The 72,089-nt window shown below is 30.0% G+C and overlaps 1 protein-coding gene and 1 long non-coding RNA gene across 2 annotated transcripts in view; both read right to left on the bottom strand.

Annotated features, from left to right (window-relative positions):
* Positions 1 to 2,439, bottom strand: part of LOC146995377 (uncharacterized) — an 18,179-nt gene extending 15,740 nt beyond the window's left edge. Inside the window, exon 1 of the long non-coding RNA XR_015043006.1 lies at positions 2,392 to 2,439. This is a non-coding gene — a long non-coding RNA (uncharacterized LOC146995377). The remainder of the gene's footprint in view (positions 1 to 2,391) is intronic.
* A 9,626-nt stretch (positions 2,440 to 12,065) lies between these two features.
* On the bottom strand, positions 12,066 to 53,130 carry LOC118199652 (uncharacterized). The gene is made up of 16 exons (XM_085823564.1): positions 52,676 to 53,130; positions 51,553 to 51,716; positions 49,785 to 49,984; positions 46,334 to 46,463; positions 45,658 to 45,774; positions 43,903 to 43,962; positions 42,039 to 42,107; positions 41,782 to 41,886; positions 39,236 to 39,351; positions 36,721 to 37,376; positions 34,025 to 34,206; positions 31,110 to 31,156; positions 30,844 to 30,889; positions 28,245 to 28,287; positions 24,835 to 26,970; positions 12,066 to 23,936 (listed from the first exon to the last, which is right to left on the bottom strand). The coding sequence occupies exons 1-16, from the start codon at positions 52,731 to 52,733 to the stop codon at positions 23,923 to 23,925; spliced, it is 4,143 nt and encodes a 1,380-aa protein (XP_085679690.1). The 5' UTR covers positions 52,734 to 53,130; the 3' UTR covers positions 12,066 to 23,922.
* Positions 53,131 to 72,089: the final 18,959 nt, after the last annotated feature.

Raw genomic sequence — 72,089 nt, 5'->3', positions numbered from 1 at the left:
AATCTTTAACTAAATCTGAAAATTCAAAGAGGAAAAGAAATATTATTGAGGAAGAAATTGATTATATGAAGCAGAAAAAGAAATTTCTTCAAAGGGACATTAAAGATATTTATGAAGAAGTAGACGCTTTAGCAGATGAAGCTGAGACCAGCAGGAACATTGATTTATTTATCAAAACAAATGAACTTAGAAGAATAGTTAAAGAAAAGGAAATAGACATAAATAAATTAGATGTTAAAATAGCTGAAAAGATTTCAGATTTAAAAAAAGCACAAATGTTTTGTATCTTTTATTGTACAGTAGATTATTCTAGTATCTTTCAAAAAACCAAGGAAATAAATTGTATGTTTACAAATCAGTTATTTTAATCTGCAAAATATTCTTACATTGTGATTATAATAGTAGTTGACTGTGTTTAAATAAATATCAAATAAGTTAAATAATAATCATGTAAATCTCTAAAATAGTGACTGTTATTAGTGTAAAATACACTTATACGTGTTTTTCAAGAAATTATGTTCCTAATTTAATGTTATCTACTTCATAACTTGTAGGGAGTTAGTTTAATTTTCAAAATTGTTTTATGGTAAGTATTAAATTGAATTTAATAATAGTGCATAATACACACTTCTGTTAGTTTCTTAAAGTGAAATTACAAGCATGAAGTCGGTTGTATGGATAATTGCTTTATTCTATTCATTTTTTTGTTTGCTGATAGGTCCTTAATTTTTTCTTTGATGGTCCTTAAAAGTCCTTAATTTTCATGTAAGGAAATGTGTACGAACCCTGTGTGTATTTTTCTTGTGTTTTTACTATTTATCCTCTAAAAATTAAGAAGGGAAAATTATGCAAATAATTTAATTCCAAAAGAATACAATTACAGTAAGAACATAACAAATGAAAAGAGTCATGGATAAATTACAGGTAACTATTGCAATATTATTTCTTTAACAGAAAATTTCATTCCAATAAGAATGCATCAGTAATATTAACATTACAATATCTAATGCACATACACATTTGATCTTCTATTTCCCTGTAATTTGAACCTCTCCCATTCTTGTTGTCTCTACTACTCCTACTACTCCTTAGGCCCAAAATGTCCATAAATTATTAAGACAAATGTGCAGCTGACTCAGCGAAATTGTAGATGAATGTCAGTTAGTGTTTGCTTCACTGTGGTTGGTCGTTTCTTGTATTAAACTGGCATAAAGTTCAAGAGTTAAAAGGGAAAGGTTCAGCATGACCTTTGCAAGTAGTTTTTGAGGTTTTGTAAGTAAGAGAAAAATAATCCCTACATGGAAGGATCCATTTTAAAATTTAGGAGAGCTCCTTCGTTAAACACATTGAGAAAACGCAGAATTAAGCAAACACTTTTAAAATTTTTAGAATTTGGCTCTAAAAAGCTAGGAGAGAAAATACAGTACTAATGGTTCTCAACAGTTGCCATCTCTACTGTTGTCCAAGTCCTAAATCCGGACATCCATTATCCGGAATAATCTAAAATCCGGGCCTCAAAGCGACAAACTTTTTTTAATATGCTTTACGCATGCGCATTTGATTTTTCCTTCCATAATAAAATGTGCAGATTTCACTTAAAAATTCCAATTCTTAATTTTACTTAGGCAGTAAATAAAATACTTCGTTATGAAAAAACAATCATGTAAGCATAAATTGTGAGATTAATAATCTGGCTCCTTAGCTGAGTAACTGCTTGGCATACATCTCAAACCGAAACATTCACCAATTTTATATTCCTGACGCCGACCTGGCAGGTCGTCATTTATTATATTTTGTTTTCATCACCGCATGTTTATCAATAGATGACAGCTTCAGTAATAACTCATACAGTGATGTCTAAACTTTTTTTATATTAGTAATTGAATAACAAGAGTATGGCAACCTTTTATGCTAACATTACGCTTGACAATGATTATAGATTTTTAAATGCTGTAAGAAATGTTGACAAGGAAAAATTCAACAAAAATTTTTTTTCATATGCTAAAAACAGATTTTGCTAATCAAACTCATAAGCCAAAAGATTACATTTAGTGCTATTTTAATTAAGAATAACTGATATGTTATTCACCATAAACCCAGAAACGGCAGCAGAATATGTCGGTACCAGACTGCAGAATTTAGAGAAAACAAAATTTTTGGAATTTGGGGAAGCACGGAGCAGCAAAATTAAGGAATGAGAAGTTTTTCATAATGCAAACTTTTTGTAATCAGAAAACATGTACGACATCAAGTATTTAAAGGAGTAACAATTTTTCCCCGTTATATATCCTGCAAATGAAAGAGCATGGATGACACAAGTGTTAATGAAATATAGGTTTGAAAATCATATGATACCCGAGGATCGGCAACATTTGAATTCGGTTGATTTACCTGATAACTCAAAAATAGTCCTGATTGTAGACAACTGTTCAACTCATACTTCACTTAAAGTGTTAGTGAAAGTGGTTGTAACGGAAGTTATGTATCCATATTATTCTTCCCTCCTAATTGTACGTCTGTCATTCAGCCTATGGATATCGTAATAGCGTGCACGCTGAAATGCAAATATAAAGTAGCATTTTTACAATCCATGTTAAATTTTTGAACAATGGTAAGACTATTCAAGAATTTTTTAAATATTTTAGATAAAATCCTCTGTGTGGAGCATCGCAAGATCGTGGAATGATGTGTCTCCAGATACGTCAAAAAATACTTGGCATAATTCATGGTGAGGACAATGAAGATGATAGCCACGAATTTGAAGGTTTTCGGATTTCGCAAACTAAAGGTGAAATTTTCCAGTTAATTTGTTTTGTAAAGAAATGTGGAGAAGCGGTAATAAATGAAGATGGTTGTAACGGAAGTTTTTATTGCTATGACAATGCCCCAATCATCAATCAATTAACGGACGGTGAAGTCTATAGTATGGTTCCAGATCCAGAAAATATCGCTGCCGATAGTGAAGAAAGTGACAGAGAAGTTACTGAAAATGAAAAAATTTCGATTGACAAGTCAGTCGGTATTTTCGACACAGCAATTACAGGACTTGAACAGTGGAACTTTGTAACTGAACAAGAAATTATGTCTGTTTATAGAATTAAAGAGAAGGTATTAGCACAAAAAATGAAGCAACTTACATTGAAAGGAAGGTTTAATAAAGTAAACAAAGTGGCTAAAGTGCAGAATCACCCACTTATTTGTTTGGCACTTTCTACAAGAGTAAGAAGAATTGGAATTTTGTTAATTTTCTTTGACTTTTTAAGTGAAAATCGGTCGATGTGTACATGGATAAAGTCAAGGGATAAATACATGGATAAAGCACATCACAATGCCATTTTTGTGCAATTCTGAGACTTTTTTTAAGTGAAAATAGGTCTATGTATACATAGATACCGAGTAAGTGCAAAATGCAAGCAGTTGGCGATTCTGCACTTTCAAATTTTGATACACTTTATATCATAATTGCTCTTTATTTCATAAATTACGATTTCATATTTTTAATTGTATAATTTCTGCATGTCATTTTACCGGATTTAAATTGATGATCTATTAGCCGGAAAAATCCGGAATCGAAGTCCCGACGAGTCCGAATTTCGGACTTTGTACTGTAATATGTGCCAGAACATTTTACTGTTTCTTGTCATTCTGATTTCATGTATTATATTTTTAATCATTTGAAATATTTTCAGAAGTTTCTAGACTGTGATATTTCCTTTACAGATAGAGGAGTTTTATGGAGATATAATACCTATAACATTTTGACGTATTAACAGAAATATTTTCCAATAGTTTTTCAGATTATTTTCAAATAATAATCTCCATATGGACAATATCATCTTATCATGTGTATGAATTCACTCTCAATACTGTGATTGTGCATAAGTGTTATTCTAGGTCTGTCATTTTTATGTTAAGTACTCTAAACATTAGTCGGTAATGTAATCAATGTCATTCTCTATAACTTTTCCCAATCTAGAAATAAGATTATTGATATTTTTAACTCAGGTCATTTTTAGAGTCTAGTTGTAACATCACCCGTTGCATCACACATCAAATCACTTGTTGCACATCATCAAATATTTTGAAGGTTTTATCAGTCAAGAAATGTTACATTGATTGAAGCAAATAGTAATCAGAAAGAGATGTAATGCGGATAAAGTAGAAGTTCCCCACCAAATTCTGCAAATTTGTTTTTCAATAATATGTGTTTTGCACGATCTGAAAATGTTTTATTACAGCTATTGCTGAAAATCCAATCTCCTTAACATATGATGTTGCAAATGAATTGGAAGCTTTTTAGCTTTATTCCTTAGTATTTTTAATCTAAATATCTACTAATATTAAATATATTTACTACTAATATTCAAAACTCATGCTGCATGTTATCATATGCTAACAGACTTCGTTTTCTGTCTGTCAAACAGCTTATTGTAATTTTTGAAAACAGACAAATAAATTGAGCTCAATGCACTTCAGAGTTTAATTTCACCAAATTTAAGAAGCTTATAGAAGCACACATCTGCATTACTACTAAATAGACAATGAAATTCCTCCTCCCCTGAATATTAGATGTTGCTTCTTCCTTATAAACATTTGGCATATGATAAAATAAAAAGTGCTGCCACTTGAAGAAAATTATTTTTTTAAGCCTTGTGCACAAATAATCTTAAGGAATAAATGTACAGCTACATTTTGAATTAATTTAGTCTTTTCTTTTATTAAGTGCACAAGTGCCCATCTAGCAGTAATTTATGATAAAATAATAACATAAGTTTTTCTTCTATCGTTTCACATTGCTATTTCTAATGCCTTGTTTTAAATGTATGATTTTGTGTTTTAATATTGAATTTCTGGAGACTTCTTAAACTGGTAAGCTAACCATAATTGTTTATCTTAAAATTGTTTCAGGTGCTAACTGAGATCAGTATATTTAAAGTTATATAATTTTATAAATATATGTATTTTTAACATTATTAAACTTTATTGGTAAAATACTTGAAGTGATTCAAAATTTTCAAATCGAAATTTTAAAAAAATTGTACTGTTGCCTTTGTTATGCACTACTGTTTATGAATAAAATTATCATACAACATGCCCTTTCCATCATTAGTAATTATCTTATCCACAACAAAAGGTCATTTTCGGTGGTTAGAAAGAAATGAAAAATATATGTCACTGTTGCAGTGTGTCTCTTGGCAAGAGCACAAATATCCCACGTTTTCTCCTTGTTTGCCTCTCCATGCAAACAAAAGAAAACTACTGTATAAAGTCTGAGACTTGGACTTGTTGGGCCTTCAGCGATTCTGATTTGGGATTTTACTAGATATTAGATCATCAATTTAAATCTAGTAAGATAACAAGTAGAAATTATAAAATTAAAAATAGTGGTTTATGAGATAATAAAGCATTTATGATGTTAAGGGAATCAAAATTTACAAAAAAAAAAAAAGCATTTCTTTCGTTGTAAAGTTAAGTTCATTGGTTTTTTTTTTTTTTTTTTTTTTTTTTTTTTTTAAATTCTATAGACAGATATAATTTCTTATTAAATTACAAAATCCCATCAGTGGCATAGCGAGTATAACTGGCGCCCGGAGCAAAATACCTTTTTGGCGCCCCCCTAAAAAAAAACAGTAATATAATGCATAGAATATATTCGTAATAAAATAATACAAATAGTAATAAAATGCTGAATCTGCCATAAAAATACTCTGAAACAGGTTAAGAATAGTCACTAACTAACTACACTAGCACTGGATTCGAAAATGTATCTGTGTCGGCTGAAAACTCAAACATATTATGATCTGGAATTAGTTAAAAAGGTATTTATTTTACATATTTATATAATTGTTTTTTAAAAAGTATAATTTTAAACAATTAAAAAATTTAATATATTGTTACGAAATGTACAGGCGCGGTGAGATAGCTTTCCCGCAAAGCAGGTTTAGGGTTGCCATAAAATAGAAAGGGAAGGCAGTTGCCACATTTGGCGATATACCATGGACGGTTGGAGAACCTTCTATAATGAATTCTTACCAGTTTAGCCCAAAATGTTCTCGAACACAAGCCGAAAACTACATAAACCCTGCTGGTACATGGAGAGAGAGTGCCTCGAGTTCGTCTGTCTGTGCAGAGTCGATCGAGTTGACAGCCGGTCGTCGAGTGTATCGCGGTTAGTGCATCGTCGAGAGAGTGTGTTGAGCTCCGGGAACGACTGAACCGAAGAGTCGGGAACTGTACTCTGTGGCTTTGCAGTGAAGCTGTCTCCACCGTTATTGCCTGACAGTGCGAAGGCTGTGTCGCTGATTGTTCCAGCGTGTTTATTGTAGATCTTCGACGACTGTAAAAGTGTTTTGGAGCTGTCCTGATTAATATTGGTAAATAAAGTGTGTTTCGATACTTCATCAAGTGTTGTCGTTATTCACTCCAAATCCACACGAACCTCGTACGAACGTGAAGGAAGAAAATAGCGTAACAACTGGTGTCAGAAAAAAAAAAAGTAACACCATATTACAAATAAATAGAATATTTATTATTAATAATATAATATTATAATACATTAATACAATATAAAATGTATCAATTATTTCATTAAAGTTGATCATTTCAAATTTTTCTCTTTCCACATTTAAAAATGCTATATTACTTAGGGGATCTTGTTCCACCGTTGACTGTAAATAGTAAAAATTTATTTTAATTTGCTGAATGAACTTACATAGATTTGATACTCATTTGATAATGAAATAGTACGAAGTATTTGAAGTGCGACTCTTAGGTTTGGAAAAACTCCATAGATATGTACTGGAGTTTTAGGTTCAATTTCTTTTCTACTGCGGAGTAATATCTTGCAGTCATATTCACTGCTCAAAACAATTAGGGAATTTTGTGAGTTCGGTATGAAATAACCATATAATCGACAACTATTTTAACAAAAAGAAATAGAAGAGATTATAAAGGAAAATTATAACCTCTACAAAATATGCAAATTTAGCCTGTTACGTCGAAAACTGTGCGTATTAGATAAGGAGTGATCTGCAGCATTCCTTTGTAGTACAAGATTAAAAACAATTCACACGCGTTGAATGCTTTGTAGCAAAGAATATATGATGACTTAGTTGAATCGGTAGTTAGTAAGGCCATCAGTCATTTACGGAAGAGTCAAACAAAATCCATTGTAGCGGAAGTGTTAGGAGTTTCCAAAAATGACATTTCCAGACTATGGAATCGTTTTTGGAAATTGGATATGTTTGAGAAATTCGGGACAAGGACGTGTTATCGTTTTAAAATAAAAAGCGCGAGCTATATATGCATTTCGTTTTAAAAAAATAAAAGTATATCTCTATTTTAGAGAAATAAAGTGGTCAGAAAGAACGTTTTGTATGCGGAGATATTTGGTTGATGTACTGCAAACATTTTATTACACATTTTATCAGGCAAACCAAGAAAATAAATAATTAATTATATTACAATAATTATTAATTTTAAATATATTTTCCACAAATCGATCAAAATAAAAACTGAAATTTTCCGGAAAATCTTGTTTGGAGGAGCCCGGGACATCATATAACCCCCTCGTTACACTACTGAGTCCCATTGTTCAAGTCCTGTCAAGAATTCCTGCTAAACTGTCAGCCAAAATTTTTGCAAACTAAAACTTTTTAATCAGTAGTGACATATTCCGGATTTAGAACCATACTACAGATTTTGCTGTCCATTAGTTGACTAATGATTGGGGTATTGCCATCGCATTGGAAAACTTCTATTATGTCATCTTAATTTATTATCATTTCTTCATAAATTCCAGGAATTAGAAAATTTCATGCTATTTTTTTAATCTGATAATAATTGAAATTTTTTTTAATTCGTGGCTATCATCATGCAACTCAGCTAGTTCTGCTATACACTACTGGTGATTTATCATGAGATTGGTGATTAAAGACATGTTGTTCTTTTACATTTTGTCTTGCTTCTATCACACACTGAAAAAATTAAGCCAGAATTAAAGTAGTTTAGTTATTTATTATACTTACAACTATTTCCCACATATGCTTAAGATTTATTCAAGTCTTGAATAAATAAATTCTCAGGTATACTTAAGGATTATCCTGGGTAGGCGCTAGTCATTTTGTAGCCTGGTGAAATCTCCTGCAGTCCTAAATTCTGCTGTCAAGTGCCTCTGTAACTTCTAAACATTTTGCCACTCCTAAATTACAAAGATATTAGCATCCCCTAATTTTCTTGAATGATACTTCTAAACTGTAAAAATTTTGCCTTCTCTAAATTCTTCCATCCTGTACCGTTGTTTCTGGGCTTAACTGAATAATAAATTTGTTATTCTCAGTGCACACAGTATTAAATGTAATCTTTTGGCCTATCAGTATTATTTACAAAATCTATTTGCATATGGAAAGAAATTTCTGTTTAATTTTTCTTCATTTATACACGCAACACTTTGCAGTGCAGTTAGCTGAAATCTGTAAAGATCACCAACGTAAATGGTTACCGTGCTCTTTGGCATTCAATTCCTAGTATTTTCTTTTTTAAAAAAAATTCTTTAGACATTGAGTCCTCTCTCAAGCTGCTGTGTGTTGATAGTCATGCAGTAATGAAAGCAAAAAATAATGCTTTGCCAAGTTTGTGTCAGAGATATAAATTATTCACTTGGTATAAAATCAGCAATATTTCAATGCAGAATGTTTTGGTTTGAGATGAATGCCACACAGAAAGGCAGCTACAGAGCCAAATTAGTCATCAAGCAGACTTATGCTAATAAATGAGTGTTTCTTCAATATGAAGGCCTTTTATTTAGTGCCAAAATGAAATTAAGAATCTGGACTCTCCACATGTTTTATCATGAAAAAATATCAAATGGGAATATGTGAAGCATACGAAAAAAATTCTTAGAAGGAAAAAAGGTCCAAATTTCGGACTTCGTACTGTATTACTCCAGGTAAGTGTGTTTGTGAAATTTCATTCAATGTATAATAAGGATTTTCTTTACAATATCAGATTTTTTTTATATTACAGCTTGAAAATGCATTACATGTATCAACAAAGAAAATTTTTCATTTCCAAAGTATCAAAAATCACAAACCAAGTCACTTCCAGAATGCATTCTATTATTGTTTTCTCTTGCAATCTGCCATTTGCCCTTTATACAACACATAGAGTCTAATATGTTTTTCACTCAGAACACTATTTGTGATTTCCAAACCAATGATCGTAAAAAGACACACCTCTTAGCAGCGTACTTAAATACTAATAATTTCCTTAGCCGAAGTGAAATATTCTCAAAAACAAAAAAGTGTTTCCAGAAAAGTGATAAACTTTTAAAATGACCTGATATATACAAGTAGATATTTTCTAAATATCCCATATGAATATTATAAATTTCTTATTATCTTATTTATGAAATAAAACTCAAAAAGTATGATCTAAACACTTCTTTAATATACAGTCGAATCCGGTTAATTGGACCAAATCCTAAAGAACCGAAACAAATCCTATGTACATAAGCCCAATATTATTCGCTTATTTGGACTAAAATTCCATTTAATCGGAACAAAAAAACGTGAGAGCGAATAAGAAACAGAAGTCACAAGTCGATCACGTACAGCGGATGTACAGGTGGTCTGCGACATATGAGAGGCTGTAGTTGCGCCTCCCCAAGAAAATGCTATATCAAAGGTCAGGAATTAATTAAAGTGCATGACAAAAGCAAAACCGGTGGGAGGTGAACACGTGCACTATTTTCTTTGACCTGCACCTCCGAGTTTTGAGGAAATGAACAATAGAGTGTCCGGCTCCACCTGAAAGGAATTCTTGCCTGTCAATCATGATTAAAGTTTACACGAGAAAGCTATCATTTCATCACCTTTTTGGGATGATTTTAATGTCAAAGCTTTGAATGGCGAGCATTTTATCTCCCTCTTGACCTCAATATCTTGAACCCGAAACACCAAAGTTTCTTCAGACCACTTTAGTCAGTCAACTGTGTGCATGTCTTGTCTCCTCTGCCAAAATGCCACGACGAGACTTGACGTTAGCTGAAAAAAAATTGGTTTCCTGGATAAGATCAAGGAACAACCACAAAACACTAGTCAGCATTGGTTGGTGGAAATTACTGGGTTCGTAAAGAGTACAATTTCACGCTTGATAAAACAAGAGAATGAGCTGCAAGAAAAACAGGCAAAATGTTAAGGACGAGGAGGAACTTCCAAAAAACGGAAGCGTGAAGGCAAGGATCCAGATGTCGACGAGGCCCTTAATGAATGGTTTGCCATTGTTACTGGACAATCTGTGCGAGTAAGCGGCCCAATGTTAAAATGCAAAGCAGAAGAACTCGCTAAAAAGCTGGGCCATGATGACTTTAAAGCTACAGACGGTTGGTTGTCTTGATGGAGATCTAGACATGACATGAAATTCAAGAAAGCACATGGCGAGAAAGAAAGTGCTGATAATGCTAATGCTGAAGAATGGAAATCAACAAAACTGCCCGAGCTTCTTGAAAATTTTTCAGAAGATGACATATACAATGCTGATGAGACTGGGCAGTGGAGTAGCGAGCATAACTGTCGCCTGGCGCAAAATACCTTTTTGGAGACCCCCCCCCTCGAAAGAAACACAGTGATATGATGAAAATCTTGCTTTGAGAACATTTGGTGCCCCTTTGCGAGCGGCGCCTGTAGCATCATACACCCCCCTCGCTACACCATGAAGACTGGGCTGTATTATCGTGCTACACCGGACGGCTCGTTAAGTTACAAACATGTTGCACTCTCTGGCTCCAAAAAAGCGATGGATCGCGTAACTGTTTTGTGCTGCTCAAACATGTCACGAACGGACAAGAGGAAGCTGTTGATTATAGGAAAAAGCACTACGACTTGCTGCTTTAAAGGACTTAGGATGGAGAGTTTACCTGTTGTGTATCATGCGAACAGAAATGTGTGGATGACCTCAGAACTTTTTAAAGAATGGCTGCAAGATTGGGACAACGCCAGTCGAGAAAAGTGCTGCTTCTTGACAGTTGTGCAGCACATCTTCATTTCGATTGCTTGATGAAAGTTCAACTGGAATTTCTACCTCCCAGGACCACAGCTTTGGTCCAGCCAATGGACATGGGCATCATAAAAAATTCGAAGACCCTTTATTGTGCAAGGTTGGTTAATTACATCCTTGAAGCAATTGAAGAAAGTTTGATGACCTCATCGTCAGAAGCCAGCAAAGTCAGTGCAAAGGTCAACATCTTACAAGCAGTTACATTTGTGGCCGACAGCTGGCGAGAAGTGAGCAGTGAGACAATTCAGAACTGTTTTTCTCATTGTGGCTTTAAGCACTTGGTTTTGGATATGGATGTGGACATGCTCATTGAAAGTGAAAATGATGATTTACATGTGGAGCTTCAACAGGTACAAAATCGCAAAGAATGAGACAACAACGAGTTTCAATGCTACGATGAAAATGAAGATTATGACGTTACAGCAAAACATACGACAGCATCGGAAGACCAAGAAAGTCATGATGCCGCTAATAAGTTGGTGCAACACGGGATGCGAGGAAATGCATTGAAACGTTGCATCGGCATTTCACGCAGAAGGGGATATGAAGGCAGTCTCATTGCTGCGTTAGATGTTTGTGGCAATTTCGTTCACGTGCAATCCGTCAAGAGAACACGTCAGATCACATTGAATAAGTTCTTCAAATGTTGACTGGAACTCGGTAAGAACTCGTTTTTTTATTGTGCTTTGCATGCTGAGTATCGTGGAGATCATTTCTTAGAATTTGCTTCTAAATTAATTTTCTCAATGAAAAAAGTTCGACTGTAATTTTGTTTGTACATGTATGTTCGCCATACGTGTGTACCTCACCAAAAAGGTCATAATTACATTTTAGTACATGATTTACATGTACATTTACGTTTGCTACGTATAGCACGTCCCGTCTTACAACATAGGACATGTTCGTGTAATCGGACCAGCCGGTTATTAGGACCAAAACGATCGCTTCCCGATGTAGTCCGATTAACCGGAATCGACTGTAATGCTTTGATAATAAAAAAAGGGCACAAGTGAAATTCTTTTCAATTTTATTTACAATAAGAACAAGTAAAGATGTATATGTAATTTAATACAGATAAATTCATAAAATGCAATATTTTACAAATCAAAACATGTAACAAGTATATAACAATCATACATCTTTTTTCATTTGAACTGCAACAATGAACAGGAGAAAATACAAATGACTGACTACTATAACATCAATATAATACAATATATAGAAAACGTATGGAATCAGCATAAGGAAAAAGTTCAAAATGCTTTTTTTCCCCAAACAGACTATACCTACACAAATATTTGTAACATCCGAAGGATTTAATCAGAGGAAATCCTGTTTCTAATATGTGCTAACAATAAAACGTTAAAAAGTAAAGGACATTTTAAATTTTGGTTAGGAAGCTGATTACACTTATGGTTTCAAAAATGTGTATACTTCTTTATCATAATGAACTTTTACTAAAATCTATCTCAAGTAATTCACCCATAAAATAATTTTCCCTTTTTAATATCAAAATGCATTTATTTTTTGTTAAATATTTAATTCTTTCTAACATATTTAATTTCTCCTGACTAAAAACTGAAAATGTTAGTTTATTTTTAAAATACACATTTCTGAAAAACTTAGATTTTATAAATTTTAATCATTTAAAAATAGATATATCCAATTTTTCAATTCTTAAATAACAACTTTGTGATAAAACATTCACAGCCAAATAGTTTCACATTCTGAAACCACTGTTTAATCATTTACAATTTTAGTTTCCACAGTAATAGTCCCTATTACATATAAAATGTACACAAAGAAATCCTAACTAGTTATTAGATCAAATTCACATCATACAAATAATAAATATTTATATAAAATAAACCGATTCATCAATTAAAATTTTAGCTGCCTCAGGTGGACTTTTAAAAAAAGTATACATTTATATATGTACACAAACACATATACATTTATAAAATTATACATAGCAATTAACCTACATTTAAAAGCAATGCAAGACTTGAAAAATTAAATTGCATATATTACATTAATTTAGAATAAAAGGCAATATGATATAGTTATACTATATGTATCATATTGTAAATGAACTTTTACTTATAAGCAGCTTTATAGTCTTCACTTTAACTATATACTGTTCAAATATGATTTGATTTAATACCTGTATTAATAATTAACAATGCTACTCATATTTACTTTAAAATATAAGTTTGATAAAAAAAATTTCAAAAATCAGTGGATAGCTGTAACTTTTTTTATTTAAAATAACCTATGTGAAATATAAAAGCATTATTAAACTAAATAAACTACTGCAGTCATGCAAAATTTTTAAAGATCTGCAAAATAAAATGTTCCATCAAAAGTATCAGAGTATAATGATTTAAATAACAAAATAGCAATAAATTGAGCAATTTTTAAAATATATCTTAATCTTTGGACAGCATTTATATTAAGCAAAGTTTTTTCTACTAGCTGTTTAAGTAGTGACAATCCAGCATCTGACAGACTAGTTCCCTGTCCATGATTCAGCTGCAAGGGATTTTGTTTTTCCCATATGTAATTTAAATAGGAGCCAGTTTCTTTCACATAGTTTTACAAACTGTACCCACACAAAGTTACACAAAGTACTACGTACTTTGGCCTAGCTAACACTATTCCTATTGTACCTTAGATCAGCAAAACATAATTGTTTTGATTTATGTATCATGTTTTAAATAAATATCTAATTTTCTTATATATTAAAATAAGATGGTAAACTTAATTTGGTAAAATTGCACTATAAATGTAAGAAATTAATTGGTAAAATTGTACTATAATAAAATTATAATTACCTTAATAATAACTTCAATTAGACCATAAAACTAAAAAATAAGTTTTTGATTGTTTTTAGATATATATACTTTGGTTATTGAGAAAGCATGGATTATATTTCACAACACAGTTACACATCAAATATTAAAAATACTACATAAGATTTAATATCAGATTTGTACAAGATGAAACTATACATTTTTTCAGAAAGTAATATAAATAAATAAAAATTTATCTCATTTATTCCAACCAGATCAAAGTAAGCACTTTATAAATATGACAGATTTCTGTGAGCCCAAATCAATATATTTTTACATTATCTTAAATTTTTGGCCAAGTAACTAAAGCCATTAACACTGGTAGTTCAACCAGGATTCAAATTTCAGTAAATGAGCTGCTGCACAGCCATTTTCATTGTTTTTCCCATGTGTAACATAACTCCTTGAAGGTAACCATCCTTTAGGCAGATAGGTTTTACATACTTTGCCATAATTCAATCCTTAAATTTACTTAACTAAGTAATCTGGCAAAACAAGAAATGAATCTGACATCATGAGAGAAATGCTTTTACAGTTATTTTAATTATATTAAAAATATAATTCCATAAAAGCTTTCTCTCCTGAAATAAATGGACTACTGGATGCTTTCGCTATATATTTTTTGTTGGCCAAAATGTACTTGTAGAAAAATTAATTATAAATGAAAGTTAATAAAAGGTACAATAATAGTATGATTGCCTGTGTTTTTATAAATAAAAGTAAATCAAAGTTGTACAAAAATCTGAAGAGCACTTCTGATCTACATAGATATATCATCATGCACAACTGGTACACATCACAAATATAGTTAATTCTAATGGAATATGTCTAAGTTGATAAAGTCAAATTAAGTCAAAGAAATTTTAAATTGATGCAATTACTTCAGAAAATGTTATCATAGAACAGACTTCCACTTTTTTATTCAAATTTCATAATGATATGAACAATCTATTCATATTTGATTTCTAGATAAATTCAACAATTGCAATCAGTCTGATGGAACATTCTACTTTACAAAATCATAAATACTTAAAAAACAATTTTTTCTTACAAAAATCTTATGTATAACCCTGTTAAATACAACATATAGATCCAGATTAACATGCAATGGAACTAACAACAAGAAATGTGTTTATTTACAACAATATAAATTGAGCACCTGAAGGGTTATAATTTGTTTCAAATAATGTTAAGTGCCATAATATACAAAGCTCAGAACACTTCTCAGATATGTTAACTTCTTTCGTTTTGCACAAAAAAATGAATGTTTCATATGATCATCCTTTGTTGCATGGTTAAGATAAACTAAATCTACGTATATATAACTGGATATAGAGTAAGTTGAAAAGCATATAATATACAAAAATTCATTCAAGATGTACCAATCTTAAGGTACATTTATGATATGTTTCGAAGTCCTGTAGCAGAAAGCTTCTCAGATAACAAATTTTATCATCATTTACTATTGTACTTCTTTTGTCAGGCTACAGATATATTTTAATGACATTTGTAACTTACTTCAGTTGGTTTATAAGTACACATTTGCTTTCTCCAATCCAAACTTTAAAAAGACCACCAGTAGCCAAATGGATATAATCACTGAACACTGGTAGTTTCATCATAGATTTGATTTCTAGAAGTCACTTTTTAGAAGGTCCTTGATAAAAGTAGCCCTAATGCATCTGCCATAATCAATTACCTATTTACCCATCTCGAAACATCATATAGCTACTATTAGGATGATAATCAAGAAATAATACAAGGTATGAGGCATATGATTTGAAAAATAATTACTTTCACAACATATATAAAAATATACACATATTGCACATTTGGCAACAACTAGTATATTTCTTATGAAAATATTTTTATGTATTACAATCTGTTGATATGTTCTGATGTTAAATATTTGTGAATATTTAGCAATTTTGAATCAAAAAATATACGAGATATGAACCGACAGAATAGAAGTCCGAGATATGAACTCGACAGGACTTTGACAATTCCAGATTTTAAATCATCAGTTAAATCTAGTGAGATTATATGTAGAAATTATAAAATTTAAAATATAAAATAGATGTTTATGAAGCATTTATAATATCAAGACAAAAAAAAAGGGGGGGCTTAATATTTGTTTGTTTCCTTCTATTAAACATTTATTTCAATGTAAGTTGTTCGAGTTACTTCACATGATTTCTTCTAGGATAAAATTTACAAAGTTCCACTGTTCAAGTTGAGAATTCCAATTAATTCTCAACTGAAATTTTTTCGTTCTCAGCAACCTCTTATTCGTTTTCATCATTATCAGTAGCAATATTTCTGCATTTAGAATCACATTGTAAATTCTGATTGTGTCTCCTTACAGCATAGCTTAATGCTTACCTAGCATCTGCTATACACTTTTAGCGATGTATCATGAGATTGATGACTAAAGGCATGTTCCACTAAATACTTTCTTGCTCCTATCACCTGCTGCGAATTATATGTACAGTCGAATCCGATTAATTGGACCAGCCACTTTTTCGGACCAAATCCTATGTACATAAGCCTAAGATTATTCGCTTATTTGGACCAAAAAACGTGAGAGCGAATAAGAAACAGAAGCCGCATACAGCGGATGTACAGGTGGTCTGTGACATATGGGAGGATCTGTATTGCGGCTTCCCAGGAAAATGCTTTATCAAAGGTCAGGAATTCCTTAAAGTGCATGACAAAAGCAAAACCGGTGGGAGGTGAACATGTGGACCATTTTCTTTGACCTGCACCCCCGAGTTTCTAGGAAATGAACAATACAGTATCCGGCTCCACCTGAAAGGAATTCCCGCCTGTCAATCATGGTTAAAGTTTACACAAGAAAGCTATGAATGGTGAGCATTTTATCTCCCTCTTGACCTCAACATCTTGAACCCAAAACACCAAGGTTTCTTCAGACCACTTTAGTCTGTGAACTGTGCATGTGTCTTGTCTCTCCTGCCAAAATGCCCCGACAGGACTTAATGTTAGCTGAAAAAAATTGGTTTCCTGGATAAGATCAAGCAACAACCACAGAACACTAGTCAGCGTTGGTTGGTGGAAATTACTGGGTTCGCAAAGAGTACAATTTCACGCTTGATAAAACAAGAGAATGAGCTGCAAGAAAAACAGGCAAAATGTTAAGGACGAGAAGGAACTTCCAAAAAACGGAAGCGTGAAGGCAAGGATCCAGATGTCGATGAGGCCCTTAATGAATGGTTTGCCATTGTTACTGGACGAGCTGTGCGAGTAAGCAGCCCAATATTAAAATGCAAAGCAGAAGAAATTGGTAAAAAGCTGGGCCACGATGACTTTAAAGCTACAGAAGGTTGGTTGTCTTGATGGAAATCTAGACATGACATAAAATTCAAGAAGGCACATGACGAGAAAGTGACAACACAGAATGCGAGGAAATGCATTGAAACTTTGGGTTGGTATTTCATGCAGGAAGAAATGAAGGCAGTCCCATTGCTGCATTAGATGTTTGTGGCGATTTCATTCACGTGCAATCCGTCAAGAGAATGCATCAGATCACATTAGCTAAGTTCTTTGTATGTTGACTGGAACTTGGTAAGAACTCGTTTTTTATTGTGCTTTGCATGCTGAGTATCATGGAGCTTGTTTCTTAGAATTTGTTTCTAAATTAATTTTCTCTATGAAAAAATTTACTCTTATTTTATGCTTTCGATAAAGCAAAAAATGTTTCAGTTTTTTGCTTTATGGAAAGCATAAAAGTGAATGCAGAACCAACATATTATTGATCATGTAGATTTCAGCTAATAAATGACTGTGTTTCTTCAACATGGAATTGTTTCATTTAGTGCCAAATAGAAATTAACCTTTCGACAGTTGCAAGATAAGCAATTTTTTACATGTGTGTACAATAAAGGTCATAATTACATTTTAGTACATGATTTACATGTACATTTACATTTGCTACGTATAGCATGTCCCATCTTACAACATAGGACATGTTCGTGTAATCGGACCAGCCGGTTATTAGGACCAAAACGATCGCTTCCCGATGTAGTCCAATTAACCAGAATCGACTGTATTTAATTGCATATACCTATGCTTATCTGAGTCCGAAATGAATAAATTCTGGCATATACTTAAAGCTTATGTCAATAACAAATCAATTCGTAAGGCAAGCATCACGCAATGTAATCTTTATCAATGAATATATCATTTACAAAATTCATTCTTTGCATATGGAGAGAAATTTCTGTTACATTTGTCCACATAAATACACCACACTTTGCAGCACAGTTAGCTGAAATGTGTAACTGTCGCCAAGCAGAATATCAACACAAAAAGTTACCATGCTGTTTGGTATTTAATTATTAATATTTCAAAAAAAAATTATTTTAGATATCACTGCTTGAATCATTTCTTACACTGCCATAAGCAGATAGTCATGCAGTGATGTAAGCAAAAAAATATAAAAAAATTACTGTTGTTCATGCATAAAATCAGAGATGAACTTTGATAGAATGTTTCAGTTTTTTGCTTTATGGAAAGCATAAAAGTGAATGCAGAACCAACATATTATTGATGGTGTAGATTTCAGCTAATAAATGACTGTGTTTCTTCAACATGGAATTGTTTCATTTAATGCCAAATAGAAATTAACCTTTCGGCAGTTGCAAGATAAGCAATTTTTTCCTTCCCGAATACATGCAATATCTGTCATTCATAAATTTGTAAATTTATGTTTTCATCATAAATTTTTAATGTGAGCTGTGTTCATTTGTGCCCACTGTGGTGCATAACTGCAATGCAAACCAAACTCATTAATAACCATCAAAGGGTTAAAAATCAGGACTTTCTGCATTCTTTATTATAAAAAATTTCTACTGAATCTGCTTGAAGCATTAAGCATATACTAAAGTGAGACGCTATTTTCAGAATCTCATTCTTTCTCCCTTTTCCAAAAAATTTGCTGGTTGTGCAGATATTAGATCATTCCAAATATTGGGTTTTGGACTTTGTACTGTACTAGAATAGCCAATAAAAAATTCATTTCTATTATTTGTCAGGAACTTACTTATTCTAGGATAAAATTTTAATAATCAAACAAAATATGCTGAATCAAAGCCTCACCTCTTTACATAATATTATACTATGGTTCAGATATTCAGACTAAATCTCAGAGCCAAAGGCTAATTGTTAAGTATTTTGGTCAACCGCAGCTTCATTTAATTACATGCTTTACACTAACCTACAATTTTTTAAATTATCTCTGTATGTACTTTTTTCTGAATACAGTAGATTAAAAAAATTATTAAATTTCCTGAAATGTACAAGTAAAACATGCTAAATGTAGTTTTATAGCTCACCTTTCAAATTAAATAATTTTCAGGTCTCAGAAAATGAATATATTTTATATACATTTTTACTGCAGTTACTTTTCAAGCTTTTACTCATAACTGTTTCCAGTGTTCTTGAAATCATACACAGAAAACACTAGTGGAAGTGTTGAGAGAGAAATTTCTCCCTAGAGGGGTTTGAGGTAGAAGAATACAGTCAACATTTTGTTTAGCCATTACATATTTAGTTTATGAATATTTAAAAAAAAAACTATTTTATTCAAATTTTGGTATTTATCCATATTTTGTACTTTTCTATTTAATTTATGAAACACATTAAAAAATAATCTAAATCTAAATAAATGTATACATATTTTTTCAAATTTTGGAAAGGGGAGGAAGGAATAATCTTCTAATAGTGATGAAAGGGAAAGATGGAAGAAGACCACTGCACTATTGCATTTACAGAAAGTCCAATGTGATTACTTACATTGATTCCAATAACGTTAAAAAAATTAAGACAATCATTTTTATATAAATTTACAATTGTAATTGAAAATTGAAACTAAATTTATGCAAGTAAAATATGATGCTTAAAATACTCACAAATATTCTAATTTGTAATCACAGCTTTCACAATAAAATATTTCTAAATGACTATCTGATAAATTTCTTAAATCCTAATTAATATTCAATATTTTATCAAAAAATTTCTCTACTATCTCAGTTCAAACAACAACAATACAAAGAACTATCAGTTTTGATATAAAGATAAACAGGCTATAAAAGGCACTGAAAACTTTCAGCGATGTCCAATAAAAATAATTCAGAATTCTATGAATGATCTGTTATAATCATAAAATATTGTTATGAATTTGGTATGTAAAAGTAAAAAGCTTATGTTAGTTGAATTGTAAATTAAATGGTTTTATTTCCCGTGCAGCGCAGCGGGTGACGAATATTAAAAGAAAGCTAAGCCAGAAAATTGAAAATACAAGAGCGCGTGTATGTAACATTTAATAAATATCTCTTTTTTTATTTCGAGAAAGTACTAGAAAATTCTTGCGTGCGATTTTTAATTCTTATAAAAGGAGGAAAACCTCTCAGTTCATAGTAGTTACTTAGTTTGTTGTTGTTTAGAAAACTGCTCTTGTTGACTGTAGCGAATTCGCGGATTAGCTTTCTCTAGCTGTTTTGAATTAAGTTCTTTTGAATGTTTGAGTAGTTAGAAGATAACTACTGTGAGATATGGTAATTCTGTACGAATATCTGAGGAAATTTAGGCATTTTTTTTTATTGTGTTATTTTGTTCATTTTGCAACTGGCTTGTGCATTCAATTCAAAAGAACCCGCACGATTAAGGAATGATAAATAAAAAAAAAATATTAAGGAATGATAAATAAAAACGATTAAGGTTAAAATGATGTTATTTTCAAAACAATATGAGAAACCTTTAGCTATTACATCCTTAATAAATAATTTGGTAAAAGACAGAAAAGACTGCACCAACAAAGTCGAGAAGGCGGAGCTGTGTGACGTCCATAAATGGGTAGGAATAAGCCTGTGACGTCACAATGTATTCTCCGTGGACCTTATAAGAAATAGACTAACCCAAATGGGTTTTCTCTCTCGTCTGAGGCGTTGCTGGCTGTCACGTTGATCACATCCGGAGGAGTAGGGACGATTTGCAGAAATTTAACATTGGTTGCCTATTGCAGCGTGTATAATTATCAAGAAAAAGCTGTATGTAGTGCCTCATTTCATAAATTAGAATATCTATATATTTTTATTTTTGAAATTGAGATTGATTTTTAAAAATTTAGCATATTTATCAAGCATAATTAAAGTTTCAAATAATTATAAAGCTATTGCATGCTTTCAGGGCTGGATACATTTTTAGCTTTTCCTATGCTGTAAGGAAATTTGTAACTACTTCTTTCAAAAAATAATATTTTAAATCTGAACTAATAGAAAATTTCAAACAAGCAATTTTCTCTTGCAATTTTTATGCTTTTTATTGGTGTAAATAAGTAAAAAGTACTAAAATATTTAAAAACGAATTTTTGAAAGTTTTGTTTAAAATTCTGTGTTTAAAATGTGCTGCTTTTTTAAAATTATAGATGAGTATTATAGCACAATTTCTATAAAGGAATTTTATTTCAATTATCTTTCATAATACATCATAGTGATAAACACTTTTGACGCCTTAAAAATTTTTATACGTTTAATTCTAATATTAAAATTGTATTTAACCGTAATAATTAATTTTGCTTGTATTTTATTATGACTATTTTTTTTAATTTATTTTTAGTTCTACATAATATTTTTTTTATTTATTATTAATTTAATTTATTAAACCAAAACGGCGGTCGCCTAGAAAGGCTGTTAGTTTCGAAGCTGCATTTTGTGCTGTTTTACTATAAGTGTCCGTGTCTCCTTGCAAATTGTTGTTAAAAATATTCTCATTTTGTATTATATGTAAAGAAATTAAATAATAAAGAAATCTACATGAATACATGTATGTTTCTTGCACTGTGACAAAAACGACAGTATCTAGAGCCATCAAATTTTGAATAATGTAATTCTCCAACCGAACATGGGAATCTGGACGGCCGAATTTCGAATTTATTTTAATCTATTTCATATTTTGTAAAACTTTAACGAATTTTTTATTAACAAACTCAACGAGTTCAGAGCGAGCACTGTAGGGAAAATAACAGTTTTATCTCCAGTACGGAAATTCTAAAGATATGCTGTTTTCAAATGTATTTGGTTTACGGGCAAAGAACATGATATTCAATAAATATAGGTAACACACAAAACTTTAAAAAAAGGTTCCTTTCGGGCATAATATAAAATTTGAGTGCTTCTAGATTTTATTTTATCCCCTTCATTACGCTTAGAAAATTTTATGCTCCGAATTTTATGAATTATTAAAATAACTAATCCACTTTAATGTTAATAATTTAATGATCATATAATCAAATAAATATTATCGTTTTGTAATTTTATTATCGTTTGGAAAATCACTGCTTGAAAATGTTCATTAAATTTTAAAAAAATTATCAGATCTTGTTTAATTTTACTTATTTATTTCAAAGCATCAATTCATCAATTTTCATCATGTACTATCAATCTTATTTAATTTTACTTTATTTTTATGCAAAATTAAGTTCATAAATTTTGTGCTTAGAGGTTTTACCAAAGTAAAGATGTTTGTACAAGAATTACGCGTGAAAAAAATGCAAGAAATGCAGTAAAAAGTGCTTTAATGAGATATATTAAATCATATTTGGAAAAAACTGTGGCTTTCATAATCTCATCACTATACAACGTATCACATTTAATAATTAAAAAGAGTTATGTGATACAAACGCCATAGGTTTCAATGTTAAAGTAAACCAGATCCTCCCTACTCTTTCTTGCCGACATGTCGGTGACGCATGCCCCGCCCACTGGGTTAGTCTATTTCTTATAAGGTCCATGGTATTCTCGCATTTACGCTACGCGTGGTTTCTATTTTCTTTTAAAAATAACAATAATGAATTGTTTATTATTGTAAATTAACATCGAATTCTTTACTTTAAATTTACATTTCCAACATTTAACTTAGGCGTTACTGAAAATAAGTATAATAAATTGTTTATATTTAAAATTACCATAATACAGTAAGCGAATTCTACCAATCATTAAAACGATAAACAACATTGCAGTCTCTAATAACTAAAACTGAAAGAATATCTAAGGGAATTTAAGCATTTTGTGATAATAATATTTTTTTGTTCATTTTTCGTCGGACTTGTTCATTCATTTCGTAATGAACCCGTACGCACGTAACAATATTTTACATTCAGAAATTTCATATTTCAGTAAGCTTCTTTCCAATTCAAATTAGTTTAAATAACACTGTTTTCACTTCTAATGAGTATTAATTATGATATATCAACTAGTAGTGGAATTAATAGCAAGACTTTTTTGGAGACATATAACTAAAATGATCAAATGAAAACCTGTAAATTATATTATCTAATTACTGTGAATAACTGTAAGAAGCTGATAAATTTACTTGTAGTTTGTTAATATTTATGCACTTCTGTTCCTAAAAAAATGAAAGAAAGTATATAAAAATATTTAAGAAAGTATGTAAAAATGAATATACCTTTTTTAAGAATGAAAACACTATATAAATATTCTATAAATGATAATAATATTACTAATATACACTATATAAAACATTATAAATACCTTTTAATTGAGAATTTTATGGTTCAGTTGATTCTGGAAACTATGGAAATTACATAATAAGTATCAATATAATGAAATTTTCCATCATATTATGCATTTTAAATTTTTGTAGCAAACAATTCATTGACAATTTTATATTTTATACAAATAAGCAAAAATTTATTTAGATATCCATATCAATAAAATATGTATGTTTACAGATGAAATGCATTTATATTTTGCATTAAAAATTTACTTTCTCAGAACTAATTTACATTTCACTATACATATACATTATATACATTCATTAAATTAAATGGAGCTGGTTGCTCTGTTCTGGTGGCAATTGAAACATAATATGTTGCATGTATAACCAAAAACGATTTTATAGAGAAAAATGATATTTTTATAAAAGTTTTCAAAAACAGCCCTGATACTGTAGTTAAGGCAGAATTTGGTTCTCTTCCGCTTTAGATCGTATGCTCTAGAAATATATAAAATAAATATCATTATGCATGTTTATTACCTAAAAGCATAAAATAAATAAAAAATAACTTTCTGTCCATTAGAGGAAACTTATTAAGAGATATTACAAATACCCCTGTTTTCATTTCTTTCAAACCTCCTGTCCTAATCAAATTGAAAAAAGGGAATTTACAGATTAAGAGTGCAATAACAATTTAAAATAATTTTTAGAAATAAAAGTTCTGCAAAACAGTGTACTTCATTTAAAACATTTCCATGTATTTAGCAAAATTAGAGCTCGGATTATGGGGATAAAGTACTTCAACAGATTGAAAATTTTAGTTTCATCTATAAATAAAAAATACAAAAACTAACTTTAAGGGCCAATACTTCACCTCCAAAAACAGTTTCTTCTTGGTTATTTTAATATTATGTACTGGTCACAAAGAAAAAACTGTAACTATGTACATTAAACCAACAATCAAGTCATAGTTAACATTTGCTTTGTAAGTACACTGTTATGATTTATTATAAATGAAATGTTTAGATTAAGTTTTCAGGGGGAGTTATAATGCTTTTTATGGAAAGGCTTTATGAAAATTTCCAAATTTTGACAGACAGGCAACATTATTAGTCACAGAGAGAAATTGTTCTTATAATAACGGTTAGCACAGTGCAATAAAATATTTTTTTTTTTTTTTTCACTAGTCTATCAGCTATTCAGAAAAAAACTTTAGAACTCACAATAAAGAATAAAGCTTAATTATTGTAAAAAAAAACTCTTTCATAATATATAATACAGTCATAAAATATAGTATTTATTTAAAGACTACATATGATATTTATCATTTATAATGCTACAATTATTAATAAAATATTTATTGACTAATTTCAATTGTACTGCATTTGTTACTTACCTACATCTGTTACAATTCTCGGTGGCTTAGCTACATCCGATTCCATCCCTGCAGTTACACTGGGGCTAGCTCTAGAACCTGCATTTGATCCTTGCTCACTTCCACTGCTACTAGTACTGCGTTTCTTACTTAACATAGAAATTCCCATTGTTGGCAGTGTTGGTGACCTTAGATCAATTAGTGGAGTTTCTTCGCCATTTTCAGATGTCACTGAAGGAAATTTTATAGTAAACTGTGGCTTAATTTGAGTTTCCACATAATAATAACAGCTACCAGAGGATGATATTGTGCTGCCTGACGAGCTACTATTTAAACTACTGCTACTACTAGCATAAGTAGGGCTTTCAGTGATTGAATTATTTGTATTATTCATATTTGATATGAATGAATCATCATTATTCAGACAAAGTTCTGAATTTTCTAATATTGTTGATGGCTTTACATCAGGTACACTTTTCACAATAGATGAATCACATAACTCAGTATCTGTTTGAGAGGAGGAACATTTTGTTGTTGCAGCAGTATACGCTTCTGTTGGTGGTTTAGGTATATTAATCATCAAAGATGATATAGCGGGTTGAACATTTTTTAAAAAGAAACCCATGCCATTCATTTCATTATTGCTTTCAAAATTCTCAGGTTTAGAATTTGAAATATTGTTTTCTGTATTTATACTTCTTTTATGGTTCACTACTACAGGCCTAAATGCAGAAACATTTTCAAAAGATTTGCTGTTAGGTATATCATTTTCTTTAATAGGGCAAAATACATTATTTTTTAATTTTGTATTGACAGCACAATCTGTTACAACTTCTGAAATTCTGTCTGTGTAAAACTGATTCTTGTCTTTATTATCTTTGCATGGCAAGTGTTCTAATTCCTTTTCAGCTGGATAAATAAAATTCTTTTCTTCAAGTCTTTCTGGTTGCATGATTATATTTTTCTTTGCTAAATTATCACTGTCATCAAATACTTTGTTCTTTGATTTGTCATATGGTATAGTTTCATACATGTGATCTCTTTCAGACTCTCCCATATAAATCATATTTTTTTCATTTTCAAGAGGTGTACTTACACTGCCTTTGTTTGATACTTGTGAAGTATACAAATTATGAATTTCTTGACTAGTCGCAGATTTAAAAACGGGGTTAATATTTCTAGAAGGCAGGTAAGCAGAAGGTGGCAGATCAACTGGATGTTCGTGTACCACATTTATACAGTTATTTTCAGAAATGTGATGTTCCATATGGTATGGATAGCTAGAATTCTTCTGTTCTAGATGAGATTGAGAGTAACGTTCTCCTTGAATACATTCTTGAGGAATATTAATTCCACCATTCTGAAAAGGAACTGTCTTTGTTTTAGCAACTAAGTTTTGCTTAGGAACTGATATTCGAGGCTGAGTAAGAGCTTGTTGATATGAATTCTGAGACTGCATATGGTTTACTCTCAAAGCATGATACATGCGAAGTGCAAGTTCATCTATTACAGCAGAGTTAGCAGTATTTAACTGGCTTCTTCCTGCTGTATGTACTTGAGACTGAAGAAAATTTTGTCTTTGGCTGAGCAAATTATATACTTCTGCCACTTGCCTTGCAAAAACTGGATCCATCCCAGGATAAGCAGGTTGCCTATTTTGCATATGGTCTTGATGTCTGTGAGGAACTGCTTCATCACTTAAATCTTCATCACCTTCATATTCCTCAGAACTACTATCATCAGATGACATAGCTATATTGTTGAAACTTAAAGATCTTCCTGAAGGGGAATAAAATGCTGCTGGGTAACTAGATTTCTGATTTCTCAGAAGAGTTGAAGTAGCTTGGGATGTTAATTTTGATGCCTGGCGAGCTCTTTGGTAATGAAGATTGGTCCTAGATGGATGAGATGCTACAGGTAAACTTTGCTTATCAGGTACTGTAGGATAATTATTGCCTTGGGTTTTAGTTTTCAAGGAGACAATTTTGCTTTCATGCATTTCATATGGATATTGTGGAATTTTGGCAAAATTTATAGCTTTTGGGTGGATATAATTTTCAGTAATTTTATTACTTTGTTTTGTTTGCCATGCTGTAGTGCTGATGCCTAGTTCAGATTTAAGATCTCCATTTTGCTTGATAAAATTAGAGCCTACACCTAAAATGACAGGAAAAATATTAGTTTAACTGTATAAAATTAGATGCATTAAAACTTGACTACATTATAATACTTTGCCTTTGGTACAAATAGAAGAATTAAACAGGTTTAACTAACACAGACACAAAAAGAGGGGGCACATTATATACAATTATTCTGTAATTTATTTTTTATAAGGTGTAATATTTATACTATAAACATTACACATAATACAAAAATTAAATTACAGAATACTATAATAAGCTTTTCATTTTCAAGAATCTAAAAATTATGTGCTTTTTAAAATATTTTGATAAAAATTTTCTGTGCTCCCAATTAAAACCTATGTTCATTGTGCTCCAATGAAACCTATGTTGCAGACAATTCATAATTCATAAGCTAGAGTAATATGCAATTTGCTAATATTTCTTTGAATGAATACCAAAACCTTTTTAATCTGGTCCTCATTTTGAAAGCTGCATGAAAATGAATTGCATATATGAATTTCAAAGGTACATTTTAAAATCTGTACAGCAAAAGATTGTATAATATCTTAATAATAATGAATTTTTTCCAACACCTAATATAAGATGTGCTATTTGATTTCAGTACTATCAATATAATAAACTTTGAGTCTAAGCGAATAAAATGAATGAAATAAAACATTTTACTACATCTAGAAAATGTTTCTGAATAAGCAACTTTGATTCAGTAGCAACACTAATATATATATATATATATATATTTAAATAATCTATGAAAATTACTTACATCAGAATAACTAATAAGTTAGAAAAATCTGTGATTCTAAGATTGAATCCATTTTCAGTGACATTTATATGGAATAAGCAACCTAATATAATATTAATAGCCTAACTATTATCCTCCAGATGAAGTATAAACTTTATACAAGACTTTTCTTGTGTTTATTCTGTGATTTTTAATATAGTTTCATAACAATTTCTATTATGGCACTATACCACAAAAATTACTAGCATTAAAAACTTATTGGCTTGAGTTTAGCATTCTCATAGGCCCTGATCTAAAATAAAATGCAAGTATATTAAAAATAATTAAAAACACTATTAAAAGTATTTTATTTTTATTTTAACTGCACTGACACAGTTTATTTATATTTTAATTATATTTTGTACTTTAAGTGTACTTTACTTGTATTTCATTTTAAATCAGTTACCAATTACTTTCAATATCAAAAGGATGACATATAAAATTACAAAAGGTTCTTTGCATTGCTGTGTAAATGTCATTGAGAACAAATATTTTTACTTATTTACCTGGCCTCTTATGTTGCATCTGATTGTGTTTATTCAAAGTATTCTATAAAATATAGAACAGAACGAAATAAATAAATAAAAATAATATATAAATATAAATAAAAATTATTCAAAATAATAAAACTCAATAAATAAAATATAATTTTTCACAAATTTCTTGCTTCTCAAAAAATAAAATATTCTAAATACACACAAAAATAAACAGAATAATAAACTCAATAAATAAATATAATTTTTCACACATTTCTTGCTATATTTTAAATACACACAAAAATAAACAGAACTAATCAAATTCAAATCTACTCCAATAATCCATCTGTAAGTAATCATGTCACAATATTTGAACAATTAAATTAAAAGCATGCATTCACATGAGTTTAGTAATTATTCCTTACCAACTAAAATAAATTTGTATCATAGAATATTAAATTGTTAAACTATTAAACTCCTGAATGAAAAAAGTATACAAAGTTTAGTTTTTACAAGTATTTCTTGTGTTCAGATATGTTACACTTTTAGCAATAAACTATTATTTTTTTTAGATTTATTTATTAATTTAAACAGTATGTTCAGCAACAAACATCCAAATCAGTAGTGGTCACTGCAGGTTAGCACACCTCCTAAGACTCAAAAAGATTTTTTTTTTTTTTTTTTTTTTTTTTGAAAAATTAGCAAAATTTATTACTGATTTTACCACTGACAGGTACATCCTCTGATGCAAATATATTTTCATGTATTTTGAAAATGTACACCTCACAGATATACAGATATATTGCACATTACTAAATTTCTGACAGCATATAATTGAAAACACTTGTTGCTTTGAGAATTGACAACATTTTCTTCACTCCTATAGCATTTTAAGCTTTAAAATTTAATGGCATAAAATTTTTTTCTGAAAAGTATATTCATAATAGTCAATGAATTAAAAGTAAATAATGTTATATACGCATAATTTTACATTTAGTATGGATGTTGTTTTATCTGCAAAATTTTCAGGGATATTTTGAAATATTGTATTTCTTGCATATTTTCTCCCCAACACCACCACAGCTTTTTAGCAGAAAGTTCTGAATTTTACACATAATTTTCCCCTTCCTCAATGTGTTTAGAGAAGATCCCCTAAATTTTAAAAGGGATTCATCTATACAGTGACTAATTTGTCTTCTTGACAATGACAAATGCTTGCACAGTACCTGCAATGGTCATGCTGATCCTTATCCTTCTATGCTGAACTTACCAAACTAATACAAGAAATGACCATTTAGAGCTAAGTAAACACAAACTGATATTCAGTCTATGATTTTACTGGGTCAACTGCATATTCATGCTATCTTAATTATTTATGGATGATTTGAGGCCTAAAGAGTAGCACAGACAGCAATAACAACAGTCAAGATTCAAGTTTCAGGGAAGTAGGAATGAAGATATTTTACTAGCTGTTGTAATGCTAATATTACTATGCATCTTTATTAGAAGGTAAGTTTCTTTTAAAGAAATAATATTGTGATAGTTACCTGTAGTTCACTCATAACACTTTTCATTTGTTATGTTCTTACTTTAACCACATCCTTTAAAAATTAAATTATTCATATAATTTTATCCTCTTGATTTTTGGATGAAAAAATTAGTAAAAATATGGTAATCAAAATTTATTACTCCAATTAAACAAGTACAGCATCATTGTTCCTAGATACTAAAATAAAAACATAAGGCATGAATAACATACACACACCAGTGGCTTTAACACTGACTCATAAATTGGCTCTTGGATGATCTATTGTTGGCCATCAGTGATATAAATTTTAAAAAGGTATAAGAATAGAATTATAGATGTAAGCTTGTGTTTGATCAGTCAACATAGAATTACATAATTTTCCAAAAATTTTCAGCTGTCAAAAATACTAGTGACTAAAAATAATTAGAATTCAGCTAAAAAAAAATTTTAAAATCATTTTTAAAGACAGATTTTACTAAGAAACAAAAATGTTGTATTAAAAATGATCTTACAAATAATATCTACAAAAATTTGCTTGCGTAAATTCCAGATCTTTAGTGTATATTCAGAAACTTTTTGCTCTAATAAAATTCTCAAGACCGGTAATTATTCCTATATATTTTATTTGCATAATTATTAATATATGCATTCATTTTATTTTGCTGTTGAGTAAATAACAGACATGCACTTTGGAGAAATTCACATAAATATGGGAAAAAAATAATCATATACCCTCATCATCTATAGCTACTTTTTTTTTTTTTTTTTTTCTTTGACCATGAACTTGCACATAAAAAAATAATAGTAAATAAATAAACCTAAAAGGCTGCATTACAGTAACTCTGAAGACACTTTTAATATGTAAACTGACTGCATAATTATTCAATCTACTACGGTTGTAACTGTTAGATAACTAATATTACATTATTATGTAATAGTTTTCAGTGATAAATTAAGTGATTTTTATGAATAAAATGTGAAATCTTATGCAAATAAGCAGGATATCAAATAAAACAAATCTATAATTCTTAAGCTTTATAATAATCATAATAATAATATATTCTATCATACTGGGCAACCTTCCAGCATAGGCATACTCACTTGTTTTGGAGATGTGACACTTTTATCAACTGTGGTAGAACTAACTCTGTGGGAAGAAAAAAATGACTATAGTTAATATTTTTTATTGTACACAAACTGTAATCCAAAATTTTGAAAAAGAAACAGAAAGCATATTCTTTCATCATTAAGTAAATATGCAAAGTTACGGCAATACAAATAGTTTACCAATCATACATTTCTAATGAAATACAAATTAAGCTCACAAGGAAAGGGGGTAAATCACAGAAAGTTCATATAAGGCTTACCTTTCACTGAAAACTTTTGAATTTGCAGTTCTTTTCAGACTTCGTAACTAAAAGGGAGAAAAAAAAAATCTTTCAAAATTATATCACTTACTGAATACTAAATTTGCTATGAAAATATTTCACTTACAGCAGTTTATTTTCAACATAACTGTTGCATACATTTTTGAGAATTAAGTGTAAAATACTTCAGAAATATGATGTTCTTAAAAATATCTATAGCAGAAGCAACGTCTAAGGAAATATTTCCTATCTACTTAAGAATTTTTTTAAATTATAATTCATATTTTATATTATAAATTTTAGTTACATATTTGTAACATCTTTATTTAAAAATAAACTTTATATATCCAGATTTTTAAATTAACAGATTACAGCATTCCTTTCAAATAGGTTAATACTTACAATCTATTTCTAAAATATAAATTTTACATAAGCTGTGATCTTTACTGTTTAAAAATTGATATGACTTTTTAAGGGATATTTTCAAACAATCTCATATTTGCATACAATTTTTTCAACTTCTAGAAACAGCATCATTAAACTGTTTTTCACAATAGTGAATAAACTGACACTTTTATATTTAAATATACTTTAGATACCCTTTGAGGTAGATGAAAAGAAGCTTCAATACGCAGGGTTAAGAAAGCACTTTTTACTAAGTAAATGTTCTATATTCACTAAAGTACAACATTTGCTAAAGCAAATACTAAAAATTATGAACATCTACACAGATGGAATAATTATATTGATTCACATGACAAAATATGCTGAGAAACACTTAGAAACTTCCTTGAAGTAGGATTAAATTCTTTTGAAATTTAGGAGAATCAGGCCTCAAATTTTGATCTAAATGTCTGTAAGACTATAAAAAAAAGCCAACAGTAGTTCAGAGGTAGGAGATAAAATTGATAACACTTCTTAATGTTCCTTATTCTGATTTCTGAAAAATGTTATAACAGAATCCTGACTATAATTTCAATCACAGCACTTCAGAAAATTCTTGCAGTATATTATTTTTAATACATAACAACTTTACAGATTAACTATAAATTATGCTTTAAGAAGAACAGCACATGTTTACAATAACACAAACATGTGCAAATAACAGAAATAAAGGCTTATAGTACTGCTAAAATTTTATAATTAAGATTTCAGCATTACTTTCAAACTTTTATAATACTCTTTATGGCAGCTTGTGCATACTTTTAACTTTAGTTATTAAAAATCAATGGCATGAAGTTTTCAGGGTATTTTTCTGAATATGGATAAAGTGAGTTCAATTCTATGAGTGATGCTACTCTGATTATTATATGCTTCTGAAACAAATTTTTCAAGAATAATAAATCCAAATATAACACAATTATTATAATAAAATAAAACTAAATGCAAATATAATTTATTATGAAATATAAATGCACTGTGTTTACTATTTCATAATATTATAAATTTTTGTGACAAACACTACAGATATATGCATGCATATAAAGTCTGGATATCTAGTATCAAAATGATCTAATATCTGGACTATCAGCAATTTCTTTTCTGCAGATTCTAAGAATGAAGAATTACCTACTGGAGAAAATGATGAAAAAAGGTCATAAAAAAGTATTTTCTACCAACTAATTGAGACTCCTATAGGTCATTTTCAAACACTTGCTGGCTAGGAAATCGCACCATGGCACTGATAATACATCAAATGACACAGTGTTTAATTATCTATGAACACATTTTATTTGCATAATTATTAATTTTATTTGCATATAATTAACATTTCTGGCCCTTGAATGGCTATGTGTAAGGTGAAGGTGTTGAAATTTTTCTATTTGGCCTTAAGTATAAGTGAATCCTCAGACATATTTATTTGGAATGAGATTTTGTACATATCAATTTCCTTTTGTTTGCATAATAGCAAGGAAAGGGAAAAGAATCAGATTTTGAGGAACTTGATTCAGTTAATACAGCATATTCACTCTTCCCTAACTTCCTGATTTGAAGTCAGCTTATCATTTTATTCTATTATTATTCTCATCAAAATTACAGTTTACAGACATTACATTAAATGATAGCACTTGAATTGTACTCTTTTCCTAAAATTGTGCATCCATTAACCAGCCAATGGATTTCGCAATTTTGCACACTTTGAAATGCAGATCTAAAACTGCTTTTTTAAAAACTGATGCAACAACAACATCACCCAAGAAATTAGAAACATTTCAGCATAAAACCTGATGAGTAGGGTATTATCAGATCACGAGAGAATGTGTCTGCAAATATTTTAAGAAACTCTTGGTCTAATATATAGTGAGCTCTATCAAATTTCATGATGGTGATAAATTCATGAATCTGAAAGTTTTCAGATAACACACATAAAAAGCAGAATTTTTCGATTTATGGTATAACAAGAAAAAATGCTAAATGAAGATGATACAACTGAAGTCTTACATTGCAATAACAATGCCTCACTCATTGGTCAATTAATGGAATGGCGAATATCTGTAGTATAGTTTTAAATCCAGAAGACACTGCCATTTCAGCTTCAATTCACATTTTGATTTCATGTGGTAATAATTCAGACAAAATCTTTCTTTATGCAAAATAACCCTTTGTTAAAGAAATATTACTACAGAATATTTTTTGTTTCATACTTTCTTCATGTTATCCTACTAGATTTAAATTGATCATCTAAAATCTGGAAATTTCCAAAATCTGAAATTGCCAAATCTCAACAGTTCTGGAGCACATAATTTTTTAAAGGCACATACATTACAAAGCATTTTTTTTTTTTAAATGGAAGATAACCAATGTAGACAGCTTCGATAATAAACTGAAAGACTGAAGGAATGAACACTATTATATTTTATTCTTAAGGAATGAACACTATATATTTTATAAAATAAAAAATATTAAAACCAGACCTCTGAAAGTGATGGCCTCCCTTCCCTAAATGGAAACTGAAATATAGTTCCAGATGTTTTCTTTGCTTTAGGAGATCCAGTATTATATTTTGGGCTTCGAGGAGAGCCACTTTCTTTTGGTGAAAGAGGCTGAGCATTTGAATCTTGACTAAAAAGTGTGAGGGCATGTTGTAAAATCCCAACTATAAAAATAACAAATTAATAAATAGACGGAGATGAGTAAATTTTCAGATACCAGAATGAAAAAAAAATTCATCAATTGACATATGTTAAGATGATACTACACTTTTTTCCCAAAAAATATTTTTTTTTACCTATTATTATTATATATATACTATTTTAACTATTAACTATTATATATATATATATATATATATATATATATATTATGAAAAATTAGTCTAAATTTCTTACTTTATGCCTTCACTGATAATTTTTCAGCAGCTTAATGCTTGACAACACTAGATACATTTATACAATTATATTTTGCTTTTTAAAAAGGTTGTTTTGTAATTATACATACACACACACACACACACATAATACACATTGGTAATGTATTAGTTCACATAATTTAGGTAATAAATTGAAGTTTGATATGGCATAGTTTTTATGTCTTGTAATTCTCATAATTTTAAAAACCTAACTGTATATAATAGCCAGAATGATAGAAATAATGTTTTGTGTCAACAGGATCCAGCATCAAGAATTGTTTGATCACGATGAAACTTGACATGAGTAATAAGATGGCAAAAATGAATAAGTGATCAAAACTGGATAGCAATGAATTCATGCATAAGTATAATAGATTCAGAATTATTACATATTAGCATGATACAAAGATGCTTCTGAGTGCCATTGCATGAGAATGTATGATCTTGGCATGTGCTCATATCAGCATCAAATACTGTCCTGGAAATTTACCTACACAGTCTGTAACTGCTGAATAAATTCATGTATGAAGCGAGATGGCTGTAACTGGCATTTTAACATATTCTATACAGGGTAGATTGCAAAAAGATCTGGCAGGAAAGGGAGAGTTGTGTCATAATATAAGACATTATTTAGAAATGTTTGTCCTGTGTAGATGTAGAGGCAGATTTATGAAAGTACAAAGCCACAGTCACTAGAGCTTTCATTTTCTGTCACGAGGACTTCCACTCATTCCATTTTCACTACAAAGCCACAGTCATGAGTCCCAAAACCATCAATTTATATTTTTAAAATAGTAATCATATTCTACTTCTTAAGATGAGAGACCCAAAAAAATTTAGATGAGATGGACCCTCTTCTTCAAAAATTCAGCATTATATAGATGTGCATTACAGCTTGAAAAACGCCCAGTAAATGGAAAAATGCTGTAGTATTACAGTTACTAATAGTCAGAGACTTATTTTCATAGGCCATTCAAGCGCTGCAAAGGAGCACTAAAAGAATTGAAATGCTCTTCAGTATCTGATATATTCTCACCTAGACCAAAAACTGCTCTCATAATGGTTATATATGCCCTGCTGGTAACAATATTATCTGATTGTGCCATGTCTTTGTCCTTAACTTGAGTAATTCTTCAAAATAACCAGTCTGCCTCTTTGAATGTGATGTGCTATTAAACACAAAATATGAAGGTGTGATAGCTATTGAATGCACTTAGTCAATTATACCGACTCTATTTGTATTTAGGGCATTCCTAATTTGCTAATACAAATGACACTACCAAATAAACAGATCAAACTGTCACAGCAGTCAGGTGTTTGTAGGGAAAATGTTTCTTGTACACTGACTGGCTGTATATTTTCTATCATTAGAATATGTGATTAAGAGATACTAAATGTTAAATTTTTAGCTTGTATTACAACTTTTTCCAGATATTTTTTAAACAGATTGTATTTTCCTAAGCAATACAGTGTATGTTAAAAATAATATTATTTTTTGTTTAGTTGTTATGATGATATAAATACCTTAAGTGCTTAATATAACCATGATCTATTTCTAACATGATACTTAAAACATCGAAATTTATTTCTAAAAATACTATTCATTATTTCTTCTTGGGGAGGGAGGAGAACATGCTAAGCAGAATGTTAAAATTATAAATACTGCAAATTTATGGTTCTGCTGGTTGGCTGGTTTGCTGCCTCTTCTATTAGCTACTTTCATATACGTTGCCTACTTTTACACATGTTATGTTGTTTTTGACAACAAACGTTTCTGTCACAATCTGTCTGTAGTAATTATTTGCCTAACATGGAATCATAAGAGAATCTTCCTGTCACAAACAAACTCAATTACTTTCAAAAGAAATTGGTGTTTACAACTTTTAACTCTGTAAGTTAACTTTATCATTCTCACATGTTTGCAATGAGTATTAAAGAAAAAAAACACACAATGGAACACTGAAAATTAAATTATTTGAGTAGGTAATAACAAAGCTAAGGAATGCATAGAAAATTATTTCCATTTTCAAACATTAGATTTATTATAAAAGAAGGGTAGAATTCTTCAGAGGCAGAATTTTTAAGGAAGAGAATATCCCCTCATATTCAGATCACTAATGTATTTTAATATCAGTTTAAAGTTTTTATAAGTATTTCTTCAGAGGACCTCTGCATATTTAGAGAGCTAAAAATTTAATTCAGCTTACAAATAAACTTAAAAGTAAAAAAAAAAAAAGTAACAACAGAAAAATTTAGTCATACCTTCTGGCTTTTTCTTCTGTTTGTTAACCCATTCAGCAAATTTTTGTTTAGGACTTTGGCTGCCACAAGGTGTAGCTTCTTGTGTGAGAGCATTTACATCATTACTTGTGTGATTCTGAGGCTGAGCTACTGTTCTGTGTGGAGGCTTTGGAGGTGCGCAGTTTGATGATGTACTCAAAGGAGGAAAAGAAGGTACTGCAACACCAGCTCGTGCAACAGTTTCAGAGTTCTTCAGTGCTTCTTGGCGTTTCAGATGTCCTGTCATAAATTTTTCCTGTGGAGGCTGCAAGAAGTTGCTTTTTGGTGATGATATATCCTTATCATCAAGAGAATCAGATTTTGCTTTACTTTCACTTGACTGAGTTTCACCTTTATCTTCTTGAGTACAGCTTTGAGGATTTTCTTTTTTAAAAACATTATCTTCTAAATCAATAGTTTTATTAGGATCATAAGAAATTGTTCTCAAAACTGATTCTTTGCGCTTAGAGTTGTTGCCAATTAATTCCTCCAAACTGACAGGTGCATGGAGAGCTGTTGGAGAGACACCAGTCACAGTAGCTCTACGTCGCAGTCGGTTTCGAGGTTTGTTCACGGCAAAAAGCTTTTCTTTTTCTGACAATCCACCATTCACCTCAGATACACTGTTTGCTTCTCCCCTAAATATTAAAAGAGACTGTGTTTTAACAATTATAATAATATTTATTTATAAACTGTGAAGGTATAAATGTTATTGAATATATATTTTTCATTTAAACAAATGAAAAAAACACAATTAATAATAATGCATAATTAAATTTTATTTCTATGAAATATTGGCTTTTTTTTACAAGAACTATATATTTCAGATATAGACTTCTAATTATAGATAATTTTATTACATATGAATTCAGGAAATCTTTAAAACTTACCTAAAAATGGAACAGTGCTTTGTAGGCATTGCTATTTCTACCTTAAATTCATTCAATTTGTTAAGAGTTTCCTTACTAAATGTATTAGATTCAGCAAATTTATTTATTTTTGACACATTGATTTTACTGCTATCCTTTAGTTCTATTAATTGCAATGTTATTATAATTTAATGTGGATGTAGTAAAATAAGATTTTTCTTACAGTAGTATTTGCTAAATACTGCCTTTTTATCATTACATTTTTTTTTTTTAAATTATATATATATATATAATAGCAGCTTTCTACAATATGTTCCTAGAGTGAACAAATTGAATTTACATTAGAATAAGCATTTCTACTTGAATATTTGTAATCATTAAATTAAAAAAAATAAAGAAGAAGAAGGGGACGAAAGAATACTGGAGAAGACAATTTGATATTTAAAATCAAAACAGAAGAGAAACAAACCAAAGTAAAATATAAAATTAAGCAAAGCAACAACATTCTATTTGACATATGTTTTAGCCAAAGTCTATCAATTTCGAGGGCAACACATGCAGATCCCTTATAATCAGAAGAAAACAAATTCTGCAAAGAAGAGAGCTGTATTTATACCAAAAGGCAAGCAATAAAATGAACAGGGAAGTAACTGTTCATTTTATTTATTCTTGGAGTTTACATTTGTTTGGTTTTTGGTATAAATACAGCTCTCTTCTTTTCAGAAATTCTTTTCTCCTGATGATGAGAGACCAGTACCTCTTGCCTTCGAAATTGATAGAGTCCTTTGCTATAATGCATACCAATTATTGCTTTACCTAATTTTATGTTGAATTTCAAAAGATAAATATGAATTTAAAAACTGCCTTCCTTCTTGTGTAATTTATTATTCTTGGAGTTTCAGTACTTGGTAAGCTAATGCAGACAATGAACTATGCATTCAATATTATTTTACAATTACTCTCGTTAATACTAAGTATTTCTGTGTTTGTGCTCAAATTAAATTATAAAAATCTTACATCATTTTATATATGATTAACATTATGATTAAATACTGCTATCTTGCTATTTAAAGATTTATACACATATGCTACAATATATAATTCTATTTTCAAAAATAAAATCATTCATTCAGACCTTTTTGAACTCATATTCTTCTTTTTACTTTTATGTAATATAAATACAAGATTTAATCACATATTTTTAACTACTCAATTGCATGATTTTATGAAATAATCTTTTCATGCTGGATTGTAAAACATTGTGATTTAAATATTTTTCAAATGATTTAATTTATTTTTGACAAAAATTTTAAACAAACCAAAAATAATACTTAGAAATATGAAAAATATAAATCAAGATCAAAACTATAATGTGCTACCAAGTGTTTCAAATATGTACAAAATTTTAATGCAATTATTTTTATATTATAATCTAACTTGAGAATGCATAACTTTTATACAATGTCAAAATAATATAGACATACAGTGTAAAGTATCTATTAATTATATATTGGCTATTTTTTATAATACTTGCTTTGTCTTATTTGTGAAAACCTTCACAATTATAACATATAAATGTATGACAGCATGCATGCAATAATTTTTTAGTTTACAAATTTTATTGTTACCTAGCTCCAGGTGATTTGGGACACAGCTCACGAATATCTTTGCCTTTATTCCATTTATACAGTTTACGAAAAGCAGTTTTCTTTGATGGTATTCGATAAGGCCACAAAGTAATTACCTAAAATTAATTAGAAAGAAATAATATGATAAATATGCATAAAATTTAATGTATACGTACAACGTACACATAATAAGGACAATATGAATTCAAGACAAAAAAAAAAAAAAAAATGCTTCTATAATAGAGCAATGCTAGCCCTAATGCAGCAGAGATATATCTTATCTTCATAGCATTGACTAGCATGCACAGGTGGTACAGACAAACCACCTGGGATACTGATTTTCAGACAGCACTATGTACAAGCGAAATTACATTTTGCTTTTATGTTATCAATATGTATAATTTATTTGAAGCTCTAACTGTACTGATTGCTCAATGCCAAATATGCTGCCACATGTCTTCACAAGGATCAAATTCACCAATTCTTTATGAATTTCCTGTTCAGTACTTAATCTTTTCTGCAGTTACTTTAGTGATAAGCAGATTCTGTTGAATGTGTTAATGACTTTCTAAATATCGAAGTATGGGTTCTATATTATGTTATTATATGTGTCTTTATATTTTCCATTATGTATATATACTGGTATGGTTACCAACTTTAATCACTCTTCATTTGTTCTCTAAGAATCTATTTTGGTAACATGCTCTTTTCAACATACTGGTGTTCCAGTATAAGATAACCTCTTTGTACAAAAGATTATGTAAGCTTCTCATGGAACTATAATTTTTAGTTGTGTGTATCTTGTGTTCAACTAGACAGGATATGAGCACTGCTCACATTATCTCATTTCAATTGTCTTCTGGAAAAATACTGGACAGCACGTGGCCTCATGACCTAGTGGCCAACTGGCTAGCACTTAAGGAATAAAAAAACTAAACAATTTTTAGACAATAAGTTTTTTTTTTTTTTTTTTTTTTTTTTTTTTTTTTTAGTGCTTTTCCAGTTTGATTTCTTTCACTTCCCCCAAAAAAAGTATTTTCCTGAAAGGATAGAAGTCTTGCTTTTTAGCTTTTAGTAAAATGCAACTGTAGTTATGGGAAAAAAATATAACATTAATCACAACATAAATAAATATTATTTGTATCTTACACATTATAACAAAAAATTTATTTTTACAACATTTATTACATATTATCTAAAAGCAGAATTACAAAAAAATAAAATTAATAAATAAATGCACATATGTAAACAGATTTTTCTTATAAATTGTGCAATCTGCCATCTGTATGATTTAATAACTACTGTACGAATGTGCAATATATGCTGAGCGAAGTTACGTCAGAAAACATATTAAGTCTTAATTTTGATTCAAAATAAAATGTGTTAGAAGCATACATTCTCAAATAGGTTACTCAGCATATAGAATCTGTCTTTTCAGAACAAGATCATATTAAATGTTTTATTAATATTGAGAACAGAAAATAATTATGTAACCAGGTGCTCTGAATAGGAAATTATTTTATGAATTTTCTTTTACATATGATAATAATTAGTAAGATAAAGTTTTACTTTCATAATTTATGCAAAAAAATAAGAAAATATCCACATTCTTACAAAACTAACATTTGTGTAATCTATTAATCTAATATTACAGTACGTATTTCTAAATCTAAAAAATCTAAATGTTTTATTACATATGAAGTCAATTTTAAAATTTTAATCACATATTTCATTTTAAAATGAAATTCAAATGGAATTTATATAATTTATTCTGATAAAAAATTATACATAAATTACAAGATACCTACAAGACTCACAATGATCAGTTGATTATTTAATCTAATAAATGTTTGAATTTTAATTCCTTTTTGGAAACTGACACTAAACTAAAAAAAGTTTTAGTTTATTTTGATCCAATAAAAGTTAATATAATACAATTATACTTTATACCTCGTACTTTATTTTGATACAATATAAGTTAATATTATATAATCATACTTTACAATAAACATATTAATAATTTTTTTTTTAATTCTTACCAAATTCTACAGTGTCTATTAAAAGTCAAAATATAAAATACTGAATTTGAGAAATTTTTGGTGATTCTTTAATACAGCAGTTCTCAACATTCCCCCCCCCAAGCACCCCATTCACCATTGCCAGATGATCACTGCCTCTTTCCCTACTTTCCAAAATATGAAAAACACATATATCTTTATTTAAATTTAGATTATTTTTAATGTGTTTTATAAGTTAAATTAAAAAGGTACATAAAATGTTGATAAATACCAAAACTTGAATAAAAGTAGTTTTTATATTGATAAACCTAAACTAAACACTAAAAAAATAAATAAAAGGCTGACCACATTCTCCTCCTGAAACTATGAAATTCACGTTTTTTAAAAGAATTCATCATTTTTATAAAAATGTTGAAACTGTAGGCTTTTTTATTCTGTGCAACTAGAATTAATTTATCTGTAAGTTTAACCTACAATAATAAATTTCCAAAACATAATTCTGGAGCTTTTTATGAAATAAAATATTACCTGTCCAAGAACATTTGGATGCCGAGGGCGTTTCTTTAAAGTCAAATGCACTTCTGTAGGATGTTCTTTCATAGCACAAATTATGTTTTTTATCTGCCAACCAATCTATAAAAATTTTAAATTGATATATAAAAAATATTTTTAAATTATATTTTATATTGTAAGCATATAAATTATGCAGCAGTATTTTATATCCTCCTGAATTAAAAATACATTAATGTTAATAATATAAAAATAATAGTAATGCAAATACCTACCACTGTTTGATAATTGACTTGCACAATTTCATCTCCTTCTTCTACTTTACCTGATCGATACGCTGGACTCTAAAAAAAAATATGTGTATATTTCATTAAAATGAAAAAGAAAAAAATTACATAAATGTTAAATTATAATGATAATATCCATAATATAATACATGTAATGTAATAAAAATGTGTTGAATGAAGAAACAAGAAACAGCATGACAAAATAAGATAGCTGCAAATGACTATCAAAAGAATTATTCTTAGCGATGGAAAATTAATTATAATGATTTTATATATATACAGTCAAAAGTCGTTAATTCGGACACCCATAATCCGGAATGATCTATAATCTGGACCTCAAAGCTAAAAACTTTCTGCGCATGCGTGGCATTCACGCATGCGCATAGGCATTTACGCGTGCGCGTAAGACCTTTACGGCTGCGAATATACATGTGCGCATGTGCATAATACGTTTACGCATGCGCGTTTAATGTAAAACGGACGGTATAAGCTAAAACTATCTAATTTTTTATTTCAGTTAATGTTGCAGATTGCGTTGTTCCTTAATCTTCGAATTGGATCCGGCTTATTATTTTTTGCAGACTGTTAGAGCAATTTTATAAAAGTAAGCTTGAACTTTGGATTATGTCAAATACATTTTCCGATGCTGGAGCTCCCAAAGGATCTACAAAGCGAAAGTATATTTCGATGTCCAAGAAACAAAAAAAGGAATTGCTGCAAAAAATGGATAAAGGCATATATCCTTTGATTATCTAATCATTCCGAAATATGTTTATCAATTTCACGCTGCTCTGCGGGGGGAGGGAAACAACACGGCGCGCAATGAATTGGAAGTTGATCTGTCAGCACTATCCTTATCTTCAGAGCAGATGTTTTTATTTTATTTGGCTTATAATTCATTACTAAATGTAGTATTTCATCTCGTGTACTCAGTCTTTGATATGATTTAAATCAAGTTCCTCCTCATTATAATTCACTTCCGATAGTGAAGAAAGTGACTCAGAGGTTATTGAAAACGAAAAAATTTCGATTGACAAATTAGCTGATATTTTCGACAGAGCAATTATAGGACTTGAACAGCGGAACTTTGTAAGTAAACAAGAAATTATGTCTGTTTAATAAATAGAATTAAAGAGAAAGTATTATCACATGAAACGAAGCAAATTAAACAACTTACATTGAAAGAAATGTTTAATAAAGTAAACAAATAAATATTTAGCTTTTTCTTTTTGTAAATTTTGATACCCTTTAGATCATAATTGCTGTTTATTTCATAAATTACGGTTTCATATTTTTAATTTTATAATTTCTGCATGCCATCTTACCAGATTTAAACTGATGATCTATAATCCGGAAAAATCGATAATCCGGAATCGCCGAAGTCCCGACGAGTCCGGATTAACGACTTTTGACTGTATATATATATATTATTGTAAATTAATTCATTAGTTAAAAAATATTTTCAAGCAAGTTAATTGATCATATGTGAGGTACTATGAAAGATCTACCTACTGCATACAGATTATATTATTTCTTATTTCCAGGGGAAAAAATATTGCAATCTGCATCAAGTATTACCTATAATGATAACATAACTACCTTCTTACATAATTTTTTATGCACAAAGATTGATACTGAATACTTTACTGAAAATTAGATGAAAATAAAAGTTAAACTGCAACTATAAAAATATTTAAATAACATTATTTAGATGTAAATACCAGGCTTAAAATGGGATATAAAGAATTAGTGAACAAAACCAAATTTACAAAAATGAAATTATTTCGTGATTAATTATCTTAATTATGTTAGGGAACTATCAAATCCTTTTATTATACCACAAAATGTATACCTGAAACTTGACATCTTCAATAACATGTATTCCAGTATAAAGAGAATTAATATGGATACCCTAAAATTAAGAAAAATTGCACTCAGAAACCTCAACAATATCATCAAAAGTATAAAAGCAGTTTTTCAATACCATTAAAGACTGTTAAGAGATACTTTACTGGAATACCTAAATGTTCAAGATGAGTAAAAATAAAGTAGCAAACTATACTTTAAAAATAATAATAATAAGACTTAAAATAAAATTTTAAAAAAATTAAAAAGACTATTTAAAATAATAAATTTATTCACTTTGTAACAAGTAATATAGATATTTTTTTAATGTGGCAGTATGTAATTTGCTGTATATTTAAATGCTGTATATACTGCTCCAAAATTTTATGCATCTGCTAAAAACTTTTTATGTATGCGTGGTTTGAAAAGAGAAAAAGCACTCAGTTTCTCATTACATGCTTCTTGAGGTTTAGTGTAACTACAAATGTAAAATGTCAAATTTAAGAATATCTGTGCTGTATATAAAATGATATTTCATACACTCCTCATATAATATAATTCAGAAGAAAATTATATACAGGGTTTACTTTTTCATAAGCCTGAGAAATATACTATGGAAGAACATATTCCCATTCCCAACTCATATACAGCAAACTCCTATTGCATTTTTGCACTCAGATAAAAATAATTAATTTACTTAAACAATGTAAGGTAAACTTTTGTAAAGACATTTTAGTTCCTGCATTTACCAGAAAGGATGTGTCTTGTAAATGCATTCCTTCTTCCCTACAGTGTGAAAAATAATCTTTCCTGGCACCCACCTATGGTGAGTTGTTTTATATGCAAAGAATATATGACAAAAAGAATAACCAAGAAACAGCCATTCTGAATTACTCAACCAGAGTATATACTTCATACTCTATACTTCCAATATATCTAAATATCTAGCTCATAGATCAGTGTTAGATTGCCTAAAAAGGCAACGAATGCACTGATCAGTAACAGCACACCAAATAATATTATTAATTTTATCTAGGAAAAAAAATTACAATCAAGCCTTTTTTAAATTATTGTTAAAAGTTTGTTTTTAAAATGAAGATTCAACAGATATTTTGAAAGATTTCATTTTACAAAAATTAAGGTAATTTATTGTCTAAAGTTTTTATAATTTATTAAAATTAACATTTTCAAAAACTTATTTTACTAATAAGATTGTTTAATAACATTAAATATTTTTGTCAATTAAAAAATATCCAAATTTGTTTAATAACATCAATAATTAATGTTTGTTTTGTGTAATAAAATGGTTTACTAAAACTTTTGCCTACAATTAAAAACATATTAGGAGATAATTTGCAAAGGTGGCCCTGATATTTTGACTGTTTAGAGGCCTCCACAAGGTTCAAATGGCACTGCCCAACATGCCTTCTGAGCAATGAAAAGATATAAACTGTTACTGAATAAGCAACAGATACAATATCTTATTTCTAAATTTAAAATGCTTATACTTTTCATTCCCTTAATTGATAACTTTGACAGAACTAATATATGTTGGGTTACACTGCTTTAGCAAAAATACTTTTCCCAATTAATTTGGTTAAAAACATGTACAAATTTCATATTAAATGTGTACCTTACATATACTAAAAATGTAAATATTGAAATACTTAATACTAATTAGAGAAAAGCATAATGATAACTTAAATTCTCATGAGTTTGAAAGAAAAATATAAAGTATATTTTCTTATCATAAAATTCTTACCAAATCATCATCAACTTTGCGTTTTATTTTGGCAACTTCCAGAGATGCTGGTTGTATAATTAAAGAATCATTGAAATCTTGAACAATTTTATCACTTTGAGCAGCAAGTTTTAAGCACTACAAAGGAAAAAAAATACGAATTAAGAAATAGGTTTCTTTGCATTAATTTGTATCCTTTGCAATATTTTCTTTAAAATATTCATTAACAATACATATTTTTGAAAGGAAAAGCCCATTGTTTGTTTCAAAATTTGTGTCTATTTTTATCGTTTTAAGTTTTAAAACTGAAAACAGAGTGCCATTCATATCTTAACTATCAAACTGTATGGAAAAAATAAATGGAGAGAATAGCTGTATAGGTTAAAAATAATACTAAATTGCTTCATCAAATGTCAGAATTATATACAACTTACAGAATCACATAATAAATTAAATCATTTACTTTATTTAACCTTAAATTCTTTCTTTCTTTTTTCTTTAACCTCACTATGAGTTCATGGCAATGCTTTCCAATACATCATTACTAACAATAAGGAATAGGTTTGCATTCATAATAATACATACTTTTCAAAAAAATATTGGCTATATTCCGATTTTTTTATAAAATTCATAAATATTTTCCTACTGAAGACATCAATATAATATACAGCAATTGAATTGCAAACGAAATACTTACTGTTTCTTTTATAATTTTATGAGGATTTTCAGCAAATTGATCCCGCTGAGCAGTTGAAGCCAGTTCAACACTCAGTTTCAATATGGTTTTACGAACATCAACATAATTCTCTTGACCAACAAACGGATACCTAAAACCAAAAATAAAACATCAAATAGTAGTTAATCTTTGTTACATTCTGATATATCACAATTTCATTCACAAGCAAGCACTTACAATATCAATACTATTGACCATCAAAAAGATACTCTTAGAATTAAAATGCAATAAATTAGTCTTTGTTATACTACAGCATAGTTGCCAAACCTGAAATGTGAAAAGTCGAGAGCTTCGGGGACGTTTTCCGTGCTGTACAGATGATGTCACTTCAAAAAAACTCCCAACTGATTTAAATTCACTTCATGCCGAAGTGAATTTAAATCAGTTTTAAGTTCTTTTGGAGGTACATATGATTCAGGTTACTGAACTATTTATAATACAAGTGTTAATTTTTTTATTCTATGGCTAATTTCATTTGTAATTTTATTAAATTTTATACTGAGAAAATCATGAATAAGAAAGGAAAGCTTTTGTTTATCAAACTATTTTTAAATATGATGAGAATAAAATTAATAATTAATGCACATATTCTTATATAGATTAACTTAGTAATATAAGATTATTGATGTAAAATAAAAATTAATACAAATGTGAAATGATTAAACATTGCTTCAATCTTCATAAAAATTTCTATAGATGTCTATAGCAGATTAAGACAATTCAAACCAAATAAAATTTAATAAAAAAATTGAGCAAAAAGTCATGAAAGATAGAAAGTGGAATATGTATAATTAAAGGCTAAAAATTAAAAACCGGGGATCTGGGGATCTACTGCGACATGTGCTGAAAAACTTAAAGTTGGCAGTTATATGTCTATACCCTATCAGATAATAAGAAGACATGACAACACTTTTTTTAAAATCAATTAATAACTTCTATTTTAGATGTCAATTAACCACATAATTATTCCAAATACACATTTATAGCCATCTTACAACTTATAATTAGGGATATATTTATGAATATTACTCCTTTCTAAGTTAATTAATAAAACAAAATAGTAAAGACTATAGGATCTCTCTGAACCTTTTTCATAATTCTCTAATAAAAACTATTTTTAGATTAATTTTCTTAATTTGTTTTACAAATGTAAAATGATAGTTTCAAATTTAATGTCTCAATAAATTATGAACTTTCAATTCCCCACACATGAAAAACTGCACCGCAAATCTTCGCACTATTTTTTATTCTCCCCTTTTTTGATCTGATGATGAGATATTTATGTAATGCATAATAAACCATACAGCCTCTATGCCAAGAAATAACATTAAGAGATGTAATAAAATATTTATGTATAATTATGTGTTTTCCTTTGCTTTTAGGCAAGATGTAGGGTCTTCCGAAATTACAATTATTTCACACTTCTTGCCCCCCCCCTTTGACATTTTTAAACATAGAATTTATTGCCTAAAAGCTCTTCCTTATTTTTTTTACCCTAAAAACGTACTATCATACTCTTTTGGAAGCTAAACAAATTAGATGTAAAACCCAAACAATCCTGTAGCAGATACATTATATAGCATTAGAAATATAGTTTACTACTTAGAATAATCTGTTTTAATTTATTTCAAATAGTTGTATTATAAAAAAAAAATAAATAAATAAATAATTTTAACAGTTAAGAAATATTTTTCCTGCTTTTAAATCATTGATAAGTTCAACAATTAATGACTGTTGAATGCAAAGGCTAAAAACTTGTTTTTGCTGAATGGCATTCTGAGGATTGGTTAAACATGAGGCACTTGAAAGATAAATAATACTTTATGCATTGCTCAGTACCACAGTGTAACATCTTAAGCTATTTTATCGACCATCACGAAGTTCTCAGAAAAAGAATGATCACCATGAAAGTTCCTATGGACAGAGTATTTCTTAGCGAATTCTCGCAAAGAGAAAGTGACCAGCAGTCACAAAACAATCTCAGCTTTTTGTTCCTCTTATAGTTGTTTGAAGGGAGACATTGTTCTGTTCCCTTTCATCAGTTTATAGGTTCAGTGTCTCAGACCACCCGCTTTGAGTCCCCATTTGGAATCGGAAAGTTCTCACGGACTTTTTCCCAGGCTGTCTTCATCATATCTAGTTGTTAATCAAAGTGCTCTCGCCAATCAAGAGGCGCTTCTAAAAATTACGGACAAATGAGGATCCTGGGATTCATTTCAACACGCCCGTGACAACTTGAACAAAATGATGGAATGCAGTTCCAGAGAGAGAAAAAATGAGAGTTAGTTGCAGTAAGTAGAGAGAGAAACCTTCTCTCGGTTTTTTCCAGCTCGGACACGAGCAAATTCTTGCTTTGCTCTGCGTTGAGCGATATTTATATCTCTGCCAAGAGATTTACAATGAGGTAGCCGAGTTTGCCGCTACCTTGCGAAGAGGATCCTGCTCGGACACAGCTCAGTCCAGCAGCCACCGGCTTAGAGATTCGATTTATCCAAGACAGCCTCCTCTTGAACTATTTCCAAACAAGAACTTTCATCTTGGCTGAGTTCTAAACAGGAACTTATTCACCCTACTGTGAGATCAATATTTTATGAGTTTTATTTTTTATTATTTATTTATTTATTTATTTTCATATAGCCTAATAAGAACCCAAATAAATTATTTATTTACGCTACCTCTTGTCTTTCGAATTTGTCACAACAGTTACCAAGCAAAGTAGATGATGTATCACATAACACAACGGTCCAAAAATTTCGGAGAGATCAAGCATCATGGTACATCATCAAGTATCAAGCAACTACATGGTACTTTTCTGTTATTGAGACAAGATTCAGAAATGCATGTATGTGTACATACATATGTTAATAAATACATACTTACATACATGCACACATACATACCTAAAAACAGCTTATATTTTTAATAATTAGAAAAGAATTAATCGTGAAATTTGACTTGAAAATATTTTCTAAATGTAATCTTCTAACTGCTTAATTAATTACAATGAAACTGCTATAAATTATTCTGTTGCACCACAACATGGATCAGAAACAGCTTGGCATATATGATGCGCATAACACAATAAATTTATAATAATGTATTTATATACATATATATATATATATATGTATATATATATATGTGTGTATATAAATACATATACATATATATATATATATATAGCTGCAAAATAAGATAATAATAATTTATTTACTAAAGAAATATTGATTATTTTATCTCCCAATATTAATTTGAGTATAAAACTAAAAGTACATATATATATAAAACTAAATGTAGCTTACCATTTAAATAAGTATGTATATATTAAAAAAAAAAAAAAAAAATAGGCATTAGTTTCATATGCCCACAGTGCTGTTATTTTATAGATGAGTAAAATATATTAAATTCATACCTGTCTAACCATGATATGAGTGATTTGACTAGATTAATGATATCTGAAACACCAGATAAAGTTTCCACAGAAACTCTTTCCTTTTTTCCAGAATCTGCAAAATCCTGACAGACTCGTTTCAGATCATTAAAAAGACTCTGTGCTTTGCAGCCAAGCTTAAGAGCAAGGGACTGAAGTGTCTCAGAAGTTAAGTTGTAGTGCTAAAAAAAAGAGGGATGGAAATATATATATAAATTGGAAGATTTCAAATATTCAGATATGTGCTATATCCAGATCCAAGAGAAATGAAAAATGCAATGTAAAAAATATGAAATAAAATAAACAAGAATTCTAAAAATAAAAAGATACAAAAGAAGTAAATTAGATTTAAAATTAAAAGGTTTGTTAGAATTTATAACAAGATTACTTGTAACTTCTCAATTACTAGTAGATTTTACAAAATGAATATAATTTATTTATAATTTTCAGATACTTTGAATGATAATTATTTTAAAATTTATACTTGATAAATAAACAAGATCTAAAGTAAATTTTGAAATGAGAAAAACTTTTTAAATCAGCATTTAATTTGAAGAAAGCATATTAGTGCACATAAAAGTGTAAATGAAAAATATTATAAAACAAACTGCTGTATTTATGCAAGATGAAATTTATCTCGAGAAAGTTATTAAGCAAATAAATTATATATAAATAAAATATAAATGTCCAACCTAAAGTCAGTGTATTAATAACAAATAAAATATCTATATAGTAAAATCAGATACTCAAATAGAGATTGTTCTCATTTATTTACAAAAGTTTATTATTAAGAACTGGTAGTTTTAGGTTGACTTTGTATTATATTGATACAATTTTCAATAACAATATAAGGTGATTCCTAATTTTATTTTAATAAGATAACTTGTAATAGCTGGAGATCACTATAAACACTAATGACCATCTTAGATTACACATCCTTTAAGAATATGAAATTACAGATTAGATAAATATCTGAAAGTCAGTGCTAAGGTTCATGAAATAAATTATTAAAAATTACTTGTATTATACTTCATTTTATATTATTTATAACAGTATTATCTGACCACAGCTCATTTGAAAGAAAGGAATTTTTCACATTGATCTCATAGTATATAAGTTAATAAAAGTAATATACTTTTCCAACAGATGTGATATAAATGGTAATAGTTAAAGTAAGTGCTGCTAGATGATGGCTTGTGGTAATTAATACATTTAAACTCATGAAGTAACTAAAACTTCGCAAGTTCATGAGCTAAATATTTTAAAAGTTTTTTTTTTTTTTTTTTTTTTTTTTTTTTTTTTTTTTTTTAATAAATAAAGAATTAGAACTGGTCTCACAAGTCTGTTGTTTGTTTGCATTCAGTTTTTAAAGTATTTGAGTATATACTAGTTTTATTAAAAAGATGCAACAGATGTATAACAAATCACATGATGAAAATTTACTTTACAAATATAGTCTTTCTTAATAGATTTGTATTCCAAATTTAGATTACATAAAAACAAAATATAATTTGATTTGAAAAAATAAATATATTTAAAATTTCTAAATTTTGATTTTTTAAGCTGTTTGTGAGTAAAATTGATGTTATCAAATATTGGATTTTAAGACAGCTACGTTTTATTTACTTGACTATTTCAAATGAAATAAACTCAATACTGAGATTACATTATCAAACCCTAAAAACTGGAACTGCATTGTATTGAATCCAGTACTGCAAAAAGACAAATTCAAATCTATTTATAAACTTACTAATTGTCGAAGTAATTCAACTGCCTCAAGCACCAGTTCTTGGTGTCCAATTTTAGTCATATTTAGGTTGGTAAGATCATCTCTTGCCAGAGTAAGTAACTGACATCCATTAACTTTGTTATTTACAAAGAATTGTGTATAAGGTTGAATTTCATCTTCAAGCCCTAAATAACAGTAATATTATTATAAAAAAGAATTATAAATAAGCTAAACATATGAATTTTACAATACAACTAAAGTACCTTAACTGAGGGAAATTCAGGTTAATATATAGAAAAAATTAATAATTATTCAGAAAATTATAATTATTTTGCAGAAAAATAAAGCAACCTTTTTAACATTTCAGGAATTAGTTTAAATTTGCACTACAGTAGTCTAACAGGAACTCATTATTTATAAATTTTTGTCTTGTCTTGTCTGAATTTCCTTCCTCCTAAAACAAAAAGGCATATTTCGACAATTTTTTACATCCACCCATCACAGGAAAAATTTTGCGTATGTGCTACATAACTACATAAAAACATAGATATATTTACATTTTACATAAGAAAATAACCAAACAAATTAATACTGTTATATCAGGGACCTAATAATCATTTTCATTACAAAACTACATACTTATACAAACTATTCTCAACCGAATGCTTTTATGAGAAAAACTCGTTTCAAATTATTTCATATGTAAAAATATTTATTTCTACATACATTCACATAAGTTACCATGTGAATTTTAATAGCAAAATTAATTTCAATATAACATCTGTATATAAATATTTCCATATAACATACAGCAAAATCAGCTTTTCAGTCAAACATAAGAACTAAATAAATAGAAAACGAGCTAAAATTAGAATGTTAAATTTTCTCTTACAAATGGCTATTTTTCATTACATAATATGGCATTTACAGTTAATTAAAAATCTGTTTTTAAATAATATTATTCAGTCAAATACCAAATTTAATAGTTTTTCATTTGTTTGTAAACATTTACTTTAAAATAAACGTCTTCCTTAAAATCAAATGAAGATTTCTTATGTCAAGGAAAAATATAACTCATATGCTTTCGAAACTATATTGGAGAGCCGTGAATATTTAGAAATTAGCCAAAAACTAAAAAACTTACCCCGTAGCCAGTCAGCTACGTGATCCGGCTTCCATTCAGCGACGTTAACATAAGCCATCTCATTAACATTTTTATTTACACATGACTTTTAATCTTCATCTTCATTATCCTCAAATTGATAACTCCAACAAGTGTGACACTACTCTCGCTGCATTGCACGATCATCCCGCTCTTCGTTATCCTCATTCGGCGACACACTGTTTTCTGTCACAGGTTACCGCTAGGGTGCGTTATTGAAATTTATTTTCCCACAAACACCGGAATACAGTTTAAAAGCTCTCAGCTGGGAGTAAATAAGCAACGATCGAAAAAAAAATTCCATGCAATACTAATTAAAACACGATCTTGTATATAAAATACAAGTGCACGGCTCCTTTCTTGAATGCACTAAGATTTAGTTAAACGGCGCTACAACTGAGTCATGAAAAACTAGCATCGAATACAAGGATCATTCATGAAGGGGTTGCTATAACAAAACGGATGTTTTATCGCCAAGATGCCCAAAGCTTAACTGAACGATTTATATGAGAAAATTTTCGCTCCCATTCTCATCTTGATAATTCGAAACGAGACTTGAATATTAAAATAAGAAAAGAATAAAATGCGTTTTTTCGTCGTTGTGTAAATTTAATTTTGTACATTTAAACTTGAATTAATGATTAACTATATGTGAATTTAATAAATTTAAATTCTGGTTAGTAAACTCAAAAGCGCATGTGATGACTTTACATAAGTAAATCCTGAAGGAAAAATACCTGTAATGAAAATTAAAATAAAAAATTTAAGAATACTAATTTTTTACACAATGTTCAAGTTATTAAAATTTATGTCATAAAAATATGCTGCATTAATATTTATTATTATTCTTTTGCTGATTATTATTTACTGTAATTACTTTTTCCTTACCAAATAGTTATGAAAATCTGCAGAATTTCTATACAAATACAATCAAAAAACATTTATTTTAATTCGCCAATTAATAATATACACTTTTTCTCTCTGTAAAGAAAATAGGAATATTAGAAGAGAATTTTATAAACTTGAAAAATGTAAGTTTTTTTCAGTTGAATGAATTAAAAAAACATTTTATATACTTGTAGGTATATTTATTCATTTGTTGATTCATGAAACTCAAATTGAAGAATCTTATAACTCATCAATACTAAAATTTATTCTACTGTTATATATATATATATATTAAATTTTTAATTGAAGGAATTAATAGAAATAAATTAATAAATACAAGAGTTGAACGTTAATTTAGGTTCCATTAGAAGGTCGTATTTATCATTTATATGCGCTTAGTGGCGGCTAATTCTTTTTTTTTCTCTGGAAATGCTGTAGGATCAGTAGCACACAAAAGTTTTTCTTATTTTAAAATAAGAAAACATTTTTTCTTGTAATAGAAGATTTCAAATAAAGGCTCATAAAATTAACTAATTGCCATAAAAATCTTATCGGCCTCTTAGGCGACATTGCATGTAAAAAACGAAGAGGCAATCCTAACATGTTGCTATAGTTTTTACACTGAGCATTATTTAATTTAGGAAAAAAAATATATATATAAATCTTAAATGCATAAAAGTCATCCAACTGCATGCAAGTTAGCCTACAGGAAAGATCAAACTGAATGTAAGATAATTCAGATTTAAAATTTGTTTTTTAAAACATTATACGAGTTGGCAATAGTAATTGTCAGATGAGCAAGCAAAAACTGTAAGGGAAAAAATTCTATGTTAAAAAAGGGGGGGGGGAGAAAAGAAAGAAAATCTGAAAGCCTTCAGATTTTATATTATGAACAAAAGAGCTTTTTTTTAACGTTCTGTGTATTATTATTTATTAAATATCATGTTCTTCTAATTTAAACCACATAAAATTCAGCTCAACCGCAATATCACGAAATATTCAAAAACAGCATATTTTTAGAATTTCCGATACACAGTGTCGGGCGCTGGGGATAAATTTTTTTTTAATCCTCAAAGTACAGTATTGCCATTGCTGGCTTTGAAATCGTTGAGTTTGTTACTTAAAAATTCGTTAAAGTTTTACAAAATTTGAAATAGATAATAAAACAAATTCAAAATTCGGGTTTCCAAGTGCCCATGTTTGGTTGAAGGACTATGTTATTCAAAATTTGATGGCTCTAGGTACCTTTCAATGGGAGAAACATTCATTCATTTATGCAAATTCTTCATTGTTGATTTTGGTAATAACGGCGATAATATTTGGTGTCAACAGTTTGAAAAGGGAATCAACGCAGAAAGTGAAACAATGCAAAATGCTCTTTTGAGACTAACGGCCTTTTGGGTCTAACGTCCCTTTGGGCTAAAAGAAGAAAGGAAAGAAAGAAAGGGAAGGAAAAAAAGAAAAGGATCCTTAGTGTAAAATAATAACCGTTTCTTGAGTTGAAGAGACAAACCGTTAATTCCATGTGCATTCTGCAAACTTAAGTTTACGTGCGTTGTTAAAGTATTTCTGCATTTTTACTAATTGCTTACTAACACATTTCGTTTTTAGTAATATGCTCTTTTAAACATTTTACTGTTGTTAAATATATGCTGTTATTAGTGCTTATTCCGAATCCTTAAAGTGGAGGAGTCCGAGAATAATAAATAATGTGACAGACAGAACAAGCATTAGTCTTTGATGATAATCAAAGATGACAGCACTGCACTACTTAAATCCAGTTTTTATCCAAAGTATTGCATGAGATGCTCTTCCTTTTCAGATACTGCTCTCTTTCTCCCATCAGCCTATCGACAGGAGTTTCGAGTCGCACACTGCAACTATACAACCTGGGATTCCCCAGAGAATTATAGTTGCAGTTAAAAGCATCAATCGTAAATTTTTATCTATTCCACAGCTACAGTTAAGAACTTTAATGCCTATTCCCCCATGTGGTTAAAATCTTCAACAGGAATAGCCCCACCTGAGTAATAGAACTGTGGTGTATAGAAATACAGACATTACTATTATCATTGTAATTTTGTTCATTTTTATTTCAATTAGCAAATCAATTACATACTTCTCTTCTTTTTGTCCCAAATGAAAAGAAATAAAATAAACGAAGTAAATGTTAATTCTTCAATCTTAATTCATTCTATCTTTGGGGATACTATATCTATGATGTATAACATTGTGAAAAGTATGTGATGAGTTCGTATAGGCTTTCAATTAGCATACGCCAAATGCCTGCATAATTGTTATCACAAAAGTCCAATAGTGCACCGAAGTCCGTGAGTATTAGCTTACTGATATAATGTATCTCAGATCTACGCATACAGTAAACTAAAACAGTATAAATGACATTATTAAAAATATTCAAAAAATAAAATTGTAGCAGATACAGATGTTATTATTTCGTTTATAAATTCTCATCAATTCTTAATTATACGGAATTTGAAACTTGTAAACTGGAGCACAGTTATAATTCTCTAATGCAAAAAATAAAAAGAATAAAAAACTTTGGGGAGGAGAGATCAAGCAAAATAACTTATTTTACAATGATCAGAATATTTTTTTACCTTTTTCCGTTTAGTTTTAGGTTGATAGGTTGAACTTTTTTTCCAAATTAGAACTTTAAAAAAAAAAAAGAAAATTGTTAATTATGACTTTTAGAAAAAGAATAAAACAAGTGCATTTTTACCATTGTTTGAATGTAAAATTGTTATGCCTGCTTTTGTTTTTACTCATGTAGAAAAGAATTAGTGATTTCACAATAAATGAAATTATGAATACTGTGAACAACACTAATGATTAAGATATCAATGTATGCATGATTACTTTTCAAAATCTGTATGCTTTGTCTTAACAATTTAAAAATTCAAAACGTCATTTGTATTTTACTACCACAAAAATCTCTATGTTTTAAAATTTAAATTGCTCTAGGATTTAAATAGATATGGTGCTAAATTGTGTATATTGCTGGTTTAGCTATATATAGATTTAATTTAATAATGAAAAATATTTTCTAGTTTGTAGAATACGATTAAATTTTCCTCACATTGAAAGTATTTAACCACTGAAATTGAATATCCAGCGATGTTCATACCTAAGTTCTGAATTTGAAAACACTGCTTACTGAATTCGTGAATACTACGCCTATTCCGTAAAATATATTTTATTACTGCTGTATTCGCCGCCAAACGACGAATCATGCACCGGTGTTACAACCCATCTCCCACCTAACGAGTCCGATCATGAAGGGGAAAGAACCGTGAGAGCAGCGCAAAGTCATGGGAGCGCAAACCTGTTTATCAGTGAAAGAAAGGTCCCCCTCCGGAAGTTCCCGGTCAAATAGGGGGGCAATGGAGACTACCGACTTTCTGAGGAGTTGTGCGGATGAATGATTCGCTATGGAAAATAACGCTGGAGAAAAAGATGTACATCCGTAACACCTCTCTTCATTTTGCCGTCGGTGGTCTTTTTGTTATTTATTTTTACTAGTGGAAACATGAATGAAACACTTTGCGACCAGAATATGAATGAATGCGAAAGTGATAGAGTTAATTAACTGCTAAATTTGCTTGCCGAACTTCATATATCAAAATTGTTCTATCAAATAATTTCTCAAAATTTTAAATTAGAATTTTATTTTAATTCTTATTAATAAGCATAGATTATACCTGCCAATTTACCAACCTAACTTTCCCTTTTTGCATGAATTCATAATTAAATTAAAGAAAATCGTTCAGGTTTCAAAGCAGCATTACAGTTTCGGTTCTGGAATCGTTTGATTAACCTCCTTTCTCTTGATGAAAAAGTTTATCCAAAATAATGCTATTTTTCCACCTTTCTTGACTTGAATTCTCGTATATAAGAAATATATTCTTATTTTGGATATATTCTACTACCCATAGTTGCCTATTTAATTACTTTTGATTTATTTTATTGGGGAACTCTGTTATTCGATTTGCAAATTATCTGTCATAACCACTATTTTTTATGTTTTTTTTTTTTTTTTCCATTCTTTTTCACAATTTAATTCTGTATTTTTCTTAACATTACCTTAAAGCATTTTGTTTAATTTCTTTATCATTCTATCTTCATAGAGAAATATTAACAGATGGACAGGAAACGGCTGACTGAAGCTTAAAATCGGCAATATTTAAATTAAATTCATATTGCATTAATTCAGAAATCAACGATGATTAATAATTTTTTTGTTTACAACTGATAAATTCCTTCTAAAATTCTGAAGAAAAATGCTATTGCTTTGTAAAAGTTTATTAGAAATATCTCCACGATAATGCTTTTGTGTCAAAAACCTCCCTGCATACAAATATATTATCCTAAATACCCTTCTGAAAAATCGACTTGCATATGACTTTAGGAAAGAAATCATTATTTCTTTTTCATAATAGATTTCCAAATCACAAAGTTGCATTTGGAAAATAATAAGCAAAACTTTAGATTTCTATCGTTTTTTTTTTTTTTTTTTTTTTTTTTTTTCTGGCATTAAAACTTAAATTTTAGGCTATTTTTATTTGTCATTTGTTTAAATAAAACAAGGAGTTTCGAAATGATAGCTGATTCCGATTTGAAGAAAGATAATTCATTTCTGATAATGAAGAGTGTCGAAATATGGAGTGGGCTGCAAATGCACTAAATGGAGTGAAATGAAAATTGTAATTTAGTTATGAAAGCAGACTAATAATTAAAAAAATATATATTTTATTGTATACATTCATTTTCTTGTCTATAAATATACAAAAATATATTTATTATTAACTATTGGTTACTATAAAAATATTTATAAAAAACTATAATTTGAATATTATGTTTTTAATTAATTAAAATTTTATTAATAAAAATTATAATTTTTCTTTCACGGTCATATTTTTTATCCGAGTGAATACTTTACTATAGATTCGGATCATTTATTAGAATGTCGTGAAACTTCTCACATGAATTGGTCGAATTATATTTTACGCTTAATACAAATTTTAAAGTTTTAATATGCAACTGCGTTTTTTCAATTGTCGGTATTTTATCCATACTAGGAAAAACACGTTCTGTTGCTGCATTTGTTCATGGAAAGGAGAGCGCGTGTTCTACAATTTTCATAATATTTTCATAAGGAATATTATTCTGTTTAAAATGAAGGAATAACTCCGTCAATTTTTCGTCTATTAGTATTTAAAGCATCTTCAGAAGAAGCTTGGGATATGATTCCCATGGTTTGCGGATAATACCGAACTTCGGATTACGGAGGAAAAAGTGCAAAGAAATTAATTTTTCATACTTAAAAATAAAAGTTAATATGACTGTTTATTCTAATTATAAGTTAAATAAATTCAACTTATCATGAAAATTAAATGTTAAATTTTAATATCGATGAAAAACATCAGTTTTATTTATCGAAATTTTAATGTAATTTGTTTGAAATGATATATGATGCTTTCTTTGATTTTAATTTTTTCTTCCTCTTTCTCACGTTTTAATTACTATTCTTTACAGAAACTGAGTATAAATGAATGCTAATTATGGAATGGAAGTTGAACGAAATGTCAAGGAAAACAAATGAGACTGTATTATATAGTTTAATTTTTCTAATACCACCAAATTAATGTAAGATATTTGTGTATATTCCTTTACTTAACTATGATCAAATCTGACGACCTAGAGTCATACAGAATTAACTTTTATTTCGTTACATAAATCTTTAATCAAGTTCTTAGTAACAATAGCGATAATTCATTTATTAGTATTTTGGTATTTTTAAAATAATTAGTTGAAACTTAAATAAAAGAAGCTCTTTTTGTTCTCACTGGCTACCGATGTAATTCAATCAAATGATGAGAAACAAAAAGAACAATTACTCAAAAAATCAAATTGCAAAATTTTATATAAAAAAAAGAGAGAAAAAATGAAGAAAAGGAGAGAGAGAGAAGGAAAACTGCATTATCATTGCCCTGCTGTTCTCTGTAGCAATATTCCTCCCTCTTCCCATTTTTCTTTTTCTTTAAAGGGCGTGTTCTTGTTCTATTAGATAAATGCTTTGAGCATGAAATGGTAAATTGTAGAAAGCTCTTACGATCTAGGCAAGGAAGTAATTCGACAAGATCCATTAGTTATTTCCCCACTGCCCTTGGTTACCAACAAAAACTTGCCAAAAAGAGTGTTCAGAAAACTGACCTTTTCTTCAGGAAAAGGAATTGCCTAAAAATTATGCGTCAGTATAGCAGCAATGATTTACTGAAGGCAATAGATTAGTCTCTTAAAGTTTAAAAATTCTGTGATTGTGTACGAAAGTAGATATGTTAACGATTTTTCGGTGCTTTATTTTTTATTCTTGTTTAAAATTTTGCTTGGCATTCATAATATTTTCAGAAACTATTTTTATGAAATTTTGTATGTAATTTATGTTTTTTTTTTTTTTTTTAATTTAATTATGTATAGCTAATGCCTCCTTTGGTAAGGTGCTTAGTATAGTTTGCTACCATTCTGCTGGTAGCAAACTTTGGATAAAAAAAAAAAAAAAAAAAAAAAATTTATTTGGATAAAGCCGATAATGCCCGTAAAAGGATAATCATTGTAATTCCTTTCACGAGTATTATTAACCTGCAAGACACTTATGCATTCAGTTTACATTCATAGAACTGATACTGTGTAGAATCAACACTGCGCAGGCTCCACACGGCATGGAGTCGACATCGGGAAGGGATCGATATCAGCATATCACCGATACTTGTTACAGTACATCATTGTTATAAAAGAACAAATTAAATTTTTAATGAATAAAATAATAAGTAAAAGGATAACTGCATATTTGCTACCTACTCGTAATCATCACAAGTACACGATCACATATTACAGGCGTAAGACCTGTCACTGCGAAGGGTCCAGGCATACTGTCGATACAGTGTAGGATTAACACTGGCAAAAATGTAATCGTCATTGGCTTAGCACAGACAAAGCTCACAATTAGCAATATCACATAAGTGCGAGGGAAAGAATTTCATTAAATAATTGTTTTTAGGATTCTAGGATAAGATTGAGACGAGTGTAGAATCGAAACCAGTTTTTGAGCTGCCATGTCGGTCTTTTGCTGTCTGAGAGGCTATTGATCCTACGCGATGTTCATTTCGTGCCGTATTACCTGGACAAATTTCGGGTGCTATATGCAGCTAGTACGGGACGCCATCGTTCAAGATATCATGGCTGCGAGAAGTGTGCATTTTTGATGTTACTTGTCTAGTAACATCAAAAATACACACTTCAAATGTTACTTGTCTAGGAGAACAGGAAGGAAATGTGCAACTTAATAGGGAGATCGGAACTGGAAGACAGGCGTCAGAAAGCACAGATTGTCGCATTACATGTCATGCTACAGGATACTTTCATGGAGTTTTGGATACTTCACAGGTAATTTGCGCCGATTCATTGTCGAAAGTTTGTTGTCCAGCCGTCTGTTTCGAAGGCTACCCTTAACAGAGGGCCATCATCGTCATGGCTTAAAATAGTTTTGTACCAGAGCTACGTGAAATACAGGGTGAAGTAGAGTAATGCTATAGAATAATTCTGATCCTGCCCAATCAATGATGATCACTGAGTAAAAGTCTGGAGGTGATGTGGGCACAAGTGAATTCTTCTGCCGTTTTGAAGCATCTCATTGTCATCAGTGGGAAATCATTGTTTGTAGTGTTGTCCGCTCCAACATCTTCTCACCTCTACGACGCATTACGAACGCATTAAAGCCCGCCCAAGTTGATGTGATGCTATGGCTCGTGTTTCTATCATCTCACCAGGACGCCCTATACGCAAATTTTCAATAAAATAACGCCTTGATACATAAAATATAACGCCCTGGTGAACTCAGATCAGCTTAAATGTTTTTCAAGGTGTGTAGATGCTTCGTAGGTCATATGACTGTCACTAATTGAGAACCTGTGGGACAGAATTTGAATACTCTTCCATTCCCATGAAATGAAGAAGAGCTGTGTATTAAGACAATACCACATAGTCACGAAACCCCAAGACATTATTCGACATCAATCGAATATAAGATACTACGTCGGATTCAGCAATGTGTCACCCTATCATCCACAATAGAGGACCCACATCTTATTGATTTTGTACTGAAGGCCACTAGAGCCACTAAGTTAAAATCAAATCTTTTTTTTTTTTTTTTTCTCCTCAACTTGTTGGCTATGTATAAGTACCGATTTGTCTGTTTTTGAAAATTCCATCTCTCTGTGACAGTTCTTTTTTTAATGCTGTTGTTTTGTGTATATCAGGCAGTCTATATACAAATATAAAGACGACGATATGCTAATCATTAATTAAAATGTGGAGAAAGTAATTTAGGAGTAGAAGACAAAACTTTACATTTTAACTTGCAATAAGGCCTAAAGTATTTTATCCTAACAGCAGCAGGCAGCTCTCACTTTCTGTGTAAAAACTGATAATTACAAAGCAAGTGAGATGAATGAATAAAACCTAAAGGAAAAAAAAAAAAAAAAAATAGAAATAAAAACAAAATCTGAACGCTTTCAGATTTTACATTACCTACAAAGGGGCGTGGTTTTTTTTTTTTTTTTTTTTTTTTTTTTAACATTTTGTATATCCTGTTCTTCGCACTTAAACCATAAAATTCAATTCAACAGCAATATTGCAAAATACAGGGTGTCCGAAAAGTCTTTCCCTGATTACATAAATTGATAACTCAGGATAGAAGTAAGATACAAATATGAAACTGGTGACTAATTGTTTACAAACTATCAAAGTTTTTTTCACACATCAGTAAACTTCCACATGAGCACCCTTGGTAGCACGTAGCACATCTAGGCGATATTCGACTTCCGTCCATACATTAGCCAACATCACTGGAGGGATCGATTCAACGACTGTGATTATCCGTTGCCGCAGGGTTTCAAGATCTGGTACACGTTTTCGGTAGACCTCGTCCTTGACATAACCCCATAAAAAGAAGTCTAATGGGGTTATGTCAGGAGAGCGTGGAGGCCAAACCGTTGGCCCATCACGACCAATCCATCGCAAAGGAAAGGTCATATCGAGATAGGCACGGACGTCCAAACCCCAAAGAGGCGGTGCTCCGTCTTGCTGAAACAAGACATCGGGGTGATACTGAAACAGCTGAGGAACAGCATACAGTTGCAACATGTCCAGATACACTGCAGATGTGATGGTAGCCTCAGCGAAGAAGAATGGCCCGATAATTCGATCATGCAATAGCGCGCACCAAACATTCAACTTTATACTGCCTTTGGTGCACTCCATAACCTCGCCAGGGGGTTGTGAACCCCAAATGCGCACATTATGGCGATTCCCTACTCCACTGACAAAAACGGTCGCTTCGTCGAAGAAGGCAATTCGTCTGAGATAACCATCATCGTCCTCAATACGTGATAGCATTTCGACCGCAAAGTCATATCGACGTGTACTCTCATTGGGCAACAAGGCCTGAACGATTTGCACTTTGTATGCACGAAATAATAAACGTTTGTGTAAAATGTCATGGAGAGAGCTTTTTGGTATCTGTAATTCACGTGAGGCCCTGCGCCCCGATTTCTTCGGACTTCGCAGGAAAGACTGCCTCACAGCTTCCACCCTGTCTGCTGAGGTTCTTGGTCGACCAGACTTCGGAAGGTCAGCAACCGATCCTGTGTTCTTGAACTTCTCATACCAGGCTTTAAAGCTCTTGACATCAGGTGGATTCCTTCCAAATGTTATCTGGAAGTTTCTCTGCACTGTGGTTGATAATCGTGTCTCATGGTACCACAGGACACACTGTGCCTTCTCCTGATTGGTTAACATGGCTTCTTGGGCACTGCACCTCATCCACTACTTACGTGCTGCGAACCTAAAACTGAAAAAAAAAAAAAAAAAAAAAAAAAACTTTGGTAGTTTGTAAACAATTTGACACAAGTTTCATATTTGTATCTTACTTCTATCCTGAGTTATCAATTTATGTAATCAGGGAAAGACTTTTCGGACACCCTGTATTTTTTTTCTTCGTACAGTGTTGCCATTGCTCGCTTTGAAATCGTTGAGTTTGTTAATCAAAAATTCGTTAAAGTTTTACAAAATATGAAATAGATAATAAAACATATTCCAAATTCCAAATTTGGGTTGCCAGATGCCCATATTCGGGTGGAAACGTATGTTATTCAAAATTTGATGGCTCTAGGTACCGTTGTTTTATAGCAATGCGAGAAACATGCACACATTTATGCAGATTCTCTATTATTTAATTTTTTTAATATTATACAGGGCTCTAATGTTTGGTGGCAACAATTTGAAAAGTGAATCAACGCAAAATGCCAAAACGAAATTAATATTCCATCTGGGCAAATTGCCTCTTTGGACTAATAATATATTTATAATTTGAGTGTCTGATAAAGTTTTTTCGATTCAAGACTTAAGTTTTTCCAAGATTTGGCTTCTTTTCTGTGAAAATACAATCTAGTACCATTTAAAATTTATAATTCCTGGTACACGTGGTTCTTAAGCCTATTTTTGTTTTATATACTTGTTCATTTCATGTTATTTCATGTTTAAAAGAAGACTATAAAAAGTAAAGATTTTTCAAGATCGCTTTTCATTGCACGATTTTTCAGTGTTAAAAATTTCTTCTTCCTTACAAAATCTTCCATTTTCATGATCGTTTATATTAAATATTTAATAGCTGTCATGAGATTTTTGCTTATTTTTTATATGAATTTGTCCTTATTTCCAATAGTATAAAAATTACCATGAATAGCCCTTTACAACATATAACGCTTGCTATGTTTAGTAGTCATTCAATAATGACCGAATTTTTGGCAGACGTTAAGAGCAGAAGACACACCTTGTGCTCACAAGCTCAGCCAGTACTTATGGCGAGATAAATTAAAGTAACAATCAATTCAAATGTAGTTGAATTCAAATAAATTAGTAAGCAAAGGATACACGAAATCAGTTTAAAGAGAATTTGGCTCACTTATATAACCGGCATGGAGATTCAATATCAGCAAATGTAAAATAAGTTCGAAGCTGATCTAGCAACCTAGTAACGTGACTTCGAGAGGCAGAACATGCTCTGTCTTACAATCTAAAAATCTCTTTATAAATACTCACGAACTAATTGACATTCTCGCGATAAAACGGAAGGCAGACGTGACAGTAAAAATCCAAAACATAAAATACCTGTTTAATTAACATAAAGGAACCTTACAAATATTTTACAATTTTTGAAGGGGAAAATTTGGCTATTACCTTATTTGTTAAAAAATAAGAACCTTTCTTGTATTTTTTTTTCTTATATTTTTTGGTCCTGAATTTGGTAGTAGCTTATTATTGGGTATTCTGCAGAATGAGAAGGAAGAGTTTAATTATCCTATGTAATATAATTCTGCTGCTTAAATACTAAATAAATCACACAGATAATTATCGTATATGTATAACTGTATAACTATCATAACTAATTATAATAGCACTATCCAGCTGAGCGATTTCAGTTTTGGCCTGCAACCACTATACTAGTGACTATAATGGCCAGAGAACAAAATAGGTAAAAATGCCTCTCTGACTTTTCCTAATTTTTCAGTGTAAATGGTAAAATATTGTAGCTTACCTTTCATTGTAATCTAAATCAAATAAATTCTGATCAGAACCATATTCTCATCAAATACTCACCTACATTTTTATTTCTTAAAATTTATCCTAAAATGTAAAGGAGCTCTTATATTCCACAGCGTTTTATTTTAGAGCAACTACTATGTATTGATATAGCATTATTCACTTTTATCTTCTTAATTTGAACTCAGGTAAAAGTTGAGTAACTTTTTAATTTGAACTCAGGTAAAAGTGATTTCAGGTAAAAGTTGTTCAGGAAAAACTTATTTCTTTACCTATAAAGAGTTTTAGAAGTATTTCAGTGAAAGTAAAACCGGTGAATAAATATTTGTCAAAAATAAAATTATTTTCCCATTATTTAAACTCACTGCATTTAAGAAATTAAAAGATAGTGTAAGACCAAATTTAAAAATCGGAGTTGTTTTTACCCTCATTTAAACTAATGTATAGAAAACAGTAAGTAATAAATCATATGCAATATTATTAAATTTAATATTTTGCGAGCGGAAGTTTACTGCCTTTAAATCTATGTCAAGTGTTTTCAATCACAGTGTTAAATTCAAAAGCTTATTAAAAGTAATTGAACCATCCCTCGAAAAAGACAAAAAACTAAGCACCGTATTACTCTATATTTTTGGTATTTTCTATCTTTGTTACGTCTAAATATTTCTCTCTCATATGAGGAGAAAATGCAAGAAGTAAGTAGACTTCTAATGCCAAAACATGAATAATTCTATAACGATTTAAAAAAATTAAATTCCATAAAATAAAATCTATTGAGAAGGCGATAACATTAAAAAACAAATGGCGGAGATGATAAAAAAAATATGCATTTGAACAGAGCAGTAAACTTTATTAAATATAAGCTGAGGAAAACGATTTTTTTTTTCTTTAAATCTTGGAAAAAATTTTTTATTTATTTTTTATCAGAAGAAGGCGGGAAAACGTAGGATGTTTCCCGCCTTCTGCACCAAATTTCACCCAGCCAGCTGAATTTGAAACCACTGCGCATATGTCAAACTAAAGTTTCATCCCCTTCTAGGCCTTAGCACTTTTCTCTTTCCTTTTGGGGGACTAAGTATTACCTAAACTTCCTGATGACGATTGAAATAACACGTGGGAAAAATAGTTCCCAGCATTTTTTCTCCCTTTCTCCCCTTTTAGGGCAATGGCTCATTAAAGTGTACAAGGGGCTTAAGAAAGTTCGGGGGAGGAAGACCAAAAAAATAGCAAAAGGGATGTCGAGATTAAATTTCTCCCTGTTTGGCAGTTTGTTGCGGGAATAAATGCGGGTGTTGAAATTGTAGTTACTTGATTGTTTGTGGAAACTTCTATTTTTATTTTTAGGGAAATCAATCATTATCCCCCTCTTTTTTTAAGTGGCCTATCTTTAACAGTGATAACAACATTAACACAATGCGCACATAGCACACAAACATTCTCGTTGTGAGATTTTGGTAGAAATGCCTATTTTAACTTTTGACTGGAGTCCATTTATTGAGAAAAAAAGGAAAGTGTATAGTTTAGTTCTGTTGTCTGTATGTTTGGTGGTTAGCTATTCTGCTGATGGTAATTCACCGCTCAGAAGAAACGTAACACTTCTGTTTTATGGCAATTGACACCACAAAGTTAGTCGGGGGTCCACTTCAGGTGTTCAATATTTAACAATGGTTCAATATTTAACAAAGGTGATCAATATTTAACAATGCTTTTTACCGAAAACATTGTAAACAGTGAAGTTTTTGATTACTTTCATGACCTGATTTAATTTAACTATGCTATTCATTGTTGCGCCGAGTTTCAGGTATGCTGTAATATAAAACAATAAAATAATTTATCCTCATTTTTTTAATATTATTTATTTATTATTATGCAAAGTTGCGTCTTGAATTATTCGTTGCTTCATTAAAGTAATACAAATGTATTTAAATAAAACTGGTTTGTAATAAAACAACATTATGGTAAGTCTCTCTCTCTCTCTCTATCGTTTGGTACTGCTATTTTGAGCAGCTTGTTTTAAATATATGATTTTATGTTTTGTATCTTCAAATTCTGAAATTAAAGGTTGATCTAGAGAATGTTTTGTAACTTGTTTAGCTTAATAAGTTTTCAGTAGTTATATGGAATCGGATTACAAGAAAGAGAATGCAATTTTTTTAAATATTTTTTAAAACCTTATTTTCATTTAATTATCTGTTTTTATTTCATTTGTTTTATTTATTAGCTCAAAAGTGCTATCAGTCTCGAAATGCGATTTTAAAATCTGTTGCTACTCGGAAAAATGTGAGATACAGTGTCTCACAAAAGTGATGGGACACTTGTGCTTTACAAAAGGAAACTGTAATAAAATAAATTAAAAAACCATGTAAACATTTTTGTGGGTGTGTTTCATACTTAAATTTAGTAAAAATTATTACATAACATAAATTTTCTCAAAATATTAAAATATTAATTTAATAAAAATACAATTGTTTAGAACGGAGCAAAAAATGGCTCACATAAGTGATGGGACACCATTAGATACTACTACGTACTACAATAAAAATATTTTTGGGGGTTTTTATTTTTACTCAAAAGCAATTGGCAATAATTTATAAAATTGTCTGCAGTATTTCTCTCCGGTTTGTATTGGAATTTTTGTGTTTTTTAGCTCTGTGCAGCCATGAATGCTAAACGAAAAGAAACTTTGCCTGAAGTTCGAAAATTAGTTATTAATTTGCATATTGAACGTGTAAAATCTATAAGAAAAACTGCTGAAACAGTTAACTTGAGTCATTCAACAGTTTTCAAGATCATTAAACGATATAAAAAGAATCATATGATTCAGGATAAAAGAAGACCTGGCCGACCATCAAAGCTATCCAATGGAATAAAGCGAATTATCGTTCGAAATATTAAAAAAAAATCCAAGAATGAGTGCTCCTAAAGTTACTGCTGATTTACAAGCATTACATGGAGTAATTGTTAATCCTGAGACTATTAGAAGAGTAATTCGATCTGCTGTATATCACGGTGGAGCAGCCGGGAAAAAATTCTTCGTAAGTGAAAAGAATAGAAAACTCAGACTGGCTTTCGCAAAATCCAACATAAATAAGAATTCTGATTACTGGAATGAAGTTATACTTGCTGATGACAGTAAATTTAATACATTTGGTTCTGACGGTAGAATCTTGGTGTGGAGAAAACCCAGGGAAGAATTTCGTAAACAGAACTTAGTGCCAACAGTAAAACATGGAGGAAGAGTTATGGTATGGGGGTGTACATCAGATATTTTTTATAGAATTACGTTACATACGTTTTTAGTTTTAAACATAATTTTGCACTTTAATGCGTTGTTTCGCTTTTTATTCGAGCATGTTGATTCAGAAAAACGTAATATGTTCTTTTATATTTATTCTGTCTGTTATTAATTAACAAATTAAACGATTTAAAAGCAATAGAGGCAGTTCTTAAAAACATTATTATTATTACTGGCTGCATGGGCGTTTTCGTGGTTTTTCCCATGTGTAATGTGTATACGAGCCAGTTTCCCTTAGAAAGTCCTCCACGAAGGCATCCCTCCCCTTAGGCAAATAGTCCTAGTGTGCTTTGCCGTATTCTCAATACACCTATAGAATTACATAACATATTTTTTCACTTTTAAAAATACCAAATGTATAGAATATATAACGTTCTCATGATAGTCTAAATGCATGTTCGTTGAATATCCTATAAAATGTTTCTCTTTCCACCTAGGCCATGCTTTGGATAATCTCTACTGATAAACCATATTAAACTTGAGTCCTTTTAAATATAGTTAAATTTGAACACTTGCAGAATTTTCGGATCTTTTTCAAATTTTCATTTATTTTAGATTTTTAATATTTAGTGGTAAGACCTTTTTTTAATAAAGAAATTCGTATTTTTTCAGTTCAAACCAATTTTTTAAGTAATATTTAGCCCTTAAGCCTCAAACGGTTAAGAACGAAATTAAAAAAAAAAATCAATTAAAAGCTTTTCAGTAATTTATAAACAAGAAAATTTTACAGATATCTTTAATCATGTTTGGCTTATTTATTCAAGTTTAAGAAAATCAATTCCACTAAAGTTTAGCTATTATACAGATGCAGAAGTAACAGAATGGGATTAGAAAGGAAATAGGAGGGAAAATATCTGATCTTCACAACCTGCCTAAACTTGCTTAAGCACGGGAAAAAATGTTATAGTATACTACGACCCCAGCTGTTCCCTTGATCCATTGTTCGGTTCTACCAAGCGGTAGTTCACTCCTTTGCCAGACGGTGGACAATAAGTAAATTCTATGACTCATATCCAGGTGCTGAAGTGACGTCAGCTGTAAGAGGCGACAGGTTTAGTACACTATTGTGAAAATGTAGTACGCGGGCAATTTGAATACAGAGATCACCACCTGATCGGCTGTTCTAGGCCGTAGTATTATTTGAGAGTGGTTTGATACGCGTTGAAATGACAAACGTTTGCTGAGAGGAAAAACGTTTCTATTTAAACACACACTATAAAAGATGTTTTATGGAAGAAGCAGAGAACAGGAAGCAATTTTTATATGGTGTCTATTCCTGAAGAAATCACATTTAATTTGTAAAGCGGTGATGAATAATTTGATTGATTATGTTTGCATTCATAAATGAATATTCCAGTAAGATATTTGTTTTTCATTCGGCGTGAAGTTGTATAGAAAAGAAAAAGAAGGAAAAAATAATGCTTCTGTTTAAAACTAAGTAAATTTTCCTCCAGTAATAAACATTAGAATAAAACCAGCTATTTTATACCAGTTTTTGGTTATTTTTTTTTTGGTATTGCATTTTATTTTCTAATCTCCCTTAGGAAATACAAAAGAGTCTTCAGAATTTTACTATTTAAATTTAGGGAGCAAATATGTTTACAAACGAAGATACAAGGCGTTATCAAAAGACTTTTCCGATATACGAACCTCTAACGGCCTATCCGTTCAACTAATCGAAATGAAACTGCAGATGCTGTTATTTGAAAAGCATACACTCGAGATTGTGATAGTTTAAAACAATACAGCTTTACGGTTAGATTGAAAATACAGCGGTTAAGGTTAGATTGAAAAATTTCGAAATTTATTAATGGCAACACCTACTTTTTTTCCTGCGCAAATTGATCAGCACATTGAAAAACATAAATAGCTTCGGAACGATATACGTATGATGAAAATTGCCGGCGTAAAATGTTTCCACAGAACAGCATTGTAAAGGACCAATGACCAAGGCTGTGGAGTCGGTAGGGAAAATGACCGACTCCTGAAATTTTAAAGATTCTGACTCCGACTTCAACTCCGACTCCCTCATATATATGTAAACATATATACATGGGTTACAGCTTATTTTTTTAATATAAAAGAAGTAATAGATGCTACAGAAAAAGTTGTTGCATATCAATTTTTTATATTAATTAGCATTTATTATGAAATGAAAAAACTGGCATTAGTAGTTTCTAAGAAACGATATAACTTCGGCAAGATCTTCTTTGTTAGAGGCGCATAGATCTGATTTGATAAACTTCAGAACTGAGAAGAGTTTTTCCATACTGACTTGAGGTAGGAGGAAGAGCTGTTACTGTTAGGGATACTTCCTTTAACCTTTCAGGATAGATTTTTATAAGATCTAAAAGAGGTGTTTTGCAAGAGCAATCATATTACATATTGCAAGAGCAATCTATTTCTTCAAAGGCCGTGTATAAATCTTGTTTGTATTTTTTCATTTTTATATCTAAAGGCTCTTGGTTCTTTATTTTCATTCGCTTTGCCTTAGCCTTTTCAACATTATCCAAATATTTCTCAAAATCTAGTTCATCAATGGAAGAGGATGATAGAGACTCAGTTGCAATGTCTGCAGTTTGACTGTCCTGATTTGAATACTCCAGTTGTTCTGAAAATAATTTCATACTTAATGAAAGTTTACAGATGGCTTTCTTTACCTTTTTTAATTTGTTCGTAATCCAACAAAATTCGGCGTTTTGGATCTACATATATTGAACCCAGCAAGATCTTATTGTCTAGAAAACTAATTTCTCTTTTCTTCATTGAAGAAATGATTCCTTCTGCAATAAACCCTCCATTTCAGAAAGAACAAACATCACATTCTTCCATTCTCGCCTCCTGTTAATTCTTCTAAAGATCATTCCACAGTCTTTCTGTTAGTGAAACATTAAGGTTATCTACATCTTCTAACATTCTCCCCTCCTGTTAATTCTTCAGATTGTAGCTTTTTTGTGGCTATATACGGTGTTGAAAGAAGAGTGCCCAATTCTGCAAGATCATTCCACAATCTTTCTGTTAGTGAAACATTAAGATTATCTACATCTTCTAACATTCTCCCCTCCTATTAATTCTTCAGATTGTAGCTTTTTTGTGGCTATATACGGTGTTGAAAGAAGAGTGTCCAATTCTGCAAGATCATTTCACAGTCTTTCTGTTAGTGAAACATTAGGGTTATCAACATCTTCTGAAAAAGTTCTTAATTCTAACCACCATCATAGCGTCAAATATGTACTTCTCCATCGCATTGCTCGATCAATAATAGTTCCTTTTCCTGCCTGCTTCCTAAGAATAGCATCAATTTTGGGAGTTCTTGCTGCTGTTGCTGCTCACCTAAATTTACCAATGAGATTTGTAACTAAATGAATCAGTTTAATTAATAATGGAAAATATCACATCCATCCTGCTCTCTTGTATTTATTTATTAATATGTCAATAAAATAGAAAATAACTATTTATTAATGTATATAGTTCATAAATAAAATATTAACTCAGTCTGTCATTAAAGTTTTTTTCAATTCACTTTAATGTCATTTC

The sequence above is a fragment of the Stegodyphus dumicola genome, chromosome 9, assembly GCF_044657685.1.
Source record: "Stegodyphus dumicola isolate Sdum_Otavi_A_Nest chromosome 9, ASM4465768v1".
Classification (NCBI taxonomy): Eukaryota; Metazoa; Arthropoda; class Arachnida; order Araneae; family Eresidae; genus Stegodyphus; species Stegodyphus dumicola.
This window is presented reverse-complemented; position numbering and strand designations above follow the sequence as displayed.

Coding starts and splice junctions, on each gene's coding strand:
- LOC118199652 (XM_085823564.1), bottom strand. CDS start 52,733: ATGGCTTATGTTAACGTCGCTGAATGGAAGCCGGATCACGTAGCTGAC. Junction 51,717..52,675: donor CGTAGCTGACTGGCTACGGG/GTAAGTTTTTTA, acceptor ACTGTTATTTAG/GGCTTGAAGATGAAATTCAA. Junction 46,464..49,784: donor CTCATATCATGGTTAGACAG/GTATGAATTTAA, acceptor TTTTGGTTTTAG/GTATCCGTTTGTTGGTCAAG.